The 60948-nt window shown below is 43.6% G+C and overlaps 2 protein-coding genes across 8 annotated transcripts; both read left to right on the plus strand.

Moving 5' to 3' along the window:
• The first annotated feature begins 21592 nt into the window (after window positions 1–21592).
• Window positions 21593–32401, plus strand: LOC118965994 (mucin-2-like). 3 transcript variants are annotated; one of them, XM_036987334.1, is made up of 11 exons: window positions 21593–24593; window positions 24776–24891; window positions 24996–25057; window positions 25205–25335; window positions 26601–26672; window positions 27118–27283; window positions 28185–28340; window positions 30047–30165; window positions 30586–30704; window positions 30925–31062; window positions 31474–32401. In XM_036987334.1, exons 1-11 carry the CDS (start codon window positions 21809–21811, stop codon window positions 31504–31506), a joined length of 3897 nt encoding a protein of 1298 aa, XP_036843229.1. In that variant the 5' UTR covers window positions 21593–21808; the 3' UTR covers window positions 31507–32401. The 3 variants fall into 3 exon arrangements, with proteins under 3 accessions (XP_036843229.1, XP_036843228.1, XP_036843230.1); XM_036987333.1 differs by having other exon boundaries at window positions 31469–32255; XM_036987335.1 differs by lacking the exons at window positions 21593–24593; window positions 24776–24891; window positions 24996–25057; ... (2 more) ...; window positions 27118–27283; window positions 28185–28340 and adding an exon at window positions 29785–29899 and having other exon boundaries at window positions 31469–32395.
• An 11100-nt stretch (window positions 32402–43501) lies between these two features.
• LOC110531455 (mucin-19-like) lies at window positions 43502–60592 on the plus strand. Of its 5 annotated transcripts, none has more exons than XM_036987337.1 (11): window positions 43502–51600; window positions 51783–51898; window positions 52003–52064; window positions 52212–52342; window positions 53626–53697; window positions 54138–54303; window positions 55114–55269; window positions 57559–57677; window positions 58100–58218; window positions 58441–58578; window positions 58774–60592. In XM_036987337.1, the coding sequence occupies exons 1-11, from the start codon at window positions 43518–43520 to the stop codon at window positions 58804–58806; spliced, it is 9195 nt and encodes a 3064-aa protein (XP_036843232.1). In that variant the 5' UTR covers window positions 43502–43517; the 3' UTR covers window positions 58807–60592. The 5 variants fall into 5 exon arrangements, 3 of the variants coding, with proteins under 3 accessions (XP_036843232.1, XP_036843231.1, XP_036843233.1); XM_036987336.1 differs by having other exon boundaries at window positions 43504–51600; window positions 58769–60592; XR_005053176.1 differs by lacking the exons at window positions 43502–51600; window positions 51783–51898; window positions 52003–52064; ... (2 more) ...; window positions 54138–54303; window positions 55114–55269 and adding an exon at window positions 57258–57403.
• Window positions 60593–60948: the final 356 nt, after the last annotated feature.

The raw sequence follows: 60948 nt of genomic DNA on the forward strand, positions 1-60948 counted from the left end.
GTCTCTAACTAGCACTGCTGGTACCTCAACATCAGGTGAGGCATCAACAACTTCTGAAGCAAACACATCTGCTGAACAATCGACAGCGACTTCAGCTGGTTTAACAAGTGCAACTGTGGAAGCTACGTTTTCAACATCGGGAGTGACCATGACACCAGCATCAACCGAAGACACAATGGAAACAACTACAGCTATGTCATCAAGTGTAACAGAAACTTCAACCAGTACCTCAACGGAAACAAGTCCCTCACAACATTCTACGATTACCAGTGAGCCTGCCACTACAAATGAACTAACTTCAGCAGTCACGGACGGGCAAATATCTTCCACTACCGTTGGACTCTCATCTACCCAAGGATCTGAAAGTACAACTGCAGAGCAAACTGACTCCACAACTGCAGCGGGAACGACCCTTGAAGATCACACAACAACGTTAGAAATGTCAACAATTCCAGCTGAAACAACTACCATTGTTACACAAGAACCATCAGCTAGCCCAGATACTGTGACAAGCCCATCTCCCACAATCACTACTGGTCACACAACAGTGCCCTCTGACGTTACAAGTGAGTCTCTAACTAGCACTGCTGGTACCTCAACATCAGGTGAGGCATCAACAACTTCTGAAGCAAACACATCTGCTGAAGAATCGACAGCGACTTCAGCTGGTTTAACAAGTGCAACTGTGGAAGCTACGTTTTCAACATCAGGAGTGACCATGACACCAGCATCAACCAAAGACACAATGGAAACAACTACAGCTATGTCATCAAGTGTAACAGAAACTTCAACCAGTACCTCGACGGAAACAAGTCCCTCACAACATTCTACGATTACCAGTGAGCCTGCCACTACAAATGAACTAACTTCAGCAGTCACGGACGGGCAAATATCTTCCACTAACGTTGGACTCTCATCTACCCAAGGATCTGAAAGTACAACTGCAGAGCAAACTGACTCCACAACTGCAGCGGGAACGACCCTTGAAGATCACACAACAACGTTAGAAATGTCAACAATTCCAGCTGAAACAACTACCATTGTTACACAAGAACCATCAGCTAGCCCAGATACTGTGACAAGCCCATCTCCCACAATCACTACTGGTCACACAACAGTGCCCTCTGACGTTACAAGTGAGTCTCTAACTAGCACTGCTGGTACCTCAACATCAGGTGAGGCATCAACAACTTCTGAAGCAAACACATCTGCTGAACAATCGACAGCGACTTCAGCTGGTTTAACAAGTGCAACTGTGGAAGCTACGTTTTCAACATCGGGAGTGACCATGACACCAGCATCAACCGAAGACACAATGGAAACAACTACAGCTATGTCATCAAGTGTAACAGAAACTTCAACCAGTACCTCAACGGAAACAAGTCCCTCACAACATTCTACGATTACCAGTGAGCCTGCCAATACAAATGAACTAACTTCAGCAGTCACAGGCGGGCAAATATCTTCCACTACCGTTGGACTCTCATCTACCCAAGGATCTGAAAGTACAACTGCAGAGCAAACTGACTCCACAACTGCAGCGGGAACGACCCTTGAAGATCACACAACAACGTTAGAAATGTCAACAATTCCAGCTGAAACAACTACCATTGTTACACAAGAACCATCAGCTAGCCCAGATACTGTGACAAGCCCATCTCCCACAATCACTACTGGTCACACAACAGTGCCCTCTGACGTTACAAGTGAGTCTCTAACTAGCACTGCTGGTACCTCAACATCAGGTGAGGCATCAACAACTTCTGAAGCAAACACATCTGCTGAACAATCGACAGCGACTTCAGCTGGTTTAACAAGTGCAACTGTGGAAGCTACGTTTTCAACATCGGGAGTGACCATGACACCAGCATCAACCAAAGACACAATGGAAACAACTACAGCTATGTCATCAAGTGAAACAGAAACTTCAACCAGTACCTCGACGGAAACAAGTCCCTCACAACATTCTACGATTACCAGTGAGCCTGCCACTACAAATGAACTAACTTCAGCAGTCACGGACGGGCAAATATCTTCCACTACCGTTGGACTCTCATCTACCCAGGGATCTGAAAGTACAACTGCAGAGCCAACTGACTCCACAACTGCAGCGGGAACGACCCTTGAACATCACACAACAACTTTAGAAATAACAACAATTCCAGCTGAAACAACGACGATTGTTACACAAGAACCACCAGCTAGCCCAGAGACTGTGACAAGCCCATCTCCCACAATCACTTCTGGTCACACAACAGTGCCCTCTGACGTTACAAGTGAGTCTCTAACTAGCACTGCTGGTGCCTCAACATCAGGTGAGGCATCAACAACTTCTGAAGCAAACACATCTGCTGAACAATCGACAGCGACCTCAGCTGGTTTAACAAGTGCAACTGTGGAAGCTACGTTTTCAACATCGGGAGTGACCATGACACCAGCATCAACCGAAGACACAATGGAAACAACTATAGCGATGTCATCAAGTGTAACAGAAACTTCAACCAGTACCTCGACGGAAACAAGTCCCTCACAACATTCTACGATTACCAGTGAGCCTGCCACTACAAATGAACTAACTTCAGCAGTCACGGACGGGCAAATATCTTCCACTACCGTTGGACTCTCATCTACCCAGGGATCTGAAAGTACAACTGCAGAGCCAACTGACTCCACAACTGCAGCGGGAACGACCCTTGAACATCACACAACAACTTTAGAAATGTCAACAATTCCAGCTGAAACAACGACGATTGTTACACAAGAACCACCAGCTAGCCCAGAGACTGTGACAAGCCCATCTCCCACAATCACTTCTGGTCACACAACAGTGCCCTCTGACGTTACAAGTGAGTCTCTAACTAGCACTGCTGGTGCCTCAACATCAGGTGAGGCATCAACAACTTCTGAAGCAAACACATCTGCTGAACAATCGACAGCGACTTCAGCTGGTTTAACAAGTGCAACTGTGGAAGCTACGTTTTCAACATCGGGAGTGACAATGACACCAGCATCAACCGAAGACACAATGGAAACAACTACAGCTATGTCATCAAGTGTAACAGAAACTTCAACCAGTACCTTGACGGAAACAAGTCCCTCACAACATTCTACGATTACCAGTGAGCCTGCCACTACAAATGAACTAACTTCAGCAGTCACAGGCGGGCAAATATCTTCCACTACCGTTGGACTCTCATCTACCCAGGGATCTGAAAGTACAACTGCAGAGCCAACTGACTCCACAACTGCAGCGGGAACGACCCTTGAAGATCACACAACAACGTTAGAAATGTCAACAATTCCAGCTGAAACAACTACCATTGTTACACAAGAACCATCAGCTAGCCCAGATACTGTGACAAGCCCATCTCCCACAAGCACTACTGGTCACACAACAGTGCCCTCTGATGTTACAAGTGAGTCTCTAACTAGCACTGCTGGTACCTCAACATCAGGTGAGGCATCAACAACTTCTGAAGCAAACACATCTGCTGAACAATCGACAGCGACTTCAGCTGGTTTAACAAGTGCAACTGTGGAAGCTACGTTTTCAACATCGGGAGTGACCATGACACCAGCATCAACCGAAGACACAATGGAAACAACTATAGCTATGTCATCAAGTGAAACAGAAACTTCAACCAGTACCTCGACGGAAACAAGTCCCTCACAACATTCTACGATTACCAGTGAGCCTGCCACTACAAATGAACTAACTTCAGCAGTCACGGACGGGCAAATATCTTCCACTACCGTTGGACTCTCATCTACCCAGGGATCTGAAAGTACAACTGCAGAGCCAACTGACTCCACAACTGCAGCGGGAACGACCCTTGAACATCACACAACAACTTTAGAAATAACAACAATTCCAGCTGAAACAACGACGATTGTTACACAAGAACCACCAGCTAGCCCAGAGACTGTGACAAGCCCATCTCCCACAATCACTTCTGGTCACACAACAGTGCCCTCTGACGTTACAAGTGAGTCTCTAACTAGCACTGCTGGTGCCTCAACATCAGGTGAGGCATCAACAACTTCTGAAGCAAACACATCTGCTGAACAATCGACAGCGACTTCAGCTGGTTTAACAAGTGCAACTGTGGAAGCTACGTTTTCAACATCGGGAGTGACCATGACACCAGCATCAACCGAAGACACAATGGAAACAACTACAGCTATGTCATCAAGTGTAACAGAAACTTCAACCAGTACCTCAACGGAAACAAGTCCCTCACAACATTCTACGATTACCAGTGAGCCTGCCAATACAAATGAACTAACTTCAGCAGTCACGGGCGGGCAAATATCTTCCACTACCGTTGGACTCTCATCTACCCAAGGATCTGAAAGTACAACTGCAGAGCAAACTGACTCCACAACTGCAGCGGGAACGACCCTTGAAGATCACACAACAACGTTAGAAATGTCAACAATTCCAGCTGAAACAACTACCATTGTTACACAAGAACCATCAGCTAGCCCAGATACTGTGACAAGCCCATCTCCCACAATCACTACTGGTCACACAACAGTGCCCTCTGACGTTACAAGTGAGTCTCTAACTAGCACTGCTGGTACCTCAACATCAGGTGAGGCATCAACAACTTCTGAAGCAAACACATCTGCTGAACAATCGACAGCGACTTCAGCTGGTTTAACAAGTGCAACTGTGGAAGCTACGTTTTCAACATCGGGAGTGACCATGACACCAGCATCAACCAAAGACACAATGGAAACAACTATAGCTATGTCATCAAGTGAAACAGAAACTTCAACCAGTACCTCGACGGAAACAAGTCCCTCACAACATTCTACGATTACCAGTGAGCCTGCCACTACAAATGAACTAACTTCAGCAGTCACGGACGGGCAAATATCTTCCACTACTGTTGGACTCTCATCTACCCAAGGATCTGAAAGTACAACTGCAGAGCAAACTGACTCCACAACTGCAGCGGGAACGACCCTTGAAGATCACACAACAACGTTAGAAATGTCAACAATTCCAGCTGAAACAACTACCATTGTTACACAAGAACCATCAGCTAGCCCAGATACTGTGACAAGCCCATCTCCCACAATCACTACTGGTCACACAACAGTGCCCTCTGATGTTACAAGTGAGTCTCTAACTAGCACTGCTGGTGCCTCAACATCAGGTGAGGCATCAACAACTTCTGAAGCAAACACATCTGCTGAACAATCGACAGCGACCTCAGCTGGTTTAACAAGTGCAACTGTGGAAGCTACGTTTTCAACATCGGGAGTGACCATGACACCAGCATCAACCAAAGACACAATGGAAACAACTACAGCTATGTCATCAAGTGTAACAGAAACTTCAACTAGTACCTCGACGGAAACAAGTCCCTCACAACATTCTACGATTACCAGTGAGCCTGCCACTACAAATGAACTAACTTCAGCAGTCACGGACGAGCAAATATCTTCCACTACCATTGGACTCTCATCTACCCAAGGATCTGAAAGTACAACTGCAGAGCAAACTGACTCCACAACTGCAGCGGGAACGACCCTTGAAGATCACACAACAACGTTAGAAATGTCAACAATTCCAGCTGAAACAACTACCATTGTTACACAAGAACCATCAGCTAGCCCAGATACTGTGACAAGCCCATCTCCCACAAGCACTACTGGTCACACAACAGTGCCCTCTGATGTTACAAGTGAGTCTCTAACTAGCACTGCTGGTGCCTCAACATCAGGTGAGGCATCAACAACTTCTGAAGCAAACACATCTGCTGAACAATCGACAGCGACTTCAGCTGGTTTAACAAGTGCAACTGTGGAAGCTACGTTTTCAACATCGGGAGTGACAATGACACCAGCATCAACCGAAGACACAATGGAAACAACTACAGCTATGTCATCAAGTGTAACAGAAACTTCAACCAGTACCTCGACGGAAACAAGTCCCTCACAACATTCTACGATTACCAGTGAGCCTGCCACTACAAATGAACTAACTTCAGCAGTCACGGGTGGGCAAATGTCTTCCACTACCGTTGGACTCTCATCTACCCAGGAAACTGAAAGTACAACTGCAGAGCAAACTGACTCCACAACTGCAGCGGGAACGACCCTTGAAGATCACACAACAACTTTAGAAATAACAACAATTCCAGCTGAAACAACGACGATTGTTACACAAGAACCATCAGCTAGCCCAGAGACTGTGACAAGCCCATCTCCCACAAGCACTACTGGTCACACAACAGTGCCCTCTGATGTTACAAGTGAGTCTCTAACTAGCACTGCTGGTACCTCAACATCAGGTGAGGCATCAACAACTTCTGAAGCAAACACATCTGCTGAACAATCGACAGCGACTTCAGCTGGTTTAACAAGTGCAACTGTGGAAGCTACGTTTTCAACATCGGGAGTGACCATGACACCAGCATCAACCGAAGACACAATGGAAACAACTATAGCTATGTCATCAAGTGTAACAGAAACTTCAACCAGTACCTCGACGGAAACAAGTCCCTCACAACATTCTACGATTACCAGTGAGCCTGCCACTACAAATGAACTAACTTCAGCAGTCACGGACGGGCAAATATCTTCCACTACCGTTGGACTCTCATCTACCCAGGGATCTGAAAGTACAACTGCAGAGCCAACTGACTCCACAACTGCAGCGGGAACGACCCTTGAAGATCACACAACAACTTTAGAAATAACAACAATTCCAGCTGAAACAACGACCATTGTTACACAAGAACCATCAGCTAGCCCAGATACTGTGACAAGCCCATCTCCCACAAGCACTACTGGTCACACAACAGTGCCCTCTGATGTTACAAGTGAGTCTCTAACTAGCACTGCTGGTGCCTCAACATCAGGTGAGGCATCAACAACTTCTGAAGCAAACACATCTGCTGAACAATCGACAGCGACTTCAGCTGGTTTAACAAGTGCAACTGTGGAAGCTACGTTTTCAACATCGGGAGTGACCATGACACCAGCATCAACCGAAGACACAATGGAAACAACTACAGCTATGTCATCAAGTGTAACAGAAACTTCAACCAGTACCTCAACGGAAACAAGTCCCTCACAACATTCTACGATTACCAGTGAGCCTGCCAATACAAATGAACTAACTTCAGCAGTCACGGGCGGGCAAATATCTTCCACTACCGTTGGACTCTCATCTACCCAAGGATCTGAAAGTACAACTGCAGAGCAAACTGACTCCACAACTGCAGCGGGAACGACCCTTGAAGATCACACAACAACGTTAGAAATGTCAACAATTCCAGCTGAAACAACTACCATTGTTACACAAGAACCATCAGCTAGCCCAGATACTGTGACAAGCCCATCTCCCACAATCACTACTGGTCACACAACAGTGCCCTCTGACGTTACAAGTGAGTCTCTAACTAGCACTGCTGGTACCTCAACATCAGGTGAGGCATCAACAACTTCTGAAGCAAACACATCTGCTGAACAATCGACAGCGACTTCAGCTGGTTTAACAAGTGCAACTGTGGAAGCTACGTTTTCAACATCGGGAGTGACCATGACACCAGCATCAACCAAAGACACAATGGAAACAACTATAGCTATGTCATCAAGTGAAACAGAAACTTCAACCAGTACCTCGACGGAAACAAGTCCCTCACAACATTCTACGATTACCAGTGAGCCTGCCACTACAAATGAACTAACTTCAGCAGTCACGGACGGGCAAATATCTTCCACTACCGTTGGACTCTCATCTACCCAAGGATCTGAAAGTACAACTGCAGAGCAAACTGACTCCACAACTGCAGCGGGAACGACCCTTGAAGATCACACAACAACGTTAGAAATGTCAACAATTCCAGCTGAAACAACTACCATTGTTACACAAGAACCATCAGCTAGCCCAGATACTGTGACAAGCCCATCTCCCACAAGCACTACTGGTCACACAACAGTGCCCTCTGATGTTACAAGTGAGTCTCTAACTAGCACTGCTGGTGCCTCAACATCAGGTGAGGCATCAACAACTTCTGAAGCAAACACATCTGCTGAACAATCGACAGCGACTTCAGCTGGTTTAACAAGTGCAACTGTGGAAGCTACGTTTTCAACATCGGGAGTGACCATGACACCAGCATCAACCGAAGACACAATGGAAACAACTATAGCTATGTCATCAAGTGTAACAGAAACTTCAACCAGTACCTCGACGGAAACAAGTCCCTCACAACATTCTACGATTACCAGTGAGCCTGCCACTACAAATGAACTAACTTCAGCAGTCACGGACGGGCAAATATCTTCCACTACCGTTGGACTCTCATCTACCCAGGGATCTGAAAGTACAACTGCAGAGCCAACTGACTCCACAACTGCAGCGGGAACGACCCTTGAACATCACACAACAACTTTAGAAATAACAACAATTCCAGCTGAAACAACGACGATTGTTACACAAGAACCACCAGCTAGCCCAGAGACTGTGACAAGCCCATCTCCCACAATCACTTCTGGTCACACAACAGTGCCCTCTGACGTTACAAGTGAGTCTCTAACTAGCACTGCTGGTGCCTCAACATCAGGTGAGGCATCAACAACTTCTGAAGCAAACACATCTGCTGAACAATCGACAGCGACCTCAGCTGGTTTAACAAGTGCAACTGTGGAAGCTACGTTTTCAACATCGGGAGTGACCATGACACCAGCATCAACCAAAGACACAATGGAAACAACTATAGCTATGTCATCAAGTGAAACAGAAACTTCAACCAGTACCTCGACGGAAACAAGTCCCTCACAACATTCTACGATTACCAGTGAGCCTGCCACTACAAATGAACTAACTTCAGCAGTCACGGACGGGCAAATATCTTCCACTACCGTTGGACTCTCATCTACCCAAGGATCTGAAAGTACAACTGCAGAGCAAACTGACTCCACAACTGCAGCGGGAACGACCCTTGAAGATCACACAACAACGTTAGAAATGTCAACAATTCCAGCTGAAACAACTACCATTGTTACACAAGAACCATCAGCTAGCCCAGATACTGTGACAAGCCCATCTCCCACAAGCACTACTGGTCACACAACAGTGCCCTCTGATGTTACAAGTGAGTCTCTAACTAGCACTGCTGGTGCCTCAACATCAGGTGAGGCATCAACAACTTCTGAAGCAAACACATCTGCTGAACAATCGACAGCGACTTCAGCTGGTTTAACAAGTGCAACTGTGGAAGCTACGTTTTCAACATCGGGAGTGACCATGACACCAGCATCAACCGAAGACACAATGGAAACAACTATAGCTATGTCATCAAGTGTAACAGAAACTTCAACCAGTACCTCGACGGAAACAAGTCCCTCACAACATTCTACGATTACCAGTGAGCCTGCCACTACAAATGAACTAACTTCAGCAGTCACGGACGGGCAAATATCTTCCACTACCGTTGGACTCTCATCTACCCAGGGATCTGAAAGTACAACTGCAGAGCCAACTGACTCCACAACTGCAGCGGGAACGACCCTTGAACATCACACAACAACGTTAGAAATGTCAACAATTCCAGCTGAAACAACTACCATTGTTACACAAGAACCACCAGCTAGCCCAGAGACTGTGACAAGCCCATCTCCCACAATCACTTCTGGTCACACAACAGTGCCCTCTGACGTTACAAGTGAGTCTCTAACTAGCACTGCTGGTGCCTCAACATCAGGTGAGGCATCAACAACTTCTGAAGCAAACACATCTGCTGAACAATCGACAGCGACCTCAGCTGGTTTAACAAGTGCAACTGTGGAAGCTACGTTTTCAACATCGGGAGTGACCATGACACCAGCATCAACCAAAGACACAATGGAAACAACTACAGCTATGTCATCAAGTGTAACAGAAACTTCAACTAGTACCTCGACGGAAACAAGTCCCTCACAACATTCTACGATTACCAGTGAGCCTGCCACTACAAATGAACTAACTTCAGCAGTCACGGACGAGCAAATATCTTGCACTACCGTTGGACTCTCATCTACCCAAGGATCTGAAAGTACAACTGCAGAGCAAACTGACTCCACAACTGCAGCGGGAACGACCCTTGAAGATCACACAACAACGTTAGAAATGTCAACAATTCCAGCTGAAACAACTACCATTGTTACACAAGAACCATCAGCTAGCCCAGATACTGTGACAAGCCCATCTCCCACAATCACTACTGGTCACACAACAGTGCCCTCTGATGTTACAAGTGAGTCTCTAACTAGCACTGCTGGTGCCTCAACATCAGGTGAGGCATCAACAACTTCTGAAGCAAACGCATCTGCTGAACAATCGACAGCGACCTCAGCTGGTTTAACAAGTGCAACTGTGGAAGCTACGTTTTCAACATCGGGAGTGACCATGACACCAGCATCAACCAAAGACACAATGGAAACAACTACAGCTATGTCATCAAGTGTAACAGAAACTTCAACTAGTACCTCGACGGAAACAAGTCCCTCACAACATTCTACGATTACCAGTGAGCCTGCCACTACAAATGAACTAACTTCAGCAGTCACGGACGAGCAAATATCTTCCACTACCGTTGGACTCTCATCTACCCAAGGATCTGAAAGTACAACTGCAGAGCAAACTGACTCCACAACTGCAGCGGGAACGACCCTTGAAGATCACACAACAACGTTAGAAATGTCAACAATTCCAGCTGAAACAACTACCATTGTTACACAAGAACCATCAGCTAGCCCAGATACTGTGACAAGCCCATCTCCCACAAGCACTACTGGTCACACAACAGTGCCCTCTGATGTTACAAGTGAGTCTCTAACTAGCACTGCTGGTGCCTCAACATCAGGTGAGGCATCAACAACTTCTGAAGCAAACACATCTGCTGAACAATCGACAGCGACTTCAGCTGGTTTAACAAGTGCAACTGTGGAAGCTACGTTTTCAACATCGGGAGTGACCATGACACCAGAATCAACCAAAGACACAATGGAAACAACTACAGCTATGTCCTCAAGTGTAACAGAAACTTCAACCAGTACTTCGACGGAAACAAGTCCCTCACAACATTCTACTATTACCAGTGAGCCTGCCACTACAAATGAACTAACTTCAGCAGTAACGGACGGGCAAATATCTTCCACTACCGTTGGACTCTCATCTACCCAGGGAACTGAAAGTACAACTGCAGATCCAACTGACTCCACAACTGCAGCGGGAACGACCCTTGAAGATCACACAACAACGTTAGAAATGTCAACAATTCCAGCTGGAACAACTACCATTGTTACACAAGAACCATCAGCTAGCCCAGATACTGTGACAAGCCCATCTCCCACAATCACTACTGGTCACACAACAGTGCCCTCTGACGTTACAAGTGAGTCTCTAACTAGCACTGCTGGTACCTCAACATCAGGTGAGGCATCAACAACTTCTGAAGCAAACACATCTGCTGAACAATCGACAGCGACTTCAGCTGGTTTAACAAGTGCAACTGTGGAAGCTACGTTTTCAACATCGGGAGTGACCATGACACCAGCATCAACCGAAGACACAATGGAAACAACTACAGCTATGTCATCAAGTGTAACAGAAACTTCAACCAGTACCTCGACGGAAACAAGTCCCTCACAACATTCTACGATTACCAATGATCCTGCCACTACAAATGAACTAACTTCAGCAGTCACGGGCGGGCAAATATCTTCCACTACCGTTGGACTCTCATCTACCCAAGGATCTGAAAGTACAACTGCAGAGCAAACTGACTCCACAACTGCAGCGGGAACGACCCTTGAAGATCACACAACAACGTTAGAAATGTCAACAATTCCAGCTGAAACAACTACCATTGTTACACAAGAACCATCAGCTAGCCCAGAGACTGTGACAAGCCCATCTCCCACAAGCACTACTGGTCACACAACAGTGCCCTCTGATGTTACAAGTGAGTCTCTAACTAGCACTGCTGGTACCTCAACATCAGGTGAGGCATCAACAACTTCTGAAGCAAACACATCTGCTGAACAATCGACAGCGACTTCAGCTGGTATAACAAGTGCAACTGTGGAAGCTACGTTTTCAACATCGGGAGTGACCATGACACCAGCATCAACCGAAGACACAATGGAAACAACTACAGCTATGTCATCAAGTGTAACAGAAACTTCAACCAGTACCTCGACGGAAACAAGTCCCTCACAACATTCTACGATTACCAATGAGCCTGCCACTACAAATGAACTAACTTCAGCAGTCACGGGCGGGCAAATATCTTCCACTACCGTTGGACTCTCATCTACCCAAGGATCTGAAAGTACAACTGCAGAGCAAACTGACTCCACAACTGCAGCGGGAACGACCCTTGAAGATCACACAACAACGTTAGAAATGTCAACAATTCCAGCTGAAACAACTACCATTGTTACACAAGAACCATCAGCTAGCCCAGAGACTGTGACAAGCCCATCTCCCACAATCACTTCTGGTCACACAACAGTGCCCTCTGACGTTACAAGTGAGTCTCTAACTAGCACTGCTGGTGCCTCAACATCAGGTGAGGCATCAACAACTTCTGAAGCAAACACATCTGCTGAACAATCGACAGCGACTTCAGCTGGTTTAACAAGTGCAACTGTGGAAGCTACGTTTTCAACATCGGGAGTGACCATGACACCAGCATCAACCAAAGACACAATGGAAACAACTACAGCTATGTCATCAAGTGTAACAGAAACTTCAACTAGTACCTCGACGGAAACAAGTCCCTCACAACATTCTACGATTACCAGTGAGCCTGCCACTACAAATGAACTAACTTCAGCAGTCACGGACGAGCAAATATCTTCCACTACCGTTGGACTCTCATCTACCCAAGGATCTGAAAGTACAACTGCAGAGCAAACTGACTCCACAACTGCAGCGGGAACGACCCTTGAAGATCACACAACAACGTTAGAAATGTCAACAATTCCAGCTGAAACAACTACCATTGTTACACAAGAACCATCAGCTAGCCCAGATACTGTGACAAGCCCATCTCCCACAAGCACTACTGGTCACACAACAGTGCCCTCTGATGTTACAAGTGAGTCTCTAACTAGCACTGCTGGTGCCTCAACATCAGGTGAGGCATCAACAACTTCTGAAGCAAACACATCTGCTGAACAATCGACAGCGACTTCAGCTGGTTTAACAAGTGCAACTGTGGAAGCTACGTTTTCAACATCGGGAGTGACCATGACACCAGAATCAACCAAAGACACAATGGAAACAACTACAGCTATGTCCTCAAGTGTAACAGAAACTTCAACCAGTACTTCGACGGAAACAAGTCCCTCACAACATTCTACTATTACCAGTGAGCCTGCCACTACAAATGAACTAACTTCAGCAGTAACGGACGGGCAAATATCTTCCACTACCGTTGGACTCTCATCTACCCAGGGAACTGAAAGTACAACTGCAGATCCAACTGACTCCACAACTGCAGCGGGAACGACCCTTGAAGATCACACAACAACGTTAGAAATGTCAACAATTCCAGCTGGAACAACTACCATTGTTACACAAGAACCATCAGCTAGCCCAGATACTGTGACAAGCCCATCTCCCACAATCACTACTGGTCACACAACAGTGCCCTCTGACGTTACAAGTGAGTCTCTAACTAGCACTGCTGGTACCTCAACATCAGGTGAGGCATCAACAACTTCTGAAGCAAACACATCTGCTGAACAATCGACAGCGACTTCAGCTGGTTTAACAAGTGCAACTGTGGAAGCTACGTTTTCAACATCGGGAGTGACCATGACACCAGCATCAACCGAAGACACAATGGAAACAACTACAGCTATGTCATCAAGTGTAACAGAAACTTCAACCAGTACCTCGACGGAAACAAGTCCCTCACAACATTCTACGATTACCAATGATCCTGCCACTACAAATGAACTAACTTCAGCAGTCACGGGCGGGCAAATATCTTCCACTACCGTTGGACTCTCATCTACCCAAGGATCTGAAAGTACAACTGCAGAGCAAACTGACTCCACAACTGCAGCGGGAACGACCCTTGAAGATCACACAACAACGTTAGAAATGTCAACAATTCCAGCTGAAACAACTACCATTGTTACACAAGAACCATCAGCTAGCCCAGAGACTGTGACAAGCCCATCTCCCACAAGCACTACTGGTCACACAACAGTGCCCTCTGATGTTACAAGTGAGTCTCTAACTAGCACTGCTGGTACCTCAACATCAGGTGAGGCATCAACAACTTCTGAAGCAAACACATCTGCTGAACAATCGACAGCGACTTCAGCTGGTATAACAAGTGCAACTGTGGAAGCTACGTTTTCAACATCGGGAGTGACCATGACACCAGCATCAACCGAAGACACAATGGAAACAACTACAGCTATGTCATCAAGTGTAACAGAAACTTCAACCAGTACCTCGACGGAAACAAGTCCCTCACAACATTCTACGATTACCAATGAGCCTGCCACTACAAATGAACTAACTTCAGCAGTCACGGGCGGGCAAATATCTTCCACTACCGTTGGACTCTCATCTACCCAAGGATCTGAAAGTACAACTGCAGAGCAAACTGACTCCACAACTGCAGCGGGAACGACCCTTGAAGATCACACAACAACGTTAGAAATGTCAACAATTCCAGCTGAAACAACTACCATTGTTACACAAGAACCATCAGCTAGCCCAGAGACTGTGACAAGCCCATCTCCCACAATCACTTCTGGTCACACAACAGTGCCCTCTGACGTTACAAGTGAGTCTCTAACTAGCACTGCTGGTGCCTCAACATCAGGTGAGGCATCAACAACTTCTGAAGCAAACACATCTGCTGAACAATCGACAGCGACTTCAGCTGGTTTAACAAGTGCAACTGTGGAACCTACGTTTTCAACATCGGGAGTGACCATGACACCAGCATCAACCGAAGACACAATGGAAACAACTACAGCTATGTCATCAAGTGTAACAGAAACTTCAACCAGTACCTCGACGGAAACAAGTCCCTCACAACATTCTACGATTACCAATGATCCTGCCACTACAAATGAACTAACTTCAGCAGTCACGGGCGGGCAAATATCTTCCACTACCTTTGGACTCTCATCTACCCAAGGATCTGAAAGTACAACTGCAGAGCAAACTGACTCCACAACTGCAGCGGGAACGACCCTTGAAGATCACACAACAACGTTAGAAATGTCAACAATTCCAGCTGAAACAACTACCATTGTTACACAAGAACCATCAGCTAGCCCAGAGACTGTGACAAGCCCATCTCCCACAAGCACTACTGGTCACACAACAGTGCCCTCTGATGTTACAAGTGAGTCTCTAACTAGCACTGCTGGTACCTCAACATCAGGTGAGGCATCAACAACTTCTGAAGCAAACACATCTGCTGAACAATCGACAGCGACTTCAGCTGGTATAACAAGTGCAACTGTGGAAGCTACGTTTTCAACATCGGGAGTGACCATGACACCAGCATCAACCGAAGACACAATGGAAACAACTACAGCTATGTCATCAAGTGTAACAGAAACTTCAACCAGTACCTCGACGGAAACAAGTCCCTCACAACATTCTACGATTACCAATGAGCCTGCCACTACAAATGAACTAACTTCAGCAGTCACGGGCGGGCAAATATCTTCCACTACCGTTGGACTCTCATCTACCCAAGGATCTGAAAGTACAACTGCAGAGCAAACTGACTCCACAACTGCAGCGGGAACGACCCTTGAAGATCACACAACAACGTTAGAAATGTCAACAATTCCAGCTGAAACAACTACCATTGTTACACAAGAACCATCAGCTAGCCCAGAGACTGTGACAAGCCCATCTCCCACAATCACTTCTGGTCACACAACAGTGCCCTCTGACGTTACAAGTGAGTCTCTAACTAGCACTGCTGGTGCCTCAACATCAGGTGAGGCATCAACAACTTCTGAAGCAAACACATCTGCTGAACAATCGACAGCGACTTCAGCTGGTTTAACAAGTGCAACTGTGGAAGCTACGTTTTCAACATCGGGAGTGACCATGACACCAGCATCAACCGAAGACACAATGGAAACAACTACAGCTATGTCATCAAGTGTAACAGAAACTTCAACCAGTACCTCGACGGAAACAAGTCCCTCACAACATTCTACGATTACCAATGATCCTGCCACTACAAATGAACTAACTTCAGCAGTCACGGGCGGGCAAATATCTTCCACTACCGTTGGACTCTCATCTACCCAAGGATCTGAAAGTACAACTGCAGAGCAAACTGACTCCACAACTGCAGCGGGAACGACCCTTGAAGATCACACAACAACGTTAGAAATGTCAACAATTCCAGCTGAAACAACTACCATTGTTACACAAGAACCATCAGCTAGCCCAGAGACTGTGACAAGCCCATCTCCCACAAGCACTACTGGTCACACAACAGTGCCCTCTGATGTTACAAGTGAGTCTCTAACTAGCACTGCTGGTACCTCAACATCAGGTGAGGCATCAACAACTTCTGAAGCAAACACATCTGCTGAACAATCGACAGCGACTTCAGCTGGTATAACAAGTGCAACTGTGGAAGCTACGTTTTCAACATCGGGAGTGACCATGACACCAGCATCAACCGAAGACACAATGGAAACAACTACAGCTATGTCATCAAGTGTAACAGAAACTTCAACCAGTACCTCGACGGAAACAAGTCCCTCACAACATTCTACGATTACCAATGAGCCTGCCACTACAAATGAACTAACTTCAGCAGTCACGGGCGGGCAAATATCTTCCACTACCGTTGGACTCTCATCTACCCAAGGATCTGAAAGTACAACTGCAGAGCAAACTGACTCCACAACTGCAGCGGGAACGACCCTTGAAGATCACACAACAACGCTAGAAATGTCAACAATTCCAGCTGAAACAACTACCATTGTTACACAAGAACCATCAGCTAGCCCAGAGACTGTGACAAGCCCATCTCCCACAATCACTTCTGGTCACACAACAGTGCCCTCTGACGTTACAAGTGAGTCTCTAACTAGCACTGCTGGTGCCTCAACATCAGGTGAGGCATCAACAACTTCTGAAGCAAACACATCTGCTGAACAATCGACAGCGACTTCAGCTGGTTTAACAAGTGCAACTGTGGAACTTACGTTTTCAACATCGGGAGTGACCATGACACCAGCATCAACCGAAGACACAATGGAAACAACTACAGCTATGTCATCAAGTGTAACAGAAACTTCAACCAGTACCTCGACGGAAACAAGTCCCTCACAACATTCTACGATTACCAATGATCCTGCCACTACAAATGAACTAACTTCAGCAGTCACGGGCGGGCAAATATCTTCCACTACCTTTGGACTCTCATCTACCCAAGGATCTGAAAGTACAACTGCAGAGCAAACTGACTCCACAACTGCAGCGGGAACGACCCTTGAAGATCACACAACAACGTTAGAAATGTCAACAATTCCAGCTGAAACAACTACCATTGTTACACAAGAACCATCAGCTAGCCCAGAGACTGTGACAAGCCCATCTCCCACAAGCACTACTGGTCACACAACAGTGCCCTCTGATGTTACAAGTGAGTCTCTAACTAGCACTGCTGGTACCTCAACATCAGGTGAGGCATCAACAACTTCTGAAGCAAACACATCTGCTGAACAATCGACAGCGACTTCAGCTGGTATAACAAGTGCAACTGTGGAAGCTACGTTTTCAACATCGGGAGTGACCATGACACCAGCATCAACCGAAGACACAATGGAAACAACTACAGCTATGTCATCAAGTGTAACAGAAACTTCAACCAGTACCTCGACGGAAACAAGTCCCTCACAACATTCTACGATTACCAATGAGCCTGCCACTACAAATGAACTAACTTCAGCAGTCACGGGCGGGCAAATATCTTCCACTACCGTTGGACTCTCATCTACCCAAGGATCTGAAAGTACAACTGCAGAGCAAACTGACTCCACAACTGCAGCGGGAACGACCCTTGAAGATCACACAACAACGTTAGAAATGTCAACAATTCCAGCTGAAACAACTACCATTGTTACACAAGAACCATCAGCTAGCCCAGAGACTGTGACAAGCCCATCTCCCACAATCACTTCTGGTCACACAACAGTGCCCTCTGACGTTACAAGTGAGTCTCTAACTAGCACTGCTGGTGCCTCAACATCAGGTGAGGCATCAACAACTTCTGAAGCAAACACATCTGCTGAACAATCGACAGCGACCTCAGCTGGTTTAACAAGTGCAACTGGGGAAGCTACGTTTTCAACATCGGGAGTGACCATGACACCAGCATCAACCAAAGACACAATGGAAACAACTACAGCTATGTCATCAAGTGTAACAGAAACTTCAACCAGTACCTCGACGGAAACAAGTCCCTCACAACATTCTACGATTACCAGTGAGCCTGCCACTACAAATGAACTAACTTCAGCAGTCACGGACGGGCAAATATCTTCCACTACCGTTGGACTCTCATCTACCCAAGGATCTGAAAGTACAACTGCAGAGCAAACTGACTCCACAACTGCAGCGGGAACGACCCTTGAAGATCACACAACAACGTTAGAAATGTCAACAATTCCAGCTGAAACAACTACCATTGTTACACAAGAACCATCAGCTAGCACAGATACTGTGACAAGCCCATCTCCCACAATCACTACTGGTCACACAACAGTGCCCTCTGACGTTACAAGTGAGTCTCTAACTAGCACTGCTGGTACCTCAACATCAGGTGAGGCATCAACAACTTCTGAAGCAAACACATCTGCTGAACAATCGACAACGACCTCAGCTGGTTTAACAAGTGCAACTGTGGAAGCTACGTTTTCAACATCGGGAGTGACCATGACACCAGCATCAACCAAAGACACAATGGAAACAACTATAGCTATGTCATCAAGTGTAACAGAAACTTCAACCAGTACCTCGACGGAAACAAGTCCCTCACAACATTCTACGGTTACCAGTGAGCCTGCCACTACAAATGAACTAACTTCAGCAGTCACGGACGGGCAAATATCTTCCACTACCGTTGGACTCTCATCTACCCAGGGATCTGAAAGTACAACTGCAGAGCCAACTGACTCCACAACTGCAGCGGGAACGACCCTTGAAGATCACACAACAACGTTAGAAATGTCAACAATTCCAGCTGAAACAACTACCATTGTTACACAAGAACCATCAGCTAGCCCAGAGACTGTGACAAGCCCATCTCCCACAATCACTTCTGGTCACACAACAGTGCCCTCTGACGTTACAAGTGAGTCTCTAACTAGCACTGCTGGTGCCTCAACATCAGGTGAGGCATCAACAACTTCTGAAGCAAACACATCTGCTGAACAATCGACAGCGACTTCAGCTGGTTTAACAAGTGCAACTGTGGAAGCTACGTTTTCAACATCGGGAGTGACCATGACACCAGAATCAACCAAAGACACAATGGAAACAACTACAGCTATGTCCTCAAGTGTAACAGAAACTTCAACCAGTACTTCGACGGAAACAAGTCCCTCACAACATTCTACTATTACCAGTGAGCCTGCCACTACAAATGTACTAACTTCAGCAGTAACGGACGGGCAAATATCTTCCACTACCGTTGGACTCTCATCTACCCAGGGATCTGAAAGTACAACTGCAGAGCCAACTGACTCCACAACTGCAGCGGGAACGACCCTTGAAGATCACACAACAACTTTAGAAATAACAACAATTCCAGCTGAAACAACGACGATTGTTACACAAGAACCATCAGCTAGCCCAGAGACTGTGACAAGCCCATCTCCCACAATCACTTCTGGTCACACAACAGTGCCCTCTGACGTTACAAGTGAGTCTCTAACTAGCACTGCTGGTGCCTCAACATCAGGTGAGGCATCAACAACTTCTGAAGCAAACACATCTGCTGAACAATCGACAGCGACCTCAGCTGGTTTAACAAGTGCAACTGGGGAAGCTACGTTTTCAACATCGGGAGTGACCATGACACCAGCATCAACCAAAGACACAATGGAAACAACTACAGCTATGTCATCAAGTGTAACAGAAACTTCAACCAGTACCTCGACGGAAACAAGTCCCTCACAACATTCTACGATTACCAGTGAGCCTGCCACTACAAATGAACTAACTTCAGCAGTCACGGACGGGCAAATATCTTCCACTACCGTTGGACTCTCATCTACCCAAGGATCTGAAAGTACAACTGCAGAGCAAACTGACTCCACAACTGCAGCGGGAACGACCCTTGAAGATCACACAACAACGTTAGAAATGTCAACAATTCCAGCTGAAACAACTACCATTGTTACACAAGAACCATCAGCTAGCCCTGATACTGTGACAAGCCCATCTCCCACAATCACTACTGGTCACACAACAGTGCCCTCTGACGTTACAAGTGAGTCTCTAACTAGCACTGCTGGTACCTCAACATCAGGTGAGGCATCAACAACTTCTGAAGCAAACACATCTGCTGAACAATCGACAACGACCTCAGCTGGTTTAACAAGTGCAACTGTGGAAGCTACGTTTTCAACATCGGGAGTGACCATGACACCAGCATCAACCAAAGACACAATGGAAACAACTACAGCTATGTCATCAAGTGTAACAGAAACTTCAACCAGTACCTCGACGGAAACAAGTCCCTCACAACATTCTACGGTTACCAGTGAGCCTGCCACTACAAATGAACTAACTTCAGCAGTCACGGACGGGCAAATATCTTCCACTACCGTTGGACTCTCATCTACCCAAGGATCTGAAAGTACAACTGCAGAGCAAACTGACTCCACAACTGCAGCGGGAACGACCCTTGAAGATCACACAACAACGTTAGAAATGTCAACAATTCCAGCTGAAACAACTACCATTGTTACACAAGAACCATCAGCTAGCCCAGATACTGTGACAAGCCCATCTCCCACAATCACTACTGGTCACACAACAGTGCCCTCTGACGTTACAAGTGAGTCTCTAACTAGCACTGCTGGTACCTCAACATCAGGTGAGGCATCAACAACTTCTGAAGCAAACACATCTGCTGAACAATCGACAACGACCTCAGCTGGTTTAACAAGTGCAACTGTGGAAGCTACGTTTTCAACATCGGGAGTGACCATGACACCAGCATCAACCAAAGACACAATGGAAACAACTATAGCTATGTCATCAAGTGTAACAGAAACTTCAACCAGTACCTCGACGGAAACAAGTCCCTCACAACATTCTACGGTTACCAGTGAGCCTGCCACTACAAATGAACTAACTTCAGCAGTCACGGACGGGCAAATATCTTCCACTACCGTTGGACTCTCATCTACCCAAGGATCTGAAAGTACAACTGCAGAGCCAACTGACTCCACAACTGCAGCGGGAACGACCCTTGAAGATCACACAACAACGTTAGAAATGTCAACAATTCCAGCTGAAACAACTACCATTGTTACACAAGAACCATCAGCTAGGCCAGAGACTGTGACAAGCCCATCTCCCACAATCACTTCTGGTCACACAACAGTGCCCTCTGACGTTACAAGTGAGTCTCTAACTAGCACTGCTGGTGCCTCAACATCAGGTGAGGCATCAACAACTTCTGAAGCAAACACATCTGCTGAACAATCGACAGCGACTTCAGCTGGTTTAACAAGTGCAACTGTGGAAGCTACGTTTTCAACATCGGGAGTGACCATGACACCAGAATCAACCAAAGACACAATGGAAACAACTACAGCTATGTCCTCAAGTGTAACAGAAACTTCAACCAGTACTTCGACGGAAACAAGTCCCTCACAACATTCTACGATTACCAGTGAGCCTGCCACTACAAATGAACTAACTTCAGCAGTCACGGACGGGCAAATATCTTCCACTACCGTTGGACTCTCATCTACCCAAGGATCTGAAAGTACAACTGCAGAGCAAACTGACTCCACAACTGCAGCGGGAACGACCCTTGAAGATCACACAACAACGTTAGAAATGTCAACAATTCCAGCTGAAACAACTACCATTGTTACACAAGAACCATCAGCTAGCCCAGATACTGTGACAAGCCCATCTCCCACAATCACTACTGGTCACACAACAGTGCCCTCTGACGTTACAAGTGAGTCTCTAACTAGCACTGCTGGTACCTCAACATCAGGTGAGGCATCAACAACTTCTGAAGCAAACACATCTGCTGAACAAACGACAGCGACTTCAGCTGGTTTAACAAGTGCAACTGTGGAAGCTACGTTTTCAACATCGGGAGTGACCATGACACCAGCATCAACCGAAGACACAATGGAAACAACTACAGCTATGTCATCAAGTGTAACAGAAACTTCAACCAGTACCTCGACGGAAACAAGTCCCTCACAACATTCTACGATTACCAATGATCCTGCCACTACAAATGAACTAACTTCAGCAGTCACGGGCGGGCAAATATCTTCCACTACCGTTGGACTCTCATCTACCCAAGGATCTGAAAGTACAACTGCAGAGCAAACTGACTCCACAACTGCAGCGGGAACGACCCTTGAAGATCACACAACAACGTTAGAAATGTCAACAATTCCAGCTGGAACAACTACCATTGTTACACAAGAACCATCAGCTAGCCCAGAGACTGTGACAAGCCCATCTCCCACAAGCACTACTGGTCACACAACAGTGCCCTCTGATGTTACAAGTGAGTCTCTAACTAGCACTGCTGGTACCTCAACATCAGGTGAGGCATCAACAACTTCTGAAGCAAACACATCTGCTGAACAATCGACAGCGACTTCAGCTGGTTTAACAAGTGCAACTGTGGAAGCTACGTTTTCAACATCGGGAGTGACCATGACACCAGCATCAACCGAAGACACAATGGAAACAACTACAGCTATGTCATCAAGTGTAACAGAAACTTCAACCAGTACCTCGACGGAAACAAGTCCCTCACAACATTCTACGATTACCAATGAGCCTGCCACTACAAATGAACTAACTTCAGCAGTCACGGGCGGGCAAATATCTTCCACTACCGTTGGACTCTCATCTACCCAAGGATCTGAAAGTACAACTGCAGAGCAAACTGACTCCACAACTGCAGCGGGAACGACCCTTGAAGATCACACAACAACGTTAGAAATGTCAACAATTCCAGCTGAAACAACTACCATTGTTACACAAGAACCATCAGCTAGCCCAGATACTGTGACAAGCCCATCTCCCACAAGCACTACTGGTCACACAACAGTGCCCTCTGATGTTACAATTGAGTCTCTAACTAGCACTGCTGGTGCCTCAACATCAGGTGAGGCATCAACAACTTCTGAAGCAAACACATCTGCTGAACAATCGACAGCGACTTCAGCTGGTTTAACAAGTGCAACTGTGGAAGCTACGTTTTCAACATCGGGAATGACAATGACACCAGCATCAACCGAAGACACAATGGAAACAACTACAGCTATGTCATCAAGTGTAACAGAAACTTCAACCAGTACCTCCCCGGAAACAAGTCCCTCACAATCTTCTACGATTACCAGTGAGCCTGCCACTACAAATGAACTAACTTCAGCAGTCACGGACGGGCAAAAATCTTCCACTACCGTTGGACTCTCATCTACCCAGGGAACTGAAAGTACAACTGCAGAGTCAACTGACTCCACAACTGCAGTGGGAACGACCCTTGAAGATCACACAACAACGTTAGAAATGACAACAATTCCAGCTGAAACAACAACCATTATTACACAAGGACCATCAACTAGCCCAACAATAGAAGCAATAACCACAACACAGTCTCCAACTCCCACATCTACCACACCCTTTCTAACTACTCAAACTACATTACCTTTCACAACCACACCCAACACACCATCAACTACATCAACTACCCCACCTACCACACCTTCTACAACCACCCTAATTACATCAACTACCGCACCTACCACACCTCCAACTACATTAACTACATCAACTATACCTACCACACCTCCTCCAACTACCCTAACTACATTAACTACACATTCTACTACACCTATCCCAACTGCCCCTTCTACTACACCTACCCCAACTACCCCTTCTACTACCCCTTCTACCACACCTTCTCCAACTACCCTAACTACATCAACTACACATTCTACTACATCTATCCCAACTGCCCCTTCTACTACACCTATCCCAACTACCCCTTCTACTACCCCTTCTACTACACCTAACCTAACTACAACACCTACCCCAACTACCCCTTATACTACACCTATCCCAACTACCCCTTCTAATACACCTACCCGTTCTACTACACCTACCCCAACTATCCCTTCTACTACACCTATCCCAACTACCCCTTCTAATACACCTACCCCTTCTACTACACCTACTTCAACTACCCCAACTAACCCTTCTACTGCATCCAGTCCAACTTCTACAACTGCATCTGCTTCATTGACGTCAACTTCACTCTCAACAACTGGACCTCCGATAATTGTGACTGTGGGTGAGTGATCACATGACCTGATCAGGAAATACTCTGTGATACTACTAGGGTTTGGAGGTTTTTTGTCAGTAAAAAAATGCCAGTCCTATGGAATATATTGTCCTGGTTTATCTAACTACTACTGGTCCATAAATGGTCTAATTGTTGTTCCTTATCGTCCTATTCATGTCAATGAACTACAGACACTATTGAAGTATCAACAGATGTCACTGTTAGACTCAACAAAACATTTAAAGAAGAATACAGTCATCCGTCAACACAGGAATACCAAGATTTTACAAAAAATTTCACCAACGATGTAAGTGCCTAATTTACATAAACTATTTTTTTAATGATACATGTATAATCTTAATGAGCTCATTAATAGTAACTAACTGAGCTACAACAACTTATGTTTTCCAGATGACCTTACTGTACAACCGCACTATTAACAATTTTATCGACATAGTAATAATAGGACTCAGGTATGTGAACATTTGAGGAAACGTCGCAACAAAGAGGCAGTATGCATGTACATTAAACACTTACTTTAAAAGGTTAGTTGAACCTCTTTTTAGAACGTCTATTTAAAATGTGGAACCTTTTTTTGGAATCTCTTCGCTCTCTATCAGGAATGGCAGTGTAGTGGTGGAGCATGTGGTTCTACTGCGCATAGAGAATGGGAAGAACCTAAGTAATGAGATTGCTGAGTCAGAAAAACAAATCAAGGACATTCTCAACGCGGCCAAAAACTGCACCACAGGTCAGTAACTGACTACAAATCAAATCAAAATCAAATTTATTTATATAGCCCTTTTTACATCAGCTGATATCTCAAAGTGCTGTACAGAAACCCAGCCTAAAACTCAAAACAGCAAGCATACAGGTGTAGAAGCACGGTGGCTTGGAAAAAGCCAACCTAGAAAGGCCAAAACCTAGGAAGAAACCTAGAGAGGAACCAGGCTATGAGGGGTGGCCAGTCCTATTCTGGCTGTGCCGGGTGTAGATTATAACAGAACATGGCCAAAATGTTCAAATGTTCATAAATTATCAGCATGGTCAAATAATAATAATCACAGTAGTTGTTGAGGGTGCAACAAGTCAGCACCTCAGGAGTAAGTGTCAGCTGGCTTTTCATAGCCGATCATTGAGAGTATCTCTACCGCTCCTGCTGTCTCTAGAGAGTTGAAAACAGCAGGTCTGGGACAGGTAGCATGTCCAGTGAACAGGTCAGGGTTCCATAGCCGCAGGCAGAACAGTTGAAACTGGAGCAGCAGCAGGGCCGGGTGGACTGGAGACAGGAAGGAGTCATCATGCCAGGTAGTCCTGAGGCATGGTCCGAGGGCTCAGGTCCTCCTCCGAGAGAGAGAAAGAAAGAAAGAAAAATTTGAGAGAGCATACTTAAATTCACACAGGACACCGGATAAGACAGGAGAAGTACTCCAGATATAACAGACTGACCCTAGCCCCCCGACACAAATTACGGCAGCATAAATACTGGAGGCTGAGACAGGAGGGGTCAGGAGACACTGTGGCCCCATCCTATGATACCCCCAGACAGGGCCAAACAGGCAGGATATAACCCCACCCACTTTGCCAAAGCACAGCCCCCACACCACTAGAGGGATATCTTCAACCACCAACTTACAATCCTGAGACAAGGCCGAGTATAGCTAGTCAGACTACAGACACTTACGATATTAGAAACCGGTTAAGTAGGCCAGAGCGAAACACTCTGAATTTATGAATGGACAATCTGTCAATGTTCTGAATTTCCGAACACCCCGAGAGCGCACTCTGGCACTCCAGATTTGAATTTACGATCACACCCACCGTTGTTAAAATCACATATTAGACCTGGGTTAGCTGACCAATGTGTATGAAATTACAGAAAAGTAAGAAAAATTACCACTCGTAGACTTTACATTGACAAAAAAATTCTACTGCGTTATTAAAATATGGTATTATTGACAAATCACGTGTCAAATCATTTGTTTTGTATAACAAACCTTTCTGTTGCATTCACAGGCCAAGTAGGCTGTATTGGGGTGGACATAATTGGAGATGTCATAGTAAAAAATTCTACATTTGATAAAGAATGTAAGTACACTAAAGCCTATATTTGTGAGTCAACACCAGGGTATCTATGGATATCCTTTCAACACATTTTAGTGAATGAGGTTATACTGTAAAGCTGTTCCCACCAGGGTTGGGGTCAGTTACTGTAATTCAGAACACCAAGAGTGTGCAAAGCTGTCACCAAGGCAAAAGGTGGCTACTTTCAAGAATTTAAAATATAACCTATTTTGAATTGTTTAACACTTTTTGGTTACTACATTATTCCATGTGTTATTTCATAGTTTTGATGTCATCACTATTATTCAACGATGTAGAAAATAGTACAAATAAAGAAAAACCCTTGAATGAGTAGGTTTGTCCAAACCTTTGAAAAATTCCAATTCATCTCCTGCATTGACTTTTAACATAACATAATTTTGAACTTTGAACTTAATATTCTTTTTAACTTACCATTGTCTTTGTGTAGCGGTATGCGACACGACCAAACTAGATAAGGACTTGAGGATATACTACCATGCAGCACAAATAGATGGGCGACTGGTCTGTGTCTCTCCCTGTGCCCCCGGACACAACAGGGAAAAGAACTGCAACACCGGCACCTGTAGTATGTCAAGGGACGGTCCGGTCTGCAGGTAAGACTTCTTATGACTTCTTATGACATAACATTGCATAAAATAAAACATATAGCCAACATACAACATATAGCCAACATACAACATATAACCAACTTACAACATATAGACAACATACAACATATAGCCAACATTCAACATATAGCCAACATTCAACATATAGCCAACATTCAACATATAGCCAACATTCAACATATAGCCAACATTCAACATATAGCCAACATACAACATATAGCCAACATACAACATATAGCCAACATATAGACAACATACAACATATAGACAACATACAACATATAGACAACATACAACATATAGACAACATACAACATAGAGACAACATATAGACAACATACAACATATAGCCAACATACAACATATAGCCAACATATAGCCAACATACAACATATAGACAACATACAACATATAGCCAACATACAACATATAGACAACATACAACATATAGACAACATACAACATATAGCCAACATACAACATATAGCCAACATACAACATATAGCCAACATACAACATATAGCCAACATACAACATATAGACAACATACAACATATAGACAACATGCAACAAATAGCCAACATACAACATATAGCCAACATACAACATATAGCCAACACACTACATAGAGCCAACATATAGCCAACATACTAAATATAGCCAATATACTACATGTAGCCAACATACAACATATACAACATATATCCAACATACAACATCTAGCCAACACACTACATATAGCAACATATAGCCAACATACAACACATACAACATATAGCAACATATAACACATACAACATATTGCCAACATATAGCCAACATACTAGTCAACATACGACTCCACTTAACCCTCCATCCTTCTGTGTCCCATCCACCACCCACACAGATGTAACCAGGACTACTGGTACCTAGACTCCGATTGCTTCGGTCCTATCCTGAAGAGGGACCTCTTTGCCGCGCTACTGACCCTGGCAGGACTGGCGATAGCAGCCGTGGGGGTCATGGTGGTCTATGTGCCCTGGCATAGACGACAATTACATAGGTGAGACTGACTACACATCAACACAGCAGCTAAAAATATCAGGGACAACACAAAGAGTGACATAAATGTTTACGTGCAGTAAGTGAAGCCTTCAACATCTAGTCATGAGAGATCCCTTCACCACCTAGTCACGAGAGAAGCCTTCACCATCTAGTCATGAGAGAAGCCTTCACCATCTAGTCATGAGAGATCCCTTCACCATCTAGTCACGAGAGAAGCCTTCACCATCTAGTCATGAGAGATCCCTTCACCACCTAGTCACGAGAGAAGCCTTCACCATATAGTCACAAGAGATCCCTTCACCACCTAGTCACGAGAGAAGCCTTCACCATCTAGTCACGAGACAAGCCTTCACCATATAGTCACAAGAGATCCCTTCACCACCTAGTCACGAGAGAAGCCTTCACCATCTAGTCATGAGAGAAGCCTTCACCATCTAGTCACGAGACAAGCCTTCACCATCTAGTCACGAGAGAAGCCTTCACTATCTAGTCACGAGAGAAGCCTTCACTATCTAGTCACGAGAGAAGCCTTCACCACCTAGTCATGAGAGAAGCCTTCACTACCTAGTCATGAGAGAAGCCTTCACCATCTAGTCACGAGAGAAGCCTTCACCATCTAGTCACAAGAGAAGCCTTCACCACCTAGTCACGAGAGAAGCCTTCACCACCTAGTCACGAGAGAAGCCTTCACTATCTAGTCACGAGAGAAGCCTTCACCACCTAGTCACGAGACAACCCTTCACCATCTAGTCACGAGAGATCCCTTCACCATCTAGTCACGAGAGAAGCCTTCACCACCTAGTCACGAGAGAAGCCTTCACCACCTAGTCATGAGAGAACTTTCATTATCTAGTCACGAGAGAAGCCTTCACCACCTAGTCACGAGAGAACCCTTCACCATCTAGTCACGAGAGAACCCTTCACCACCTAGTCACGAGAGAACCCTTCACCACCTAGTCACGAGAGAACCCTTCACCACCTAGTCACGAGAGAACCCTTCACCACCTAGTCACGAGAGAACCCTTCACCATCTAGTCATGAGAGAAGCTAATGTGTGGATTTGTAAAGCTAAAACAACAGGAGTAAGATGTTGGCACAGACAACAAGCCTGGAGGTGAAACACAACATATGTAATACAAAGCTATGCATTTGTTTAGAATTTGGATATGATGAACTCTGACCTCCACCACATATTGTCACGCCCTGGCCATAGAGAGGCCTTTTATTCTCTATTTTGGTTAAGCCAGGGTGTGACTAGTGTGGGCATTCTATGTTATTTTTTCTATGTTTTTGTATTTCTTTGTTTTTGGCCGGGTATGGTTCTCAATCAGGGACAGCTGTCTGTCGTTGTCTCTGATTGAGAACCATACTTAGGTAGCTCTTGTCCACATGGGTTTTGTGGGTAGTTTAGTATCTGTACCAGACAGAACTGTTTCGGTTATTCTTTTTTTTTGTATTTAGTGTTCAGTTGCTAAAAATGAATTATAAACACGCTGCACCTTGGTCCTCACCTTCTTCTCTTGAATGCCGTGACACATATATATTTAACTGTAAGAGGTTGGAACTTTGAAACCTGGTTGAGGATGTACATTTTTTTTTTTTTTAGCAATCAATGACACCAACCAATTATTCTCAAGACAATGATCATACTACAATGATCAGCAATGTACGCTCATAAAGTAAGTTTCTTCTCTCCCCCTTCAGGGTGAAAGATATTCATACTGGACAAGTTAACCAGTGGCTGGAGGAAGACTTTGAATGGCCCAACAGGCCAAATACAGGTGGCCACTTGGTTGGTTCAAGTAGTACCACAGTCCTAACAGGTACACTGTCTAAAGCCTACTCTGCCTCACCTGTCAGGTTATTGCTCAAATTGTGTCTTAAGCGGTACATTTATAATATGCCATTCTTATACATTCTTTTACTTTTATCTGACCTAGTTTTGATTCTGTGCTCTTTTATGATACTATTCTGGATGTTCTATTTCTTACTGTTTGAAATTGAACACTGAAGAAGAACTTGTCAGTGAGCATTTCTCTGTATTGTTTCCACCTGCTGTTTTCTGTGGACGTAACACGTGAACTTTGATTTCATTTTACTTTCAACAGTGTGGCATAATGCTACCCCCTTCTGGAAAATGTATTTTAAAATATTCTTATCTGTAGAGTACCTTGGCATGTTTTTTAACATGAGTATCTTCAGTGGACCGTTTGTAAATATCCTTTTTGTCCCCTTTTATACAGAGAATGAGCCTAACCCACCTTATGGGGGCCGAGTGGGCATGCAGTACGACGCAGAGGGAGATTCCCTGTCATCCTCCAGTACAAGACTGCAGTCTCCCTACCATGGAACACAGGCACAGGTGGGGATCTATTTTAGGTATCCTAGATGCCATCTCCTGCTGTGGTGCCTTTGAGCAAGGCACTTGACTTAACCCATGGTTCACCCTTGTTTCCGACCCCTCCGTGTGTGTGGGAGACGAGTGCATGTTACTTAAAGGGTTTAAAGGCAACATTTTTTTTTAAATTCCATGTTCTGAAAATGACAATGGACAATCAAGTCTTCTATTTCTTCTTCAAAAGGTGTCCAAGAGGCCTGAGATCATCTACCATGACTACAGTTCCTGGGGTGCTGATAGGGATGCCATTCAAGTCATACAGACTACTGCCACCTCGTCAGGGCAGCATTTTACATTGAGTGACCCTGGCAGCCAATCAGAGGTGGGAATGGAATGTTCATCATAATGCTGTCAAATATATATGTAATAGGTATGGTTGGCCCTCGTGAACTGTTTCAGCCTTCTGGGTGTGCTCTTTCCAAGTAAATTACTACATGATTGAGGACACAGGAGCTAGTGATCACTTTATTTTTATTTTATTTTTTATTTTACCTTTATTTAACCAGGCAAGAACAAATTCTTATTTTCAATGACGGCCTGGGAATAGTGGGTTAACTGCCTGTTCAGGGGCAGAACGACAGATTTGTACCTTGTCAGCTCGGGGGTTTGAACTCACAACCTTCCGGTTACTAGTCCAACGCTCTAACCACTAGGGTACCCTGCCGCCCCACTTTAGAAACCTATTCCATACTCAAATACCTGTTTTTTTTTTTTATATTCCCTGACAGCTTAGGATCAGCATACCGGAGATAAGGACATATTCTGAGATCTAGTGGGACATCCTCAACTCTTAAACAGAACTGGACAAAGAACAGGATAATACATTTAAAGAAGTGTTTCTCATCGACCAACGGAATAAAGCAGAAAGAAAAAGGATCTCTTAACGGACAGTCTCCTCTTTGGGAGCGAAGCCTGAATAACGGTTGTGGGACAATGCTTTATTAACACTACACAGGATTGTCCAAAGAAGTATGGACTCACTGATACAGGAGGATGTGAAACCCAACCTCAGCTTCACTAATTGAATAATCTGCTCTCAAATCTATTACCTATCAGGAAACAACATGTTTTATATGCTATACTTCAGTGACGCATGTTTACAATAAATCTGCACAATGATATGTTGCTTGTACCAGTTTACCAATTAGCGTGGCTTCTTTTGCACTTTGGTACCACAACAAATTAATGTTGTAATACCACATGTATATAACAATCTGTCTTTATATAGAACAGACATTGCACTGTGGTAGTTCTTATAAAATCAAAACATATTTAAAATGTGTACCAAAAACTAAGTTATTTTTGTAAACTGCATAATGTCGAACAATATTGTATTATTGGTATCACACATTAATAGAACAATAAACACATCTGAAATTGGCAGTGAAATGAACAATGAATGAAGGCCAAAGTGAGCCATTTCTAATCAGTGCCGCATCCTCTTGATCTTGTTGTTTGGCTGCATGTTCAACGTTCCTTGGCTGTGCACTCATTTCATCTTTTCCTGTGCTCAAGCTCTAATTTGTTACTCCTACTTTGCCTTTAGTTCTAACTCCCTCGGTTGAACATCTACGGGCCTCACACCACTACCCGTAGCACTCTTATCATCAGTCCTCCACCAATCAGCACTTTGACTACTGCTTTTGGATTGGCTGATGCCACTTTGATGTCATAATTCTTAGCGATGATGCGCAGACTCACCTTCGTACATGTATCTATCTCCCATGTAGGGTTTTCCACAAATGCTTCCAACGAGCCTGTGTGATTTTGCAACTTATAAAATGATTCCACTAGTCTTATAACCCATTAGGGTGGATGTCAGTGACAGCAACTCTACCACAAGTGTATTTTGAACACTCATATCTGAGCACATCAGAGCCTCACAGTCGGAGATTAGAGCAACTATCACAGGAAACAAAATCCCGGCCGAGCCCCCTTTCTGTTAAGTTCCCCAGCAAGAAACCAAAACATTTCACTCAAACAGAAGGAGGAACTAACAAAGAGTCACTAACAACCAAAACAAAAGGGAAGCGGGGATGATCATCTAAAATATTGTTTTTAGGAATATCTAATAGTGAGCGTCAACTGACGGTGTTAATCCTTCACATCTCTCAAGACAACTAGAGCACTGGGCCAGCACAGGTGAAACACCTTCCCACTAAAGAGATGGACAAGCCAGCACAGGTGAAACACATACTGACTAAAGAGATGGACATGTTAGCACAGGTGAAACACATACTGACTAAAGAGATGGACAAGTCAGCACAGGTGAAACACATACTGATTAAAGAGATGGACAAGTCAGCACAGGTGTAACATACTGACTAACGATGAGACACCAATCGGTGCGCCTCACGTGCTGACACGTTAACGTCCAACCTCTAAATATAAATTGAAAAACCAAAGCCTGTAACAGGTCAGTTATGGATGGATGTGTAGGTTCAGAATTTGTTGTTGGCATGTCATGCCTAAGTTCACTAATCATGCCAATAAAAAAATAATCAAATTAGTTGGCAATTTCAGTTGGTTTTGTCATAAATGAGCCATCTTATTCAATGAATGATGGAGGCAAGTTTGCCTTTTTGGCAAAAAATGTAATTTAAGGTGCTCCAAAGCTTTTGACTATCATTCTTTATATAATTTATGTTTGTTTCATAGTATAGTTTATTTTTATTCAGTTTAGTCAGATGGATTTCTCAATTTGCAGTAAGTTTGCCAATCGGCAGTGCAGCCAGACTGATCTGCCATTCTTTTTGCTTCATCGCTCTCAACCATGCTTAAAAGTAACTGGAATAAGCAATTTCATAAATGTGTCAAGTGCAGCATCTGGTTGCTCCTCATTACACACCCCAGACCAGCAAATATTCTTTACATCTTTAACATAGGAATAACTACAAAACGTATTATATGACCTCTTATACACTATACTAGGCCTAGCCTTTGGAACGTTTCTTTTCCCAGATATGGCTACTATATTATGATGACTACATCTGATGAATTTGGACACTGCTTTAGAGCAGATGTCTGCAACGATAGTAAAGATGTGATCAATACATCCTGGTAGCTTGACTACCCTGGTAGCTTGACTGAACCAGGTTTACAGTTACAGGGTTACAGTTTGAAGCTTTTTCTTGAATGGCAGCTTGATGAAAGCCAGGCAATATTTATATCACCCAGAAAATACACCTCTCTGTTGATATCACAAACACTATATATACAAAAGTATGTTGGCACCCCTTCAAATGAGTGGATTTGGCTATTTCAGCCACACCGGTTGCTTACAGGTGTATAAAATCAAGCACACAGCCATGCAATCTCCATAGACAAACATTGGCAGTAGAATGGCCTTACTGAAGAGCTTAGGGACTGTAAACGTGGCACCGTCATAGGATGCCTCTTTCCCAACAAGTCAGTTCAACACATTTCTGCCCTGCTAGAGCTGCCCTGGTCAGTTTAGAGGCGAAATAAACATACCTATTTAGGCGAGGTGCTGGCTAACGGAGTAGAGCACTTGAAAAATTAAAGGAGGGCCGCACACTCTAGAAGCACAGATGCAATGATTGAATAACCTAATAACCAACGTTATAATGACAAACACTGCGGGGTGACTAGTTTATATAGTGTCAAAGGACACACACACAGGTGTCTGTAATCATGGCTGGGTGTGGCCTGGTATCATTGGTTAATTCTCAGATATAAAAATAACATACCAAAAACATGAATGCATAGCATATGATAATAGATACAATTTGGCTACGTAGGCCTACAAATATTAACAATGAATAGAAAAATCACAAGAATGGCTTCAGATCAAAGTCTACATTGAGACCGAAGGGAGCAAGGGTCTTTAAATTAAAGATCCAGGCAGCCTCTTGAGCTGCCCAGGTCAACTGAAACGTCTAGGAGCAACAATGGCTCAGCCGCGAAGTGGTAGGTCACACAAGCTCACAGAACGAGACCTTTGAGTGCTAACGCGTATAAACATTGTCTGTCATTGGTTGCAACACTCACTACTGAGTTCGACACTGCTTCTGGAAGCAAGGTCAGCACAAGAACTGTTAGTTCGTCGGGAGCTTCATGAAACGGGTTTCCATTGCCGAGCAGCCGCACACAAGCCTACGATCACCATGCACAATGCCAAGCGTTGGCTGGAGTGTTGTAAAGCTCACCGCCATTGGACTCCGGAGCAGTAGAAACGCGCTCTATGGAGGGATAAATCACACATCACAATCTGGCAGTCTGATGGATGAATCTGGGTTTGGCAGATACCAGGAAAACGCTACCTGCCTCAATGCATAGTGCCAACTGTAAAGTTTGGTGGATGAGGAATAATGGTCTGGGGTTGTTTTTCATGGTTCGGCCTAGGTCCCTTAATTCCAGTGAAGGGAAATCTTAAAGCTGCAGCATACAATGACATTCTAGACCAGGCCTGGGCAACCCCAGTCCTCGGGGGCCTAATTGGTGACACACTTTTGTCCCAACCCCAGCTAACACACCTGACTCCAATGTTCAACTAATCAGGATCTTCAGTTAAAAATGCATTAGTTTAAATCAAGTGTGTTTGCTAGGAATGGGGGAAAAGTGTGACTCCAATCAGGCCCCGAGGACTGGAATTGCCAAGGCCTGTTCTAGATGATACTGTGCTTCCAACTTTGTGGCAAGAGCTTGAAGAAGGCCGTTTCCTGATTCAGCGTGACAATGCCCCTGTGCACAAAGCGAGGTCCATTCAGAAATGGTTTGTCGAGATCGGTGTGGAATAACTTGACTGGCCTGCACACAGCCCTGACCTCAACCTCATCAAACACATTTGGGATGTATTGGATCGCAGACTGTGAGCCAGGCGTAATGGCCCAACATCAGTGCCCCGACATCACAAATTCTCTTGTGGCTGAATGGAAGCCAGTCCCCGCAGCAATGTTCCAACATCTAGTGGAAAGCCTTCCCAGAAGAGTGGAGGCTGTTATAGCAGCAAAGGGGAGACCAACTCCATATTAATGCCCATGATTTTGGAATGAGATGTTCGACCAACAGGTGTACACATACATGTAGTGTAGATTATCAGGCAATTCACACATGTTATCTAGATACTTTCTGTTAGCACTTGGTGGTTTATAGCGGGCTTTAGGTGAGACATGTGAACCTCTAGCCATACTACTTCAACAGCATTTGACAAGAGATCCTCGCTAAGTTTTACAGGAATATGACTGAACAACAATGGCAACAAATCCACCATTGGCATTCCTGTATCTTCTGATGATATTGAAAAGATGTATTGCTACCACTGTATCATCAAAGGTTATTATCTAAGTGAGTTTCAGAGATAGTCAGTATAGTATAGTATAGTGTTGTCTGTTACTAGCAAGTTATCGATTTCATGAACCTTCTTTCTTAGGCTACATAGTGTATGTTAGTGTGGGCTATTTTTTAGCACTTTTCTAGGATTATTGATTGTTTTTATTGCTTTACAGGGAGGCTTATCAGAGGTAGACATGACATGATATGTTTGAGCCGATAGCAGGGTAAGCTGCACACAGTGGACTTCCGACTAGGGCAAACCGCCTCAGTGCTAAGTATAACTCAGGTTAATAGGTGCATGATTACTGCTTATTCGCCTGTCCCCACAGGACTCCTTTTGGTAGTCCATCATTGTAAATAAGAATTTGTTCTTAAAGACTTCTTATGGCTGCAGGGGCAGTATTGAGTAGCTTGGAAGAAATGTGCCCAGAGGTGCCCAGAGTAAACGGCCTGCTCCTCAGTCCCAGTTGCTAATATATGCATACTATTATTAGTATTGGACACTCTAAAGTTTCTAAAACTGTTTGAATCATGTCTGTGAGTATAACAGAACTCATATGTCAGGCAAAAACCTGAGAAGAAATGCAAACAGGAAGTGGGAAATCTGAGGTTGGTCGATTTTCAACCCAGCCCTTATTGAATACACAGTGGGATATTGGTTATGTTGCACTTCCTAATGCTTCCACTAGATGTCAACCGTCTTTAGAAACTCTTTTGAGGATTCTACTGTGAAGTGGGGGCTCATAAGGGCTGTTTGAGCCAGGTGTCTGGCAGATTGCCACAGGCTCTGAGGCGCAGTCACGTGAGAGTTAGCTCTCGTTCCATTGCTTTTCTACAGACATAGGAATTCTCCGGTTGGAACATAATTGACGTTTTATGTTAAAAACATCCTAAAGATTGATTCCATACATCGTTTGACATGTTTCTATGGACAGTAACGGAACTTTTTGACATTTCGTCTGCAACTAGGGAACGCGCTTCATGACTTTGGATTTGTTTACCAAACGTGCTAACAAAAGTAGCTCTTTGGACATAAAAGATGGACATTATCGAACTAAATTAAACATTTAATGTGGAACTGGGATTCCTGGGAGTGCATTCTGATGAAGATCATCAAAGTTAAGTGAATTATTTATAATGCTATTTCTGACTTCCGTTCACTACCCAATATGGCGGATATCTTTTTGGCTGCTTTGTTGTCTGAAAGCTGTACTCAGATTATTGCATGGTTTGCTTTTTCCGTAAAGTTAAAAAAAAAATCTGACACAGCGGTTACATTAAGGAGAAGTGTATCTATATTTCCATATCTAACCATTGTATTTTCATCGACAGTTATAATGAGTATTTCTGTAAAATTATGTGGCTCTCTGCAATATCAACGGATGTTTTTGGAACTAGTGAACATAACGCACCAATGTATAATGAGATTTTTTTATATAAATATGCACTTTATCGAACAAAACATATGTATTGTGTAACATGAAATCCTATGAGTGTCATCTGATGAAGTTCATCAAAGGTTAGTGATTAATTTTATCTCTATATGTGCTTTTTGTGACTCCTCTCTTTGGCTGGAAAAATGGCTGAATTTTTCTGTGACTTGGCGGTGTAAAGTGTATTTGAAACCGGACACTTTGGTGGGATTAACAACAAGATTACCTTTAAAATGGTATAAGATACATGTATGTTTTAGGAATTTTAATTATGAGATTTCTGTTGTTTGAATTTGGCGCTTGGCACTTTCACTGGCTGTTGTCATATCAATCCCCTTAACAGTATTGCAGCTCTAAGAAGTTTTAACGGACTTGCCTAGTTAAATAAAGGTCAAATAAATGAAAATAAAATACAATAGCTGTATGACTGACAGAGGCATTCAGGGGAGTTAGAGGGACATACATTAGGTTACTTACTGCCAACACCCCTGGGACAATGTACATTTGCAGCACTACTACAACAACTCTGTGACACAATGGTAGGGATTATCTGAGCAGTGCTTGGGCCACTGATAAGTCATTGTCACAACGTAGCCGTGAAATGCTCAGAACGGATCCAGAATGTTTGCAGGGCATCATGTGAAAATGTGAATTCACATGTGAAAGGTTGTGTGATCACGTGAAAATCCACATGTGAAATATCCGCACCTGCGTAGTTGTTCCAAAACCACATCATTTCACATGTGAAAGGCTGTGATCACATGAAAATCCACTTGTGAGATGTGAAACTTCATATGAAATATCATCACATGTGAAGTGTTCTAAAGCCACATGGTTTCACATGTGCAATATGTGAGAATTTCACATGTAAAAACTTGGTGATTTTCCACATGTGGAATCATGTGTTTGTTTTTGTAAGGGGGGTTGGCCATTTTGCTGTTTTATTAAATCGCAGAATGTATCTTCAAATGTGTACATGAAATTATTATTGTACAAATATTATTTGCGTTGATATTTACAATCCTTTGTCATCTTTTACAGTGGGAGCTCCATCACAGCTACAGATCTCTTATCTCTATCTGACTTTGATGCCTTTGCCTACATTCCAGTGCCCTCGTGAACTTACACAATGGCTATAATAAATATTCTAAAGCTCATAGAGAGCTGAAAGTTAAGTGGCTGAACATTGAACCACGTAACAGCCTGTTTGACCCGGATACCCTCCCTGTAGTCACTTTATCATTGAATATAAAGTATCATATGTTTCTCAGCTCTTGTTGAACATCATTTAAACAGTGGTTGCTCCTTAGCAATCATGAGTTTCCTCGGTGACCATGCTATGGATATACTACAGAGTTTTCTAATATTAATGGCTCTTATAGGTAAGACCCCATTCAAATGTTTAGTATTATATTTTTTCAATGGCAGATGTGATTTTATACTGCAGTTAACAGTTGGTAACTTAAGTTAGTATTAGTCATCAGCAATGCACACGCAATGGATATACAACTAAGTTCTCTCTTATTGATCACTGCAAGAACCCATACTTATTATATATATATGTACAGGATAAGATATATACTGTACTTCTGATTATTTTAATAGGTATTTATGATACAATTACATTTGTATGTCTTTAATTGATGCATTGATGTATTGTAATGTATGTAGTAATGTATTTATCAGTTGATGCTTGTAATCAATATCTTGTGAAAACACATTTTTAATATTTTCCAACTTTGTGAATTTTGACAAATGGTAGGCAGGGAGTATATGGAATGGTAAGGGGTTATCCTTTATACGGTGATAATTTGAGAAATATTAAAGCTGTTAAATGAGTAGGGTATTGTTATAAAATAATTTTTATTATGCATTTTATGTAATGATAATAGATGAATGATATGAACATATAAAAGCTAATTTGCTGGTATGGATAGCACATTTGACTAAGAAGTAAAAAGAAAATCTTGAATAATATCTCCCCTGGAATTTAGGTTTGGTTTAGTGCTGATCTAGGATCAGGTTTGCCTTTCAGATCATAATGAACAAGATATGGGGGACCTGATCCTAAATCAACACCCGTACTCTGAGACACTTTGTGAATACAGGCCCTGGAGTGTGTTTTACATGGCATTTAGTTTTCAGAATGTTTTTACATTGAAATAATAATAATACAGTATTTTATTTAACTCACGGACTCTACAAGATGTGTAAATACGTCAATTTTCAGTGCATTTGTAAGGTAAAATATAAGTTACAACATATTGCAACACTGCAATGATGCTCAAAACCAAACGTATTGAATTTCTGAAAAACACACTCAAATATATGCACGGTATTTGTCGCAAATGTGAAGAGTATCAGTGAGTAAACTGGCAAATTATGGGAATGTTTATGTGACGTGAAAAACTTGCAATGTGAATAGTCAAATTAGAGAAATTCCAATTCATAGTCAAACTATAGGCAAACATATAGTAGTCATTAAAGTAAGCATTGTCCACGTCAGAACAACCTATAGGGCAAGAACCTCTGTTTCTGAAGAGGGACAGTAGACATCAAATCACATTTTATTTGTCACATACACATGTTTAGCCGATGATAATATGAGTTACAACATATTGCAACACTGCAATGATGCTCAAAACCAAACGTATTGAATTTCTGAAAAACACACTCAAATATATGCACGGTATTTGTCGCAAATGTGAAGAGTATCAGTGAGTAAACTGGCAAATTATGGGAATGTTTATGTGACGTGAAAAACTTGCAATGTGAATAGTCAAATTAGAGAAATTCCAATTCATAGTCAAACTATAGGCAAACATATAGTAGTCATTAAAGTAAGCATTGTCCACGTCAGAACAACCTATAGGGCAAGAACCTCTGTTTCTGAAGAGGGACAGTAGACATCAAATCACATTTTATTTGTCACATACACATGTTTAGCCGATGATAATATGAGTGTAGCGAAATGCTTGTGCTTCTAGTTCCGACCATGCAGTAATATCTAACAAGGATTCTAACAATTCCACAACAACTACCTTATACACACTAGTATAAAGTAATTAATAAGAAAATGTACATACAAATATACAGTGGGGCAAAAAAGTATTTAGTCAGCCACCAATTGTGTAAGTTCTCCCACTTAAAAAGATGAGAGAGGCCTGTAATTTTCATCATAGGTACACTTCAACTATGACAGACAAAATGAGAAAAAAAATCTAGAAAATCACATTGTAGGATTTTTAATGAATTTATTTGCAAATTATGGTGGAAAATAAGTATTTGGTCAATTTTTTTTTTTACCTTTATTTAACCAGGCAAGTCAGTTAAGAACAAATTCTTATTTTCAATGACGGCCTGGGAACAGTGGGTTAACTGCCTGTTCAGGGGCAGAACGACAGATTTGTACCTTGTCAGCTCGGGGGTTTGAACTCGCAACCTTCCGGTTACTAGTCCAACGCTCTAACCACTAGGTGCCGCCCCAATAACAAAAGTTTATCCTTGTCGTTGATGATATTTTTGGCCTTCCTGTGACATCGGGTGGTGTAGGTGTCCTGGAGGGCAGGTAGTTTGCCACCGGTGATGCGTTGTAGAAAATCTTAAGACAGTTGTGCTACAAGTCATCTAATGCTATGAGCAAATGTTAATAAGCAATTTTTATGATGACGATAAAAGTAATTAGGTAGGATTTCTCTATTAAGAGGAACGGAGTGGCATTTATAGGGAACTCTATACTTCTAGAGTTTCGTTTCAGCAGCTTTCATAGTCATATAACCTTGCATGTTGCACCATACTTTAAACCTGCAATAAAATGAACCAATGGAAACATGTCAAATGAGTTCAGCTAACTGCTCAGTGCTCATGAATCTTTTGACATTATCTGAGATGGAAAATGTATGTAATTACATTATCAAATAAAATGTTATTAGTCACATGCACAGAATACAACAGTCTGTCTGTGAACAATTGTTGGAAAAATTACCTGTGTTATACACAAAGTAGATGCCCTAACCGACTTGCCAAAACTATAGTTTGTTAACAAGAAATTTGTGGAGTGGTTGAAAAACTAGTTTTAATGACTCCAACCTAAGTGTATGTAAACTTCCGACTTCAACTATATGTACAGCCACTGTGGGGACGACGTCATCGATGCACTTATTTATGAAGCCAGTGACTGATGTTGTGTACTCCTCAATGTCATCGGAAGAATCCCGAAACATATTCCAGTCTGTGCTATCTTATGGCCGTATACAGGTGATTGAGTGCGGTCTTAGTGCCATCATTGGTTTGTGGTGGTAAATAAACAGCTACAAAGAATATAGATGAAAAATCTCTCTGTAAATAGTGTGGTCTACAGCTTATCAAGAGATCTTTTACCTCAGGCGAGCAAAACCTTGAGACTTCCTTATTATTTTGTGCACCAGCTGTTGTTTACTAATATACTGTACATAGACCGTCACCCCTTATCTTACCAGAGGCGGCCGTTCTACCCTGCCGAAAAATCGTGTATTCATGACGTCGTTCAGCCACGACTCAGTGAAACACAAGATATTACAATTTTTAATGTCACATTGGTAGAATATAGAGGCAGATTACCCACTAGCCGTCGGATCCTTACAAGGAACCCAGAGCTACGTCCCCGATATCTCCGTCTCATTCTCCTGTGAATGACAGGGATGAGGGCCTTGTCGGGTGTCTGGAGTAAATCCTTCGTGTTGGACTCATTAAAGAAAAAAATCTTCTTCCAGTACGAGGTGAGTAATCGCTGTCCTAATGTATAGAAGCTATTTTCGGTCATAAGAGACGGCAGAAACATTATGTACAAAATAGGTTACACATAACGCGAAAAAACACACAATAGCACAATTGGTTAGGGGACCGTAAAACGAACAACAAAGCGGCAGCCATCTCTTCCGGCGCCATTATATTGGGATGTGAAGTTACAAAAACGTTATATTGAAATATTTCATTCAATAAAGGATTGTATTTAACGAGCAAGGAAAATATAGACGATGTGGGAAAGCAGTCCTAATTATCTATTTGTTTTTGTTGAAATAACTGTTAGAAAACTGTACTAATGATTCATTCTCTACCACCCAAAACAGCAAATACAGCCTCATCAACTGATTTCACTATAACATCTAAAGAGAAAATTCATCCACCAACAGATGGGATAACAACATTTAAAATGGGGCTGAAAAACCCAGACAGACTCAAAACAAATATAAATGCATCTGTGAGGAATATGGTGGCAGCAACAAGTGCCTTGCAGGAAATAAAACCCTCACAACCTCCTACGGTTACAAATGAGTCTGCCACTAATAATGAACAATCTTCAGCAGTCAAGGAAGGGAAAATATCGGCCACTACCGTTGGACTCTCATCTACCCAGAGAACTGAAAGTACAACTGCAGAGCCAACTGACTCCACAACTGCAGCGGGAACGACCCTTGAAGATCACACAACAACGTTAGAAATGTCAACAATTCCAGCTGAAACAACTACCATTGTTACACAAGAACCATCAGCTAGCCCAGATACTGTGACAAGCCCATCTCCCACAATCACTACTGGTCACACAACAGTGCCCTCTGACGTTACAAGTGAGTCTCTAACTAGCACTGCTGGTACCTCAACATCAGGTGAGGCATCAACAACTTCTGAAGCAAACACATCTGCTGAACAATCAACGGCGACTTCAGCTAGTTTAACAAGTGCAACTCTGGAAGCCACGTTTTCAACATCGGGAGTGACCATGACACCAGCATCAACCGAAGACACAATGGAAACAACTACAGCTATGTCATCAAGTGTAACAGAAACTTCAACCAGTACCTCGACGGAAACAAGTCCCTCACAACATTCTACGATTACCAGTGAGCCTGCCACTACAAACGAACTAACTTCAGCAGTCACGGACGGGCAAATATCTTCCACTACCGTTGGACTCTCATCTACCCAAGGATCTGAAAGTACAACTGCAGAGCAAACTGACTCCACAACTGCAGGGGGAACGACCCTTGAAGATCACACAACAACGTTAGAAATGTCAACAATTCTAGCTGAAACAACTACCATTGTTACACAAGAACCATCAGCTAGCCCAGAGACTGTGACAAGCCCATCTCCCACAATCACTTCTGTTCACACAACAGTGCCCTCTGACGTTACAAGTGAGTCTCTAACTAGCACTGCTGGTGCCTCAACATCAGGTGAGGCATCAACAACTTCTGAAGCAAACACATCTGCTGAAGAATCGACAGCGACTTCAGCTGGTTTAACAAGTGCAACTGTGGGAGCTACGTTTTCAACATCGGGAGTGACCATGACACCAGAATCAACCAAAGACACAATGGAAACAACTACAGCTATGTCCTCAAGTGTAACAGAAACTTCAACCAGTACTTTGACGGAAACAAGTCCCTCACAATCTTCTACGATTACCAGTGAGCCTTCCACTACAAATGAACCAACTTCAGCAGTCACGGGCGGGCAAATATCTTCCACTACCGTTGGACTCTCATCTACCCAGGGAACTGAAAGTACAACTGCAGAGCAAACTGACTCCACAACTGCAGCGGGAACGACCCTTGAAGATCACACAACAACGTTAGAAATGTCAACAATTCCAGCTGAAACAACTACCATTGTTACACAAGAACCATCAGCTAGCCCAGATACTGTGACAAGCCCATCTCCCACAATCACTACTGGTCACACAACAGTGCCCTCTGACGTTACAAGTGAGTCTCTAACTAGCACTGCTGGTACCTCAACATCAGGTGAGGCATCAACAACTTCTGAAGCAAACACATCTGCTGAACAATCGACAGCGACTTCAGCTAGTTTAACAAGTGCAACTCTGGAAGCCACGTTTTCAACATCGGGAGTGACCATGACACCAGCATCAACCAAAGACACAATGGAAACAACTATAGCTATGTCATCAAGTGTAACAGAAACTTCAACCAGTACCTCGACGGAAACAAGTCCCTCACAACATGCTACGATTACCAGTGAGCCTGCCACTACAAATGAACTAACTTCAGCAGTCACGGGCGGGCAAATATCTTCCACTACCGTTGGACTCTCATCTACCCAGGGATCTGAAAGTACAACTGCAGAGCCAACTGACTCCACAACTGCAGCGGGAACGACCCTTGAAGATCACACAACAACGTTAGAAATGTCAACAATTCCAGCTGAAACAACTACCATTGTTACACAAGAACCATCAGCTAGCCCAGATACTGTGACAAGCCCATCTCCCACAATCACTACTGGTCACACAACAGTGCCCTCTGACGTTACAAGTGAGTCTCTAACTAGCACTGCTGGTACCTCAACATCAGGTGAGGCATCAACAACTTCTGAAGCAAACACATCTGCTGAACAATCGACGGCGACTTCAGCTAGTTTAACAAGTGCAACTCTGGAAGCCACGTTTTCAACATCGGGAGTGACCATGACACCAGCATCAACCGAAGACACAATGGAAACAACTACAGCTATGTCATCAAGTGTAACAGAAACTTCAACCAGTACCTCGACGGAAACAAGTCCCTCACAACATTCTACGATTACCAGTGAGCCTGCCACTACAAACGAACTAACTTCAGCAGTCACGGGCGGGCAAATATCTTCCACTACCGTTGGACTCTCATCTACCCAAGGATCTGAAAGTACAACTGCAGAGCAAACTGACTCCACAACTGCAGCGGGAACGACCCTTGAAGATCACACAACAACGTTAGAAATGTCAACAATTCTAGCTGAAACAACTACCATTGTTACACAAGAACCATCAGCTAGCCCAGAGACTGTGACAAGCCCATCTCCCACAATCACTTCTGTTCACACAACAGTGCCCTCTGACGTTACAAGTGAGTCTCTAACTAGCACTGCTGGTGCCTCAACATCAGGTGAGGCATCAACAACTTCTGAAGCAAACACATCTGCTGAAGAATCGACAGCGACTTCAGCTGGTTTAACAAGTGCAACTGTGGGAGCTACGTTTTCAACATCGGGAGTGACCATGACACCAGAATCAACCAAAGACACAATGGAAACAACTACAGCTATGTCCTCAAGTGTAACAGAAACTTCAACCAGTACTTTGACGGAAACAAGTCCCTCACAATCTTCTACGATTACCAGTGAGCCTTCCACTACAAATGAACTAACTTCAGCAGTCACGGGCGGGCAAATATCTTCCACTACCGTTGGACTCTCATCTACCCAGGGAACTGAAAGTACAACTGCAGAGCAAACTGACTCCACAACTGCAGCGGGAACGACCCTTGAAGATCACACAACAACGTTAGAAATGTCAACAATTCCAGCTGAAACAACTACCATTGTTACACAAGAACCATCAGCTAGCCCAGATACTGTGACAAGCCCATCTCCCACAATCACTACTGGTCACACAACAGTGCCCTCTGACGTTACAAGTGAGTCTCTAACTAGCACTGCTGGTACCTCAACATCAGGTGAGGCATCAACAACTTCTGAAGCAAACACATCTGCTGAACAATCGACAGCGACTTCAGCTAGTTTAACAAGTGCAACTCTGGAAGCCACGTTTTCAACATCGGGAGTGACCATGACACCAGCATCAACCAAAGACACAATGGAAACAACTATAGCTATGTCATCAAGTGTAACAGAAACTTCAACCAGTACCTCGACGGAAACAAGTCCCTCACAACATGCTACGATTACCAGTGAGCCTGCCACTACAAATGAACTAACTTCAGCAGTCACGGGCGGGCAAATATCTTCCACTACCGTTGGACTCTCATCTACCCAGGGATCTGAAAGTACAACTGCAGAGCCAACTGACTCCACAACTGCAGCGGGAACGACCCTTGAAGATCACACAACAACGTTAGAAATGTCAACAATTCCAGCTGAAACAACTACCATTGTTACACAAGAACCATCAGCTAGCCCAGATACTGTGACAAGCCCATCTCCCACAATCACTACTGGTCACACAACAGTGCCCTCTGACGTTACAAGTGAGTCTCTAACTAGCACTGCTGGTACCTCAACATCAGGTGAGGCATCAACAACTTCTGAAGCAAACACATCTGCTGAACAATCGACGGCGACTTCAGCTAGTTTAACAAGTGCAACTCTGGAAGCCACGTTTTCAACATCGGGAGTGACCATGACACCAGCATCAACCAAAGACACAATGGAAACAACTATAGCTATGTCATCAAGTGTAACAGAAACTTCAACCAGCACCTCGACGGAAACAAGTCCCTCACAACATGCTACGATTACCAGTGAGCCTGCCACTACAAATGAACTAACTTCAGCAGTCACGGGCGGGCAAATATCTTCCACTACCGTTGGACTCTCATCTACCCAGGGATCTGAAAGTACAACTGCAGAGCCAACTGACTCCACAACTGCAGCGGGAACGACCCTTGAAGATCACACAACAACGTTAGAAATGTCAACAATTCCAGCTGAAACAACTACCATTGTTACACAAGAACCATCAGCTAGCCCAGATACTGTGACAAGCCCATCTCCCACAATCACTACTGGTCACACAACAGTGCCCTCTGACGTTACAAGTGAGTCTCTAACTAGCACTGCTGGTACCTCAACATCAGGTGAGGCATCAACAACTTCTGAAGCAAACACATCTGCTGAACAATCGACGGCGACTTCAGCTAGTTTAACAAGTGCAACTCTGGAAGCCACGTTTTCAACATCGGGAGTGACCATGACACCAGCATCAACCAAAGACACAATGGAAACAACTATAGCTATGTCATCAAGTGTAACAGAAACTTCAACCAGTACCTCGACGGAAACAAGTCCCTCACAACATTCTACGATTACCAGTGAGCCTGCCACTACAAATGAACTAACTTCAGCAGTCACAGGCGTGCAAATATCTTCCACTACCGTTGGACTCTCATCTACCCAGGGATCTGAAAGTACAACTGCAGAGCCAACTGACTCCACAACTGCAGCGGGAACGACCCTTGAAGATCACACAACAACTTTAGAAATAACAACAATTCCAGCAGAAACAACGACGATTGTTACACAAGAATCATCAGCTAGCCCAGAGACTGTGACAAGCCCATCTCCCACAATCACTACTGGTCACACAACAGTGCCCTCTGACGTTACAAGTGAGTCTCTAACTAGCACTGCTGGTACCTCAACATCAGGTGAGGCATCAACAACTTCTGAAGCAAACACATCTGCTGAACAATCGACGGCGACTTCAGCTAGTTTAACAAGTGCAACTCTGGAAGCCACGTTTTCAACATCGGGAGTGACCATGACACCAGCATCAACCAAAGACACAATGGAAACAACTATAGCTATGTCATCAAGTGTAACAGAAACTTCAACCAGCACCTCGACGGAAACAAGTCCCTCACAACATGCTACGATTACCAGTGAGCCTGCCACTACAAATGAACTAACTTCAGCAGTCACGGGCGGGCAAATATCTTCCACTACCGTTGGACTCTCATCTACCCAGGGATCTGAAAGTACAACTGCAGAGCCAACTGACTCCACAACTGCAGCGGGAACGACCCTTGAAGATCACACAACAACGTTAGAAATGTCAACAATTCCAGCTGAAACAACTACCATTGTTACACAAGAACCATCAGCTAGCCCAGATACTGTGACAAGCCCATCTCCCACAATCACTACTGGTCACACAACAGTGCCCTCTGACGTTACAAGTGAGTCTCTAACTAGCACTGCTGGTACCTCAACATCAGGTGAGGCATCAACAACTTCTGAAGCAAACACATCTGCTGAACAATCGACGGCGACTTCAGCTAGTTTAACAAGTGCAACTCTGGAAGCCACGTTTTCAACATCGGGAGTGACCATGACACCAGCATCAACCAAAGACACAATGGAAACAACTATAGCTATGTCATCAAGTGTAACAGAAACTTCAACCAGTACCTCGACGGAAACAAGTCCCTCACAACATTCTACGATTACCAGTGAGCCTGCCACTACAAATGAACTAACTTCAGCAGTCACAGGCGTGCAAATATCTTCCACTACCGTTGGACTCTCATCTACCCAGGGATCTGAAAGTACAACTGCAGAGCCAACTGACTCCACAACTGCAGCGGGAACGACCCTTGAAGATCACACAACAACTTTAGAAATAACAACAATTCCAGCAGAAACAACGACGATTGTTACACAAGAATCATCAGCTAGCCCAGAGACTGTGACAAGCCCATCTCCCACAATCACTACTGGTCACACAACAGTGCCCTCTGACGTTACAAGTGAGTCTCTAACTAGCACTGCTGGTACCTCAACATCAGGTGAGGCATCAACAACTTCTGAAGCAAACACATCTGCTGAAGAATCGACAGCGACCTCAGCTGGTTTAACAAGTGCAACTGTGGAAGCTACGTTTTCAACATCGGGAGTGACCTTGACACCAGCATCAACCGAAGACACAATGGAAACAACTACAGCTATGTCATCAAGTGTAACAGAAACTTCAACCCGTACCTCGACGGAAACAAGTCCCTCACAACATTCTACGATTACCAGTGAGCCTGCCACTACAAACGAACTAACTTCAGCAGTCACGGACGGGCAAATATCTTCCACTACCGTTGGACTCTCATCTACCCAAGGATCTGAAAGTACAACTGCAGAGCAAACTGACTCCACAACTGCAGCGGGAACGACCCTTGAAGATCACACAACAACGTTAGAAATGACAACAATTCTAGCTGAAACAACTACCATTGTTACACAAGAACCATCAGCTAGCCCAGATACTGTGACAAGCCCATCTCCCACAATCACTTCTGGTCACACAACAGTGCCCTCTGACGTTACAAGTGAGTCTCTAACTAGCACTGCTGGTGCCTCAACATCAGGTGAGGCATCAACAACTTCTGAAGCAAACACATCTGCTGAAGAATCGACAGCGACTTCAGCTGGTTTAACAAGTGCAACTGTGGGAGCTACGTTTTCAACATCGGGAGTGACCATGACACCAGAATCAACCAAAGACACACTGGAAACAACTACAGCTATGTCCTCAAGTGTAACAGAAACTTCAACCAGTACTTCGACGGAAACAAGTCCCTCACAACCTTCTACTATTACCAGTGAGCCTGCCACTACAAATGAACTAACTTCAGCAGTCACGGACGGGCAAATATCTTCCACTACCGTTGGACTCTCATCTACCCAGGGAACTGAAAGTACAACTGCAGAGTCAACTGACTCCACAACTGCAGCGGGAACGACCCTTGAAGACCACACAACAACGTTAGAAATGTCAACAATTCCAGCTGAAACAACTACCATTGTTACACAAGAACCATCAGCTAGCCCAGATACTGTGACAAGCCCATCTCCCACAATCACTACTGGTCACACAACAGTGCCCTCTGATGTTACAAGTGAGTCTCTAACTAGCACTGCTGGTACCTCAACATCAGGTGAGGCATCAACAACTTCTGAAGCAAACACATCTGCTGAACAATCGACAGCGACTTCAGTTGGTTTAACAAGTGCAACTGTGGAAGCTACGTTTTCAACATCGGGAGTGACCATGACACCAGCATCAACCGAAGACACAATGGAAACAACTACAGCTATGTCATCAAGTGTAACAGAAACTTCAACCAGTACCTCGACGGAAACAAGTCCCTCACAACATTCTACGATTACCAATGAGCCTGCCACTACAAATGAACTAACTTCAGCAGTCACGGGCGGGCAAATATCTTCCACTACCGTTGGACTCTCATCTACCCAAGGATCTGAAAGTACAACTGCAGAGCAAACTGACTCCACAACTGCAGCGGGAACGACCCTTGAAGATCACACAACAACTTTAGAAATAACAACAATTCCAGCTGAAACAACGACGATTGTTACACAAGAACCATCAGCTAGCCCAGAGACTGTGACAAGCCCATCTCCCACAATCACTTCTGGTCACACAACAGTGCCCTCTGACGTTACAAGTGAGTCTCTAACTAGCACTGCTTTTGCCTCAACATCAGGTGAGGCATCAACAACTTCTGAAGCAAACACATCTGCTGAAGAATCGACAGCGACTTCAGCTGGTTTAACAAGTGCAACTGTGGAAGCTACGTTTTCAACATCGGGAGTGACCATGACACCAGCATCAACCGAAGACACAATGGAAACAACTACAGCTATGTCATCAAGTGTAACAGAAACTTCAACCAGTACCTCGACGGAAACAAGTCCCTCACAACATTCTACGATTACCAATGAGCCTGCCACTACAAATGAACTAACTTCAGCAGTCACGGGCGGGCAAATATCTTCCACTACCGTTGGACTCTCATCTACCCAAGGATCTGAAAGTACAACTGCAGAGCAAACTGACTCCACAACTGCAGCGGGAACGACCCTTGAAGATCACACAACAACTTTAGAAATAACAACAATTCCAGCTGAAACAATAACGAATGTTACACAAGGACCATCAACTAGCCCAACAATAGAAGCAATAACCACAACACAGTCTCCAACTCCCACATCTACCACACCCTTTCTAACTACTCAAACTACATTACCTTTCACAACCACACCCAACACACCATCAACTACATCAACTACCCCACCTACCACACCTTCTACAACCACCCTAATTACATCAACTACCGCACCTACCACACCTCCAACTACATTAACTACATCAACTACACCTACCACACCTTCTCCAACTACCCTAACTACATTAACTACACATTCTACTACACCTATCCCAACTGCCCCTTCTACTACACCTACCCCAACTACCCCTTCTACTACCCCTTCTACTACACCTAACCTAACTACAACACCTACCCCAACTACCCCTTATACTACACCTATCCCAACTACCCCTTCTAATACACCTACCCATTCTACTACACCTACCCCAACTATCCCTTCTACTACACCTATCCCAACTACCCCTTCTATTACACCTACCCCTTCTACTACACCTACTTCAACTACCCCAACTAACCCTTCTACTGCATCCAGTCCAACTTCTACAACTGCATCTGCTTCATTGACGTCAACTTCACTCTCAACAACTGGACCTCCGATAATTGTGACTGTGGGTGAGTGATCACATGACCTGATCAGGAAATACTCCGTGATACTACTAGGGTTTGGAGGTTTTTTGTCAGTAAAAAACTGCCAGTCCTATGGAATATACTGTCCTGGTTTATCTAACTACTACTGGTCCATAAATGGTCTAATTGTTGTTCCTTATCGTCCTATTCATGTCAATGAACTACAGACACTATTGAAGTATCAACAGATGTCACTGTTAGACTCAACAAAACATTTAAAGAAGAATACAGTCACCCGTCAACACAGGAATACCAAGATTTTACAAAAAATTTCACCAACGATGTAAGTGCCTAATTTACATAAACTATTTTTTTAATGATACATGTATAATCTTAATGAGCTCATTAATAGTAACTAACTGAGCTACAACAACTTATGTTTTCCAGATGACCTTACTGTACAACCGCACTATTAACAATTTTATCGACATAGTAATAATAGGACTCAGGTATGTGAACATTTGAGGAAACGTCGCAACAAAGAGGCAGTATGCATGTACATTAAACACTTACTTTAAAAGGTTAGTTGAACCTCTTTTTAGAACGTCTATTTAAAATGTGGAACCTTTTTTTGGAATCTCTTCGCTCTCTATCAGGAATGGCAGTGTAGTGGTGGAGCATGTGGTTCTACTGCGCATAGAGAATGGGAAGAACCTAAGTAATGAGATTGCTGAGTCAGAAAAACAAATCAAGGACATTCTCAACGCGGCCAAAAACTGCACCACAGGTCAGTAACTGACTACAAATCAAATCAAATCAAAATCCAATCAAATGTATTTATATAGCCCTTTTTACATCAGCTGATATCTCAAAGTGCTGTACAGAAACCCAGCCTAAAACTCAAAACAGCAAGCATACAGGTGTAGAAGCACGGTGGCTTGGAAAAAGCCACCCTAGAAAGGCCAAAACCTTGGAAGAAACCTAGAGAGGAACCAGGCTATGAGGGGTGGCCAGTCCTCTTCTGGCTGTGCCGGGTGTAGATTATAACAGAACATGGCCAAAATGTTCAAATGTTCATAAATTATCAGCATGGTCAAATAATAATAATCACAGTAGTTGTTGAGGGTGCAACAAGTCAGCACCTCAGGAGTAAGTGTCAGCTGGCTTTTCATAGCCGATCATTGAGAGTATCTCTACCGCTCCTGCTGTCTCTAGAGAGTTGAAAACAGCAGGTCTGGGACAGGTAGCATGTCCAGTGAACAGGTCAGGGTTCCATAGCCGCAGGCAGAACAGTTGAAACTGGAACAGCAGCAGGGCCGGGTGGACTGGAGACAGGAAGGAGTCATCATGCCAGGTAGTCCTGAGGCATGGTCCGAGGGCTCAGGTCCTCCTCCAAGAGAGAGAAAGAAAGAAAGAAAGAAAGAAAAATTTGAGAGAGCATACTTAAATTCACACAGGACACCGGATAAGACAGGAGAAGTACTCCAGATATAACAGACTGACCCTAGCCCCCCGACACAAACTACTGCAGCATAAATACTGGAGGCTGAGACAGGAGGGGTCAGGAGACACTGTAGCCCCATCCTATGATACCCCCAGACAGGGCCAAACAGGCAGGATATAACCCCACCCACTTTGCCAAAGCACAGCCCCCACACCACTAGAGGGATATCTTCAACCACCAACTTACCATCCTGAGACAAGGCCGAGTATAGCTAGTCAGACTACAGACACTTACGATATTAGAAACCGGTTAAGTAGGCCAGAGCGAAACACTCTGAATTTATGAATGGACAATCTGTCAATGTTCTGAATTTCCGAACACCCCGAGAGCGCACTCTGGCACTCCAGATTTGAATTTACGATCACACCCACCGTTGTTAAAATCACATATTAGACCTGGGTTAGCTGACCAATGTGTATGAAATTACAGAAAAGTAAGAAAAATTACCACTCGTAAACTTTACATTGACAAAAAATTTCTACTGCGTTATTAAAATATGGTATTATTGACAAATCACATGTCAAATCATTTGTTTTGTATAACAAACCTTTCTGTTGCATTCACAGGCCAAGTAGGCTGTATTGGGGTGGACATAATTGGAGATGTCATAGTAAAAAATTCTACATTTGATAAAGAATGTAAGTACACTAAAGCCTATATTTGTGAGTCCACACCAGGGTATCTATGGATATCCTTTCAACACATTTTAGTGAATGAGGTTATACTGTAAAGCTGTTCCTACCAGGGTTGGGGTCAGTTACTGTAATTCAGAACACCAAGAGTGTGCAAAGCTGTCACCAAGGCAAAAGGTGGCTACTTTCAAGAACTTAAAATATAACCTATTTTGAATTGTTTAACACTTTTTGGTTACTACATTATTCCATATGTGTTATTTCATAGTTTTGATGTCATCACTATTATTCAACAATGTAGAAAATAGTACAAATAAAGAAAAACCCTTGAATGAGTAGGTTTGTCCAAACCTTTGAACAATTCAAATTCATCTCCTGCATTAACATAACATAATTTTGAACTTTGAACTTAATATTCTTTTTAACTTACCATTGTCTTTGTGTAGCGGTATGCGACACGACCAAACTAGATAAGGACTTGAGGATATACTACCATGCAGCACAAATAGATGGGCGACTGGTCTGTGTCTCTCCCTGTGCCCCCGGACACAACAGGGAAAAGAACTGCAACACCGGCACCTGTAGTATGTCAAGGGACGGTCCGGTCTGCAGGTAAGAGTATTACCTCTTATGACTTCTTATAACATAACATTGCATAAAATATAACATATAGCCAACATACAACATATAGACAACATATAGCCAACATACAACATATAGCCAACATACAACATATAGACAACATACAACATATAGCCAACATTCAACATATAGACAACATACAACATATAGACAACATATAGACAACATACAACATATAGACAACATATAGCCAACATACAACATATAGACAACACACAACATATAGCCAACATATAGACAACATACAACATATAGACAACATACAACATATAGACAACATATAGACAACATACAACATATAGACAACATACAACATATAGACAACATATAGACAACATACAACATATAGACAACATACAACATATAGCCAACATACAACATATAGACAACATACAACATATAGACAACATACAACATATAGACAACATATAGACAACATACAACATATAGACAACATACAACATATAGCCAACATACAACATGTAGACAACATACAACATATAGACAACATGCAACAAATAGCCAACATACAACATATAGCCAACATACAAAATATAGCCAACACACTACATAGAGCCAACATATAGCCAACATACTAAATATAGCCAATATACTACATGTAGCCAACATATAACATATACAACATATATCCAACATACAACATCTAGCCAACACACTACATATAGCCAACATACTAGTCAACATATAGCCAACATAAAACCAGCACAATGACTCCACTTAACCCTCCATCCTTCTGTGTCCCATCCACCACCCACACAGATGTAACCAGGACTACTGGTACCTAGACTCCGATTGCTTCGGTCCTATCCTGAAGAGGGACCTCTTTGCCGTGCTACTGACCCTGGCAGGACTGGCGATAGTAGCCGTGGGGGTCATGGTGGTCTATGTGCCCTGGCATAGACGACAATTACATAGGTGAGACTGACTACACATCAACACAGCAGCTAAAAATATCAGGGACAACACAAAGAGTGACATAAATGTTTACGTGCAGTAAGTGAAGCCTTCACCACCTAGTCACGAGAGAAGCCTTCACCATCTAGTCATGAGAGAAGCCTTCACCATCTAGTCATGAGAGATCCCTTCACCATCTAGTCACGAGAGAAGCCTTCACCATCTAGTCACGAGAGAAGCCTTCACCATCTAGTCATGAGAGAAGCCTTCACCACCTAGTCACGAGACAAGCCTTCACCATCTAGTCACGAGAGAAGCCTTCACCATCTAGTCATGAGAGAAGCCTTCACTATCTAGTCACGAGAGAAGCCTTCACCACCTAGTCACGAGAGAACCCTTCACCATCTAGTCACGAGAGAAGCCTTCACCACCTAGTCACGAGAGAAGCCACCACCTAGTCATGAGAGAACCCTTCACCATCTAGTCACGAGAGAAGCCTTCACCACCTAGTCACGAGAGAAGCCACCACCTAGTCATGAGAGAACCCTTCACCATCTAGTCACGAGAGAAGCCTTCACCACCTAGTCACGAGAGAACCCTTCACCATCTAGTCATGAGAGAAGCCTTCACCATCTAGTCATGAGAGATCCCTTCACCATCTAGTCACAAGAGAACCCTTCACCATCTAGTCACGAGAGATCCCTTCACCATCTAGTCACGAGAGAACCCTTCACCATCTAGTCACAAGAGAAGCCTTCACCACCTAGTCATGAGAGAAGCCTTCACCATCTAGTCACGAGAGAACCCTTCACCATCTAGTCATGAGAGATCCCTTCACCATCTAGTCACGAGAGAAGCCTTCACCACCTAGTCACGAGAGAAGCCTTCACCATCTAGTCATGAGAGATCCCTTCACCATCTAGTCACGAGAGAAGCCTTCACCACCTAGTCACGAGAGAAGCCTTCACCATCTAGTCACGAGAGAAGCCTTCACCACCTAGTCACGAGAGAACCCTTCACCATCTAGTCATGAGAGATCCCTTCACCACCTAGTCATGAGAGAACCCTTCACCATCTAGTCATGAGAGAAGCCACCACCTAGTCATGAGAGAAGCCTTCACCATCTAGTCACGAGAGAAGCCTTCACCATCTAGTCACGAGAGAAGCCTTCACCATCTAGTCACGAGAGAACCCTTCACCATCTAGTCATGAGAGAAGCCACCACCTAGTCATGAGAGAAGCCTTCACCACCTAGTCACGAGAGAAGCCTTCACCACCTAGTCACGAGAGAAGCCTTCACCACCTAGTCATGAGAGAAGCCACCACCTAGTCATGAGAGAAGCCTTCACCACCTAGTCACGAGAGAAGCCTTCACCACCTAGTCACGAGAGAAGCCTTCACCATCTAGTCACGAGAGAAGCCTTCACCATCTAGTCACGAGAGAACCCTTCACCATCTAGTCATGAGAGAAGCCACCACCTAGTCATGAGAGAAGCCTTCACTATCTAGTCATGAGAGAAGCCTTCACCACCTAGTCATGAGAGAACCCTTCACCATCTAGTCACGAGAGAAGCCTTCACCATCTAGTCATGAGAGAACCCTTCACCACCTAGTCATGAGAGAACCCTTCACCATCTAGTCATGAGAGAAGCTAATGTGTGGATTTGTAAAGCTAAAACAACAGGAGTAAGATGTTGGCACAGACAACAAGCCTGGAGGTGAAACACAACATATGTAATACAAAGCTATGCATTTGTTTAGAATTTGGATATGATGAACTCTGACCTCCACCACATATTGTCACGCCCTGGCCATAGAGAGGCCTTTTATTCTCTATTTTGGTTAAGCCAGGGTGTGACTAGTGTGGGCATTCTATGTTATTTTTTCTATGTTTTTGCATTTCTTTGTTTTTGGCCGGGTATGGTTCTCAATCAGGGAAAGCTGTCTGTCGTTGTCTCTGATTGAGAACCATACTTAGGTAGCTCTTGTCCACATGGGTTTTGTGGGTAGTTTAGTATCTGTACCAGACAGAACTGTTTCGGTTATTCTTTTTTTTTTGTATTTAGTGTTCAGTTGCTAAAAATGAATTATAAACACGCTGCACCTTGGTCCTCACCTTCTTCTCTTGAATGCCGTGACACATATATATTTAACTGTAAGAGGTTGGAACTTTGAAACCTGGTTGAGGTTTTTTTTTAGGTTATTTTTTTAGCAATCAATGACACCAACCAATTATTCTCAAGACAATGATCATACTACAATGATCAGCAATGTATGCTCATAAAGTAAGTTTCTTCTCTCCCCCTTCAGGGTGAAAGATATTCATACTGGACAAGTTAACCAGTGGCTGGAGGAAGACTTTGAATGGCCCAACAGGCCAAATACAGGTGGCCACTTGGTTGGTTCAAGTAGTACCACAGTCCTAACAGGTACACTGTCTAAAGCCTACTCTGCCTCACCTGTCATAGGTTATTGCTCAAATTGTGTCTTAAGCGGTACATTTATAATATGCCATTCTTATACATTCTTTTACTTTTATCTGACCTAGTTTTGATTCTGTGCTCTTTTATGATACTATTCTGGATGTTCTATTTCTTACTGTTTGAAATTGAACACTGAAGAAGAACTTGTCAGTGAGCATTTCTCTGTATTGTTTCCACCTGCTGTTTCCTGTGGACGTAACACGTGAACTTTGATTTCATTTTACTTTCAACAGTGTGGCATAATGCTACCCCCTTCTGGAAAATGTATTTTAAAATATTCTTATCTGTAGAGTACCTTGGCATGTTTTAAAACATGAGTATCTTCAGTGGACCGTTTGTAAATATCCTTTTTGTCCCCTTTTATACAGAGAATGAGCCTAACCCACCTTATGGGGGCCGAGTGGGCATGCAGTACGACGCAGAGGGAGATTCCCTGTCATCCTCCAGTACAAGGCTGCAGTCTCCCTACCATGGAACACAGGCACAGGTGGGGATCTATTTTAGGTATCCTAGATGCCACCTCCTGCTGTGGTGCCTTTGAGCGAGGCACTTGACTTAACCCATGGCTCACCCTTGTTTCCGACCCCCTCCGTGTGTGTGGGAGACGAGTGCATGTTACTTAAAGGGTTTAAAGGCAACATTTTTTTTTTAAATTCCATGTTCTGAAAATGACAATGGACAATCAAGTCTTCTATTTCTTCTTCAAAAGGTGTCCAAGAGGCCTGAGATCATCTACCATGACTACAGTTCCTGGGGTGCTGATAGGGACGCCATTCAAGTCATGCAGACTACTGCCACCTCGTCAGGGCAGCATTTTACATTGAGTGACCCTGGCAGCCAATCAGAGGTGGGAATGGAATGTTCATCATAATGCTGTCACCTATGTATGTAATAGGTATGGTTGGCCCTCGTGAACTGTTTCAGCCTTCTGGGTGTGCTCTTTCCAAGTAAATTACTACATGATTGAGGACACAGGAGGTAGTGATCACTTTAGAAACCTATTCCATACTCAAATATATATAAATATTCCCTGACAGCTTAGGATCAGCATACCGGAGATAAGGACTTACTCTGAGATCTAGTGGGACATCCTCAACTCTTAAACAGAACTGGACAAAGAACAGGGTAATACATTTAAAGAAGTGTTTCTCATCGACCAACGGAATAAAGCAGAAAGAAAAAGGATCTCTTAACGGACAGTCTCCTCTTTGGGAGCGAAGCCTGAATAACGGTTGTGGGACAATGCTTTATTAACACTACACAGGATTGTCCAAAGAAGTATGGACTCACTGATACAGGAGGATGTGAAACCCAACCTCAGCTTCACTAATGGAATAATCTGCTCTCAAATCTATTACCTATCAGGAAACAACATGTTTTATATGCTATACTTCAGTGACGCATGTTTACAATAAATCTGCACAATGATATATGTTGCTTGTACCAGTTTACCAATTAGCGTGGCTTCTTTTGCACTTTGGTACCACAACAAATTAATGTTGTAATACCACATGTATATAACAATCTGTCTTTATATAGAACAGACATTGCACTGTGGTAGTTCTTATGAAATCAAAACATATTTAAAATGTGTACCAAAAACTAAGTTATTTTTTTAAACTGCATAATGTCAAACAATATTGTATTATTGGTATCACACATTAATAGAACAATAAACACATCTGAAATTGGCAGTGAAATGAACAATGAATGAAGGCCAAAGTGAGCCATTTCTAATCAGTGCCGCATCCTCTTGATCTTGTTTGGCTGCATGTTCAACGTTCTTTGGCTGTGCACTCATTTCATCTTTTCCTGTGCTCAAGCTCTAATTTGTTACTCCTACTTTGCCTTTAGTTCTAACTCCCTCGGTTGAACATCCACGGGCCTCACGCCACTACCCGTAGCACTCTTATCATCAGTCCTCCACCAATCAGCACTTTGACTACTGCTTTTGGATTGGCTGATGCCACTTTGATGTCATAATTCTTAGCGATGATGCGCAGATTCACCTTCGTACATGTATCTATCTCCCACGTAGGGTTTTCCACAAATGCTTCCAACGAGCCTGTGTGATTTTGCAACTTATAAAATGATTCCACTAGTCTTATAACCCATTAGGGTGGATGTCAGTGACAGCAACTCTACCACAAGTGTATTTTGAACACTCAAATATCTGAGCACATCAGAGCCTCACAGTCGGAGATTAGAGCAACTATCACAGGAAACAAAATCCCGGCCGAGCCCCCTTTCTGTTAAGTTCCCCAGCAAGAAACCAAAACATTTCACTCAAACAGAAGGAGGAACTAACAAAGAGTCACTAACAACCAAAACAAAAGGGAAGCGGGGATGATCATCTAAAATATTGTTTTTAGGAATATCTAATAGTGAGCGTCAACTGACGGTGTTAATCCTTCACATTTCTCAAGACAACTAGAGCACTGGGCCAGCACAGGTGAAACACCTTCTGACGAAAGAGATGGACAAGCCAGCACAGGTGAAACACCTTCCCACTAAAGAGATGGACAAGCCACCACAGGTGAAACACATACTGACTAAAGAGATGGACATGTCAGCACAGGTGAAACACATACTGACTAAAGAGATGGACAAGTCAGCACAGGTGAAACACATACTGATTAAAGAGATGGACAAGTCAGCACAGGTGTAACATACTGACTAACGATGAGACACCAATCGGTGCGCCTCACGTGCTGACACGTTAACGTCCAACCTCTAAATATAAATGGAAAAACCAAAGCCTGTAACAGGTCAGTTATGGATGGATGTGTAGGTTCAGAATTTGTTGTTGGCATGTCATGCCTAAGTTCACTAATCATGCCAATAAAAAAATAATCAAATTAGTTGGCAATTTCAGTTGGTTTTGTCATAAATGAGCCATCTTATTCAATGAATGATGGAGGCAAGTTTGCCTTTTTGGCAAAAAATGTAATTTAAGGTGCTCCAAAGCTTTTGACTATCATTCTTTACATAATTCATGTTTATGTCATAGTATAGTTTATTTTTATTTTTATTCAGTTTAGTCAGATGGATTTCTCAATTTGCAGTAAGTTTGCCAATCGGCAGTGCAGCCAGACTGATCTGCCATTCTTTTTGCTTCATCGCTCTCAACCATGCTTAAAAGTAACTGGAATAAGCAATTTCATAAATGTGTCAAGTGCAGCATCTGGTTGCTCCTCATTACACACCCCAGACCAGC

This window comes from Oncorhynchus mykiss, chromosome 9 (genome assembly GCF_013265735.2).
Source record: "Oncorhynchus mykiss isolate Arlee chromosome 9, USDA_OmykA_1.1, whole genome shotgun sequence".
Taxonomy (NCBI): domain Eukaryota; kingdom Metazoa; phylum Chordata; class Actinopteri; order Salmoniformes; family Salmonidae; genus Oncorhynchus; species Oncorhynchus mykiss.

Coding starts and splice junctions, on each gene's coding strand:
- LOC118965994 (XM_036987333.1), top strand. CDS start 21,809: ATGACACCAGAATCAACCAAAGACACAATGGAAACAACTACAGCTATG. Junction 25,336..26,600: donor GGCCAAAAACTGCACCACAG/GTCAGTAACTGA, acceptor TTGCATTCACAG/GCCAAGTAGGCTGTATTGGG. Junction 30,705..30,924: donor ACCATGGAACACAGGCACAG/GTGGGGATCTAT, acceptor CTTCTTCAAAAG/GTGTCCAAGAGGCCTGAGAT.
- LOC110531455 (XM_036987336.1), top strand. CDS start 43,518: ATGTCAACAATTCTAGCTGAAACAACTACCATTGTTACACAAGAACCA. Junction 54,304..55,113: donor AGGGACGGTCCGGTCTGCAG/GTAAGAGTATTA, acceptor CCACCCACACAG/ATGTAACCAGGACTACTGGT. Junction 57,678..58,099: donor TAGTACCACAGTCCTAACAG/GTACACTGTCTA, acceptor CCTTTTATACAG/AGAATGAGCCTAACCCACCT.